We start from the raw sequence: 72089 nt of genomic DNA, 5'->3' as shown, positions 1-72089 counted from the left end.
CATGTATAATATATGTACATATATCGCACTTGGGTTTATAATATTAATATTTAAGTGTTACATAGGTACGGTGCCAGATTCGAGCGAGTGCCTGTACTGTGTGCGTTTTTCCAACCGCACCGCTGCAACAAAAAAAGTTAACTAATGTCAATGTTTAATAATATATAGGTATTGCGATGATAGTCTCACAGCTTGCTCTCGTACCAATATAAATTCACGTATTACCATAAATTTCATAAATTTCAATTATATAACACGTATACACATATGATATTATATTATTTTGGTTACAGGCAGGTGAGTAGTATAATTAGCAGCAGAAAGATTAGGTACACTGGACAAACTAAGTATAAAATAAATTAGTAAATAAAAGTAACAATGCAGCTATATAAATGAATGCACACATAATAGGAAAAGACTGGTAAAGGTAAATTAACTGTTGGTAAATGTGCGTATACGCAGGCTGAAGAATGTTCGCAAAGCAGAAACGGACGACGACCAATCTAGAAAATTTTCATGGTTGCAGTGGTAGCTGGCACACACCACGGCGTATCGCGCTGCGTGATTAAAAAATATTCAATCATACTCAGTACCCTCAAGTTGTAATTTCATTGATAATATTTACACTCGCGCTCGTCACATCAATCCTGCGGCGAGAAGAGAATTTTTATGCTTGAAAGAATTCCATAAAACGGACTTGTTAACCTGGACGAGTATCTGTTTAAGTCAGTATACATGTCTGTGACAGTGTCGTCATCAATGGTAGAGCCAAGAAGTTCCTCTTCAGATGTGTTGGATTAAAAGCGTTGAGTTGAAGTGGTGAAATTTGTGACAAAGTATGCCGACTTAAGACGGTCGACAGACACAGTTGATTTCTTGCCCTTACTCAGAACATCAAAAGTCCTGTAAACTACAAGCTAAGACAGAAGTTCCTAAACTTTTTATCTTTACCGTCCGCTTCAAAAAAAAAAAAATCTGACGGACGCCCTTCTTCCTTAAAGAAAAAAATATATCGCTACAAAAGTATACGCAATGAAAAATGAATTAATTGTTTATACATTGAGCTTGCAACTTCCATTGCTCTGTTTGAGAAACACTGAGCTTGGGCAGGATAAGAAAATATGTATAGAGTATATATGTATGAGTACAGGTTAATAGATATTAATGAACGAAGAGCTTAAAAAGAGAGTTTAATTTAAATAATAGTCTTCTGTCCGCGCTGGTTTTAAGTGAAATGCTAAAGCGTGCAAAGAGAACATACGTGCTTTAACGACAGTTTCAGTGGAAATATCATTGTTAGAACTATTTCCAGGCTGTTCTGTATCAATATTACCTTTAGGTACGTAATCACTTTGTAGTCATTATTAATATCAAAATTCAAAAGTACTCAAGCCTCTCCTCAAACACAAAGTTCGTCAATATCGAACGGTCGTTACAACTCACAAATATACTGATAAAAATTGAAACCCGACAATAACACCTTTTAGTAGATAAGTTATCTTTAAAAACTAAGAAAATATTCGAATCTTTCTGTTTAATAATATCGATAATATTAACACTTCAATAACTGTTGGGAGTATAGTTTTACCTTAAATCGGTTATCAAGGGTTAATGTTGTTTTGTTTGTTTTGCGTGAACATGTTTATACATTTGAAAATGATCTTAACAAGTAACCATGAAATCGGAAATTATATCAATGGTGTTTATCTTGTATATTATAATACTAATATACTCTTGTTAAAATACAGTAAACAGAACACAGCTGTTTTACTACCTATATAAGATTCATATAAACCTATACAATACTACTATATACGAAATTATTCGTACTGGAATATGCAATATATGTACTATATTTTTTAAGATATTTTTAATAATAATATAATATACACGTTTTCCGTATAAACTGTTATATAGAATTTATTCAGAGTCGGCAGTAGATATAATTAATAAGACCCCAGGAAAATTTTTAAAAAACGATTTAAAAAATATTCACTGTAATAATACATGCTCGTACAATTATTATTTAAAATTATTTATATTTATTTCATTTAGTGAAAGATACAATAAATAAATATGGACACAATTATTAAAAAATGTGTTATTATTTCTTAAAATATTGTACACGCAACTGTTATACTTAGTTATTTTAAGAATATTTCTATTTTCTTTCTTTATTTTAAATTAGCAAAAATGTTTGTTTATTGTTTCGTTGACATTCAATTTTGGCATAATTAATTTCTTTAACGCTGATGAATACCAATTTTTTAAGGCTTATATTATTTTGTTATAACTGGTTGTAACTCTTGAGTATGTTTATTTTAACTTGCTAAAAGTTTTCTAGTAGCTAGGAGTTGTTATTGAAAATGTCATCATAATTAATAAAACAACCTAGGAATTTGAGAAAATATCTTAAAATATTAGTTATTATTAAAATTATCAATATTTGCACTAAGCCAATATTTTATTTTTAAATTTAATGTTAGGTATCTCATCTCTGTTTTATAATACAAATGTAAAATATATACCATTGAAATTACTTTCTGTTGTATACGTGTATACATGTTATTCTGATTGCTAAATTTAAAATGTAAATGTTTACACAAATTCGTGGCTTTTATTGTGTTTTATTAAAAAAAAATAAATAAAAATATTATAAATTATTTATGTATTAAAGACTATTTCCTAGTTCACTCGTATCTTAGCCGTACCCTGGATTAATACTTACAAAAGGATTTTAGAAAAATATAACTTCTTAAGATTCAATTTTTGAGTGTAGTTAAAACTTACACTTTTAACGGTATACTCGTATTATAAAATACAGTCAAGTTTATTATATTATATTGAATTATATCGATTGTTTGAACTACGCTTAAGTTACGTAGGTCGTAGAAACGGACGTAGAAAGCTAAGACGGAGTTTGTGATCAAAGCTAAAATTTCTAGGCTAAAATATGAAATCCTTATTTAAAATACACATTACCGAGTTTGTATGATGAGGTCGTGACTCACGCATTCGAAACCGATTCAGAAGTTACGAATAACGCAGACTCCGTCACCGAGAAACGACGAAGACTCGTTTTACTCATTGCGGGGCGGGACAAGAGTCTATATACCGGCCTACCGGACTCGAGAAAGTTTACTCGTCGTTAAAACCGTTAATTTTAACACAACGTTTGACACTGTCAAAATGTAGTCAGGCCCACAGCAACCCAGTTGTAAACGATGGTATAGTGGTGACTCGCAAGTTCTATTCTGACCTGCAGATAGGTATTCCTCTCTACGCGCTTGATCGCTGGTGCGCATGGCGGTCTGCGGCGTTCGATTTGGCAAACTGCGGTATAATATAATATGATATACGACCGGCGTCAAAACGGTCTGCCGGGGCACACGTATTGAAGGCGAACGAAAAATGACGTGATACTAACGGCCTCGTGCCCCGTACAATAATAATAATAATATATAATATTGTTGTGATATAGGCTGCAGCGGTACGCGGATATATATGCCCATTGTGCAGCCGTATATACCTACGTCGCGTATTATAATTATTATTACAATACGTGTTCGTCCCGACGTTTGGTCACATTGCGCCATTTACCGTGTACGCGTTACCTACATGTAATATAATGATATATTATGTGTGGTATACATGCATGTGTGTGATGTATGTATTATATTATTACAGCACCTCATCGTGCATATCATTACGGTATCGGATGTGGGAGTAGCGAGTGGCAGGGAGATGGGGCGGCGGACCAGAGACGTCGTCGAGCGCACCGTAGGTCTATATATATATATATATATATATATGTACACATACATGGGATAGAGCGCAGGGCGTGTGTGCGTGCGCGTAAATGTGCTTTTGTGTGTTTAAGTATGTACTATTATGTGTTTGCGTGTGTGCGGCTGATATAGATATTGGAACAATATATATGTATATATATATATATATATATATATATCGGCCCCGGGACAAAGGTCGGTTTTGGGGAATGTCGAGTCTTATATATGTATATTTGTGTTTGTCTGCGTGTGCGTTTGTATACGCCGAGGTGAGGCGTGTGCGTGCGCGTGTGCAGTTACGCAAAATGTCAGCGGGAGCGAAAGCCGACCCTATTGTTGACATCGGATCTGCCGGAGCTGTTGTCCTGGGGGGGTGAGCGGGGGGCACCTAACCCTGGATTTCCTCTCTACACCGCCTACCGCACACGGCTAGTATATTACTATTATTACTATTACTATTATTATTATTATTATTATTATTATTATTACTATTATCATCATCATACCGTTTAGGTGACGGCGTTATCGTAAAATTGCCAGCGCTTTCCGATATCAATTATTATTGTTATTATTATTTTATATTTTGTCGTTACGACGGAGTCGTGCAGACGCTGCAGACACTATTGGGCGCGGTGCGAAACGTGTACTGTCTCGTTTGACGTTTTGCAATAATAGTGTATAATAATAATATAATATTCACTGGGCGTACGTGCAGGCGTCCGGTGTGTATCTATGCGTGCGAGTGGGTCCGGTGACACCTATCATGCCGACGCTGTGTCGTATTTCCGCGAAAAATCGCCTATTCACACTACAAAGGTTAAAATATTATTTATTCAAATACGTGGCGCATGTTTGATGTATCAGTGTTTTTCAACCTTTTTGATATGATGACACTCTATTAAACACTTCTTTTGCTAGACAACCAATTAAAAAAAAATATGTTTTATTATCGTCTAATTGCATTAAGTTTATAGTAAAATTTACTTGCACCTATAATAATAAAGATAATTATATAATTACATTTTCAAATGTTTGCGAGTCATCATCAGAATTTCGTTCCTCAAAATCGATTTGTGACCAATAAGGTTAAGAAGCACTGATGTACCTCATCGTTTACAATCAAATTGGTGATTTGGCTAGATACAAATATTATACTATTATACGTTTCTATATGTTTATACTGAATTAATGCAGTTAGTAAAAATTTTAATATTAAATGTTGAAATATTTTTTAAAAGTCACTTCACAAATTTACGTACGTCCTCGATAATACCTACACTTAAATAATAATTTGAATCACCGTTTAGTAGCGAAGTTAAAAATAAAGTAAAAGAAAGTTAGTAGTCGAATTTATTATGGACTAAAGCTGAAAGTTTAATTTATTTGTATCTGTGGAAAAATAAATCGAAGTTTGTAAGCAAGGCAAATCTAGAAAAACTGATACGTTTTTATAATAAACTAAATAATTGTACTATAACATGAGGATTATGAGTTAAATATGATTAATTGTTTGAAATTACATTTTCCTATACCATACTCAATATTAATTCGCAATTGAATCTAAAAATATCGTTAAAAAATGTGTCTATTAAAAATAATTAATCACGTTACAATATAAATCTTTTACTTAAATATAAAGTGCATATTATAAAAAAAAAGATAAACGGAAATATTAAAAGGGCTATAATACCTATAAATCACTATATATAATATTTCCCACAACGATGATACATAACTTGTTAACTAATTAACCCACATAAATTACAAGTCATATATACGTTATTTTATTAACAAAAATCAAACAAAAAATAAAATTTATGCCTGTAAAAGTAAAATAATATTATTATTCATGAGCATTTTTTTTTTTTTTTTTTTATAAGATTCAATATTCAACGTTTATTATGTATCATGTAAATATATACTTATACACTATTATACTTTATTTATATATGAATTACAATATACTTTTGACATTTAGAAAATAGATAACAACAATAGTATCATAAGTCAATAAAGATGATGATATTACAGTGTTTAACAATGTGCTGTATTCTAACTATAATATTATAGTAACAATAAATTTGATACATTTACAATTAAGGAGATAATACAATTATAATAGAAAGTTGTGTGGGCGTCTATACTTAAAACGAAAAACAGAAGGTGGAACATGTAGTCTATACAATTTGACACTGCTAGCAGACAAAAGTTCTTATTTTGAAGTTATACTTAACTTAACACACAAATGTACATTAGTTGCTATATATTAAGTCGACCTAGTTTATACATAATATAAAATAATATATGTTTTTAAGGTAAACTAAAAGTAACAATATTTATTTATTATATAAATTCTAATTCATTATTAACAAAAAATTAAAGCGCTTTACCATTTATTTATTTAGCTGTTTTATTTTTTGATTAACATATTTTTCATACATTAAATTATTATATATGTCCTTAAAAATCTTCCAGAAAAAAGTTACAAGCTTAGTAGGTATAAGTTTTAAAATCTAAAGGAAAAAGTAATTATTCGATGATTTGTTTCAAAATATTATTTGTCAACCTGAAATTATTAATGTATTAATGTTATTGAAAATTGTATGTAGCAGATGTATATGATATTACGTATGGTAAACTCATAAATAGTATAGCATTATGTTTTTAATTTTTGGTATAAAATTGTATGTGTTATATTTATTCATCAATATTTTAAGAAAACAGCAATACATTTTTGTTATTTATGTTACAGTTATCATTTTAATTATTAATATTAATATAATAAATTGTTTTTTATATCATGACGGTGTTGCCTGTAGGTTTGTATGTGTATGATTATTAACCCCCGCACACCTACGTCATTACTCCTGTGCACCTGTACATGTATTACACTTTTACAAATATTTATCAGGATATATTATGTCCATCAAATTGACTTAAAAAAATACTATGTATTGATTACTATATCATAATATGCAAGAATATTCGATGTATTTTCATCGTATTAATAAAGCTAATTATACATTATTAGATTTTGGTTATTTATCCATACATTGCATCTATGGTTATAAACGGTAAAATATATAAGATATAAAAATATAATATAAAAAAAAAATACAATTTAATTTATAAAATATAAAGCAGTTTAGATACGTAAAAAAATAAAATAATAAAAATGTGTATCTCATATCTAATAATATTTTAGGAATCAATTTCCAGTGAAACACTTATAAATCAATAATTTTTTTTTAAGGTGGTTGCAATTTAGAGTTAACTGTATTATGGTATTACGTTTATAAACCAATAAGCCTCATGAATGTTTATACTTATTGTAAATATCTACATTGATTAGTCTTATACTTCGATAATCACAGATTTAATATTTCGAGGATTAATTTATTAATATTTTATTAAACGATTAAACGTAGAAAACATATTCTTCAGTAATATAAGTAATAAAAATAATTTATTGACATTTGGTTTAAAAGATCATAAAAAAACTAAAGTCAATTTTAATGTAAAAATTTATTTAAAATGAAACACACGATATAAACAGTTGTTACTTTTATTAAAGAAATGGTCTTCAATTTTTATATCATATTCCTTACAACTTGCACTACTATATTATATTCTACAATATAAAATACCTATAATAACAAAGAATATAAAAACAAATCAGTATCTATTATGTATTTTAAATATATATATATATATATTAATGGAATATGGTTCTGGTATAAAATCATTGTTCCTTTACTTATACACGGACCATAAATATTAAATTTACTTTTGTATCAACAATTTTCCTTATTTTTCCGTAGTATTACATAGGTAGGTAAGCGGTAAAAAAAACATTTGAATGTGAAAAATAGGTTAATAATTATACCTATCTAATTATAATTTAGTATTTGCGTATCAAACGTATATATAAAAGTTAAAAATCCTAACTGTATTGGTGGTTGCAGGATAGTAATTGGACTTAGTATTAAAAGAAAAATATTAACCTAGGCACTTAATATACTTGAAATCTGTACCCACCTATACCAATTAAATTGGTACGATGAAAAAAAAAGTGCAATGTTTGCAGCTAAGCAGGTACTAACCATTGGGTAATAATGAAGAACTTTGAACGCTTGCAGACTTTTAAACATGTGGAGATGTTCGGGCCCTCGCATATAGTATAGGCCTGTGTACTTATCCGTTATTGCGCTAATGCGGGTTCGAAAATAGTTCAACGTAAGTATATATTTTTACATAGGTAATACAGAATGGTAAATTTTTTATATGTTGTGATGAAAAGCGTTCAAATAAAAAAGTCAGCCATTTATCAAACACACACACGTATATGTATGTATATGAACTTATAGGAATAAGTTATATGCATTCCATGATGTGTGGGTATCGTGAGTCATGGGTCGGACGTTGGTAGGTTATATCCGTTTGACATATTATATTATATATAAATTATATATGGTAATTAGTTTTGTCATTTTAGGGAAATTGTTCGAATTGCCTAACCTCGTGAAGGCGGGTTTTCACCATAATACGCGTTTACACGTACGTGCATTTAATGACCGAATCCATTCGCTACGATCGGTACCCAAGCGTTTCATATTAGTTTTACTAGGTAACTGTGGTTATATTATATATTGTGGTATAATGGTATAATCGTTGATAACATTTTATTGTATCCTAATCAATATTCAAAAATAATGATGGGCAGTGTACAGAAAAAACAATTTGAGCTAGATTCAACTAGGTACACGTAAACGTAATAATCGTGTGGTAAAAACGTATAAGCATTCTAGTGTATCAAAATCTTACCATAGGTACCAACTAATCAAATTTAAACCCACCATGACGTTAATTATGATTTTTTACCAAGTTTATTAAACATTAGATAAACGAGAATAAATCCGAGAGGTGTGTTTACAATGTTTACATACGAGCTGGGCAACTAAGCAGTGAGCAGGCATGGTCATCATATGGTCCACCGACATTACTATTAGTAAAGTTATAATTATAGTAAAACATAATTATATAATATAGCTTAAAAACTCAAAACTTCTACACACTAATGTATTAACACAAAAACTGAACAACTATATGGATACGTTATAATAATATTATACGGGTAGAATACCTTTGGGAACGGTCAGTTACAATACCCATACAGGCTGTTACAGCATTTGTAAAGGATATTATACATAAAAAAAAACAATATTTTTAAAAGCAATAATAATGATGTGTAGGTTTTTACACAGTATTTCACAGACGACATTCATTTTTTTTAAGAAAATAGTAACACACGAATATTGTTGCATTATATGTGTATATATATATATATTATTGTTATAGGTATGTTAGATTTATATTGCTTAAATAAATGTTTATCGGATTCTACTGATTTATGTAACGACGTAATTCATTATTTATTTTGGTTTTTTTTTTTTTAAATGCTCAACACAAAAACAATATTGTTTTGATTATTATTTATTATTAATTACTACTTCCTATAACATATACTTGGTTATCACTGATAAGTAATAGGTACACAATATGTTTTTAGATTTTTACAGTTTTTTATTTAATCTATTTCATTTGTATACATTATGTCGTGTCGAACACCTAATTGAATAGTTCCAATTTTGTACTTGTATATGTGCCATGTGTTTTATGAGTTTGTTCAAAGTTTATTATTATTTTGTACAACTTCTGTAATTGAAATTTTTACTAGGTAAAATGGTTTCAATAATTCATAGATAACATGATATATTATACAACTCCAAATTGAATATTTTAATTACATTCGACTCACACCTCTATGGATTTTGATGTCTTAAAAATGGCCCTCGAATCTCATAGCTTTTAATTTGTTATTCCTGATCTGTTTTTAAATTCATTATATTATTACGTTACTTTTCTGTTTAACTTTCAGTGATATCATATAATCATAAATGTGTAAGCGTCAGAAATGTGAAAATAAGTAAATGTCTAACATGATTAATTGTCAATATTTAAAGACCAATCTCTGTATAATATTTGGACAGTCATATAGAAAAAAATAGCACTGTCGTTTTTCCCGATTTCTTAGCTTAATTTAATTATTTAGTTTATCACGCTGTTAGTAGATATTCAAAATCTTAAAATTTCATAAATACTATTTTGTACTTAACACGACAAAAAATATTTAATTTATAAGCCCGAGTTTGAAAACATAATCCAATATTATTCCGAAATTGTTTTTATAAAAATTATTTTAAAATACCGTAAAACCACGTTCGATAAGCGTTCAAATTGTTCATTTCTTTGCTTAGAATTGTTTTTTCGTATATCTATAATAATTATGATAGATTTTATTGTATTCAAATTAGTTATGCTGCAAAAGCTACAAGTTTTCCAATATTTTTTTTTTATAATTTATTTAAAATAATCAGCTCGCCGTTCAAGTAAGGTCACAAACACTTCTAGGAAAATTAGGAATTTTTTTCAATCAAAAATATTATTTACCATAACTACTTAAAAAATATTAAATATTCTATACACAAAGTAATTTTCAATGTATATCTTGGATATTTTTTTATGAAAAAAAATATTATAAATTTATTTTTAAAGAAGTTTAAATAACTTATGGAGAGACTAAGCTCCGTCTCTTTTACCATTTTCCATGATTTTCGACAAAGATCGCAACGTTAAAATATATTTTACTATCGTATATTATGCATCACATATGCGTTTCACTTGTTGCATGTGACTCATGTGAATAATCATAAGTTTTCTATTTGATTACAATAACGCTGATCTGAGATGTATCGAATTATATTCATAAAATATTATATTCGTATATAATAGGAATCATAGGTGTTATGTACACTCACTCATCAAAGTATTTTTTATGAAACATCCATTAAATTTAGATTAGGTTATTTAGAAATAATGTCAATATAAAATAAATAAATAATTTTATTTTGTATTCAACCTGCAGTAGTAGGATTCTATATAGTATTTATTATAAATACTTGTAACGTATTAATATTTTATATTATAACCCCCAGAAAAAATTGTATTTATTATCTGTCGGTCTCTGCAGATACCATTATGGATGATGACCATTATAATATAATATATTATATAATAATCATATTTCAATATTTTCATTTTTTTTTTTTTTTTGTGTTACCACAGTCCATTTCTGTTAAAGTTTTCATATAATTATTAATATTAACTGATTTGAAGTCAAAAATGACATTCTCACTTTTATATATCTATATTTGGTAATATTATGGTAAATATAGATAAGATAATATATTATCATGATAACTTGATGCATTTAGTTCGAAAAAGATTAAAAGATCAATAAATACTTAAATTATATATTTATTTCTATTTTTTTTTTCTAACAGCTTACAACGCCGTTTTCTGTAGACTTAGTACATTTAAGCTCGATTTACATTTATTAATTCGTTTAAGTACTTCGAAAAAAAAACTTCATAAAATACACAAATCTTTTATGTACGACATATCACTATTATTGCGTAGCTTTTATTTGATTTAAATAGAAATTTACTACACATTTTTAATAAATAAAAATATTTTGTTAAACAATGAAAAAATGGAGTTTAATAAATGTGGAAGTAAGGTAAATTTTTTATAGCTGTCGGACCAGGAAAAATAAAAGAAATTTTTACGTTGCAAACAAAAAAAAACGTAGAAATCACCCAATGCTTAAGGTTTTAATCTTATTTTATTAATTTTTTAATTGTGTTGTTGGTACTTAATAATTGAAGGGTCTAATGCAACAACCAGTCAACTCCATTTTCATGCATTTTTTAGGAGATCTTATAAACTTTTTTAATGAACAAATTAATTTTATAGAATAATTTTGTTTATACTATTTATTTATAAATTACTTGTTGCATCATATGAAATATGATAACAACCTTTATGCAAGTTCCATTAGGCTCAATAGTTTTTGGAAGTTAAGGACTATCTGGAGTTGTCTGGTTGTTGCCCAAAATATATCATGTTTATTGCTTATTGCACAAAAATGTTTGGATTTGGTATTTAATGATTTTAATGTAACAACCAGACAACTCCGGTGTTATCTTTTTATTGCGCTTAAAATCACAATCAGACAATCCATTTTTACTCATATTGAATAATTTTCTTCTTTATATTATCAATGAATAAAATGATTTCGCTCAAAAATGGAGTTGACTGGTTGTTGCATTGGACCCTTCAATTATTCAATTGTTGTTTTTTCTCGTATTTAATATTATTAAAATTAAAATAAATATTTTTTGAATATAACATATACATTCATGTTTAATTTTTCTTAGTATTTTTTTTTTTTTTTTGGCAGGGTCTTGATAATATTATGCGCATTTTAATATTTCAATTTTTTATATATAAATAAAATATATATTTTTATTTATTTATTTTTCAAGCTTATAAATATTGAGTTATTTCAAATGTATAACAGTAAATTAAAGCTTGTGTAGTTTATTCAGTAGAACAACTTTGCATAGATGTCGCTGGTCAATATATGATAATTTTAAAAGCGGCTTTGAAAAATATTGTACTGTTTCACAATACATACACAGGTGTGACGAGCTTAAAGTTCACAATACAAAACGTAGTGTTTAATATTCAATAAATTAAATGGTTTATTAAAAACAACAATAAAAGACGACTGATGTTTTAGGCATTAGAAACCCATTCACAATTTATTATTAATTTAACGAAACAACTAACAGGCGAACTTCAAAACAACAATTATAAATATCTACGAATTTTAGCCATAGGTCATATATCTAAGACCCGACTTGTAACACCACTTTGATCGAACGACTTATCGCAAATGCCTCACGGATATAGTTTCTCGCCGATGTACACTCAGATGGTCATTTTCATTCAGCAATTCAGCAACTTGTCACAAGCGTCGCAAAGGTACGGCTTCTCTTTCGCGTGGGATTGCTGGTATCTCGTTTGTGTGCCGTTTTTATTAAACAACTTATTGTTTCAGTGGTACGATATCTCGTCTACGCGCGTCCTCCTACTACAGGTCGGATCGTTAATTTTAATGATTTTTATCTCGAAATCGGAAATGTTGACGTTATCATTTGTATTTTATACAGTCTTGGTAAATAATAAATTTACCGAATAATTGTTAACAACGACCGACTTTATTGTCATGTACATAATTAACTCGCATTTGTTTTTCGTACGATTACGATATTATGGTTAAAAACTCTCCTGTTATTATTTGATTAGAATTTACTGTCATCACTAGATTTTCTAACCAGTATTTGTTTTATTGCCATTTCATATTAAAATGGAATAAGCATTGGATAAATTTAAACTAATACATTTTTTTAATCAAGTATTAACTACGCTTAAAAATATTTAGTGTTATCTATAACAATAATTAAATCGATTTTTAATACTGTATATTATTTATATTTTTAAGTATCTAAAGTTGTGTACTATCTTAATCTACATATTAGTACCTATAATATTATTATTAAAGAAAAAATTAATAATTTTTTATTTATTTATTTTTGAAATATTTTTGGAACCAATAATGATAATTCTTTTTAAAATCATTTACATCTTTTGATGTATTTAAACATTTTTTTAATGAGAAAAAAATAATAAAGATAAATCCATGCCTACATTTTAGAAATTGTTATTCATTATTATCTCATTGAGAAGCATGTTTTAAGCCTATTTTTGTTTTTACAAGTTAATGAAAAATTGAGTAATTAATTTTTCAAATAATCGTCAAACACGTACATAATTATAAGATATATATTAGTATTATCAATCATTTATTATTACTAGCAGTTAGCTTATTAATGAATAGTTGATATAGTATAACAGTACAAAACATGTTCATTATTTTTGGATCACATTATTAAAACTTTATGAGTTATTGTTTTTTGGTCCAGAATGAATAAAAATAAATAAAATTTGAGTCGTTCAACAAATTAAAAAAAAAAATAATTTAAAAAAAATGTTACAGTAAATGGTAAAAAAAGCAACGCTTAGTGGTCAGCTATGTAAAATAATTGATATATAGAAAGTATCATCTATTCACAAAATTAGAAAACCAAAAATCATATTTATCCAAACACGTTACGCTAAATTTTAGCATTAGGCAATCCAATTTAACATGGATACATTTTGTACGGGCAACAAAGTGCATAGTTAATATACAAATATTGTAAAGCTTATATCTATTATCTATGTATGTTTTAGACCTAATTGTTTTTTATGTATCTATATAAAGTTTATTGTATAATATTTACGTACGTTAAATTGTCGTCTTCGGGTTGGGACTTTGATTGCCACCGGAGTGTAATGCGCTTGCTACGTTGGCTTTTCAAAATCTCGAGGGACATTCACATATAATAGCAGTTTCAGCGGCAGCACTAGAAAACTGCGATATTATCGACCAAAAGAAGTTACGAGACCCTGGCGAAATTAAAATGTTATAGCTATAGGTTGTAGGGTCACAGGTAACTGAAAAAAATACATTAAAATTAATCGAATAAATCCTAGCAATGTTCTGAAGCCTTCGGACCGTTTTAATGGACGCTCAACCCCTTCTACCCTTCTCACCATCGAAAATCACATCGAAGCGCCCAGTACGACCTATATAATAAATTATATATATACTCGACGGTGTGTTGTGTACACGAATCGTGATGTAGGAGACCGGTCATATATAATATTACATGCTGCACGCGTATTTTCCATTTTCAACAATAATATTATATGTTCTAGGTTATATTATTATATTATATAATACAATATAGTACGAACCGAAACGATGATAGCCAAACAGCGTAAGTCGCACAGTAAATCGAATAATATATATTAAACATATAGTTATAGATACTATGCGAATGCATTGGAAAATTGTGACTCCCGGAGGTTCGTTGTATACTTAGAATAGAAAAAAATTTTCAATCGGAATCAATAATATTTTAGATTATTAAATAATGTATTGAATGATCTTATATTAGGGTGCTACTTTCATAGTTTATTTGTGTCACCACTTTTCTTACGTGTGACGTCGTAAGCCTGAATCACAAATATATTTATTATTATTATTATTATTATTATTGCTCAGATACCAATAAAAGTTGTTTAATATGTATAAACTCTACTGAAAATTCTTGCTCAGCTCAAATCATTGAACTAAATATATACACGAGAAGACAATTAAATTTTCCAAAATTTTTCATTGTAACAATTTGAATATGATTCTCCACTACATTTTAAGTATTTTTACTGTTTCTTAAATGGATCGCCACAGGCAAATGTATCACATTCTTTATGTAAATAAGTTTAAGTGTTGACCGATGTACAAGTTTTGCAGTTTCAAAAGTTTTTTCGATTCAATAACATATATATATTATATATACTAAAATTTTCAGTAAATATTAAACATCTACAAACATAATTACTGTGTAATATCACGATTGATAGGATGACGATAATACGTTATTACGTTATACATTATTAAAAGGATATTAATGTACCTACCTATTTATACTATTTGTTTTTGCTCTTCGACCCACACACAATGTAGTAAATTTATATTTAGCAAAATCAATATTGTGTTTCTAGGTTTGATATTAGAGAAAATTAACCAAAGATCAAACTTAAAGGTTAGAATATAATTTAAAACTCCTTATAAACTTTGAATTTTAAACTAATGAAAAATAAAATTATAATCAATAATAGAAAAAAAGTAACTAAACTTAAGTTCTTTAAACTAGGGGAGGCTCCAGAGAAGGGGACGGCTTTTAAGGTTAGGTTGCCTTGATATTTTAACTTTGACCACAAATCCCATTTTATATCTGTCTCTATAGACAAGGGAGACTCCAAGGGCTCCTAGAAGTCGTGCTCTCCTAACCTACATTTCTAAAAAAATGTTAAATTATAAAAAAAAAAAAATTACAAAATAAAAACATATTATACAATTGACTAACTTAGACACGTGGAAGTTAGGTGTATGCATCTATTACTTATACTTTAAAAAATAAAAAATCTATAATAATATAAAATATACTATAATATGAATATAATATGAAATTATGAATATCGAAACTTAGCCCTCTCCAAAAAAAAGTCTCTGGAGCCATTTTTCAACAAATGCATTTGATAAAAGTATTATACATATCATTGGCGAAAAGGAATATAAAGGTATTTCGTCTGTAAAGAACAAAAAAATTGATTTTAAGATATATGGTCTATAAATCTCAGTAAAAAATTGTCACGATTAATTTTAAGGATTTTAGGTGTTATTTCCAAAAGTTATATTAACTTAAAAGTAATTCATATCAAATTATCAAATACAGCGTAAATCAGCATAAAAATGTTTAGGGGAATATTAATATATCTATCATATATATATATATCACCAAATACATGACTAACCAAAAATAACAGAAGGCCTAAAGAAATGATTAGATGATAGATTTCTACTGATGTTATAAATTATTTTGTTTAAGATTGATTTGTTAATTTTTAAAATATTGCAACACCAAAACGTCTTTTTAAACACCGAAACAAATAATCTGATAGTGTTATTGTTGTGAGATTTAAAAAGAATTGTTAGGGTAAGATTCTAATTTTATATGAAAATTTATTTAAGTAGTTGTGTTTATTTACTTACGTTTTTTCAACCCCCTACAAAATCCAGAAATAGTATGTTCAATACTTTAGGAATCTACAATTTCGTACTTATAATAAATATAAATGAGCTAGGGCTTGAAACTTAATGCTCTTAAAAGTGCTGAATAAGGAAGATGCACGTATTTATGTAGGTACTTAAAAAGTTTCAATTAAAATACTTAAACAATATTTATTTGTTATTTATTTCACAAATATTTTCTAAGTACAATTATTGTATTAAACTATTAGCAGTTGAGCTCAGTTAAATAGTTAATATTCTTAAAGAAGATAAATTAATTTGATTTGATTCTAAAATTATACTTGTCAAATTAAATAAATAATAAAATAATACCTAAATTTCAATAATCATAAAATTCTAAAACATAATTTCTAACTTTAATTATAAATAAATAGCTTTAAAAATATTGATTGAATTCTTTGTGTAATATTTTATACATATATTATGTATATAATTACATAAATTGTCAATTGAGCATAGAAAAACTATATTATAAAACGTATAAAACAAAAAATATATTGGTGTTTTTTATACTAGGTACCTATTTAAAAAACAAGATAAAATACTAAGTTAAAACAGAGATTTCTCAAAATTAATATATATTCTAGTTTACGAATTTTCAAATTGTATTATTAATTATTATTAATTATCAATATACTTCAAGCAATTGAAAAATTTAGAAATACAACTTTAAAGCTAAAAAATCACAAAATATCCAATGAGACTTTTAATACTTCTTTCGTGATGTCTTGAAATTAGATTATAGTTCTCAACATTAAATCTAATAATCTACGAAAAATTATACAGTTAATGAAACAACTTCCAATCCTTGCTATAGAATATTAAACGTATATACATCTATTTACATTTTTTTTCTTTGACAAATCATCATATAAAACAAAATATTTTTTAAATATATGTGATTTATGTTAAGAGAAAATGAACTCACTGTGTTAGATTTTTTTTGATTTTTTTAATAAATAAACTTTTTAGCTCGTTAATGATTTTGAGTATTTTTATATAGTTGTATCCTCCATATAAATTTATAAATGAATATAATATAATAGTATATAGGTATGTATATCTTTTTCCTATTAATTATTAATTATTACACAACTATTTATAACGATTTTTAGTTAATTTGAGATTGTTTGTTTAAAATTATAGGAAGATAGCCTGCAGAGTACTGATATACTGCAGAACTTCAAAAATATAGTTAAGCTTCATTTTTGTACTATTTATCACTACTTGGCATTTTTCTCGTCCGCAGAAATTGTTTCGACATAATATTTTTACAATTTTGATCAATTTTCTTCTAACAAGAGACTAATTCGAATGACAAGTTGTATCACGCACACGGATATTTATTATCGTATTATACAAAGTTTAAAACCAGTTATTATTATAATAATAATGATTATAAATATTTCGACGTTCAATTGATGCACTGTATTATTATTATATTCTATAAAGTACGTCATGAACGCTCCGCGGTCAAACATCTAATAGTTTACTGGGGGATAGATTTTAGATTACAGTCTTGTGATTAATACTTGTATTTTGTATTCAATATGTGTATCGAATGAATAAAAATTGAAAAAGTATCCAGGAATATTTTTTAAAACACGTATTCAAGATACATTTACAAATATTCATAAAAAATGTCGTATTATGTTTAAGAATATTTTTTTTTACTTTATATATAATTTTTGTAGATCAAATAAAATAATTATTACAGTTGAATTATAATCAACTATATTCTTATTTATTATATTTATACATAAAAAGATACACTTTGTAAGTGTTATATATTTTAATTTTAGTAATGACAAAAGGTATAGAATGTTTCGTGTTCATACTAAAGTTTTTTGTTTTTAATGATCATTGATCACTAACAAAATGTATGATTAGTGAACAGATTTATGTTTTCTTAAAATGCTTTAAATACGATGTTTTTTGTTACTAAAAATAAATAATAAATTCTTTTAAAATATCATATATATAATTTTTTATTTCCATACAAATGCAAAATATTCTTTCAATATTCTGTAAAAAAATATACATGTATATATATATTAAATTTATTCAATTAATATAGTTTAAAACAACAGTTTAGATTTATTTTATTTTGTTTATAATAAAAATTAATTGGCGCATTAATAGTATATAAAATGATATGTAATATAATTATTAATTATTTTCTTGAGAAAAATATTTACAAAAATAAAAGTTGTTTCTTCTAACTCCTAAAATATGCTTTTTTATGTAAAACAAAATTTTTTACTGTATATATCAGAAACAAATATGTATAATCATAAAAATTTGACCTATATTTATAATTTATAAACACAAATAGTTTATTTCCGAAAAAAATTAAAATATAAAATAATAATATATATTTAAAAATGTATTCAGAACATGTATTTGAATATTTTTTTTTTAATTATTTATAATATTATTAAAATACTTTTATTCGAATACTTTACAAAACTGTCTGATGGACAACTAGAACTTACCAAAGTAGTGGTTTTCAAAACTTAGAAGTCTCATGGGCCAGATTGTCCCTTAAATGACTTTTGTTTGTATTTGTTTATTTTCTTATAAAAATTCTGAAAATATAAATTGTAAAACGCCACACGGGGCAGATAAAAAGGTTCGCTTTGCTGTCGGGTGCCCATTCTTATGTCCCTATAGTAAATTGTAGTTTAATATCTATACTTGAATACGTTTAATAATAAATTAAAAATTTATTTCATCAATAATAACAATGATATTATTGAAACCTATAGCTCTACATAAGTATTAAGTAATAGGTATATAGTAAATTAGTATAATATAATATAAAATATTTATAATTTTTTGGATCTTTTATTTTTTTTTCATTGGCGGACTGCTACTGTAAATAATAGTTTATAATAATATTACTACGGTATTTTATACATCATTTAAATGTCAGAACATACTTATACGTTAGAAGTGTAGTATAAATTCAGACCGCCATTATAATGATTAATATTCAATAACCATTCATTATTGTTAATTTTGTACTCTGCAAATATAATATACTATTGAAGAGAATAATCTATGGACAGTGATGATACCTACGTGTACACGTTACACGTCAATACACGACAATATAAATAAATACGAAATGTATTTCGTCTCAGTAGCAGAGAGACAGATATAGGGACGTCTATAGGAGTGACGTGCAATTGCAGTGCCGTTAATGTTTTTGTTTTTTTTAGCGGTTAATTTTTAGATTATACTGACTTATAGTGCGGATTAGCTGCTATAGCTATTGGTTTTGCATTTAAACGTCGCCAAATGCTTTTGTTTTTCGATAAAATATATTCAAAGCAAAAAGGTCAGAAAGTTTTGTACTCGGCACCCCGCAGTAATAGATTTGGAATCGAGTATGCCGGTTAACATGTATATTTTAAACTGGTCAGTGTTCGCGTGCGTTTCCCTAAAGCTTTTCAAAAATGAAAACAAACAATCATAATGCAATAATTTTATTACAGCCTTAGAGAAACGAGCACATCTGTTCTCGTCGTAATCTCGACCGCGTCTTCGGGTCAAAACCAATTTTCTGTCCCGATCGCTTGCGGCAACGTCAAAAAATATTCTACTGCAGCACCGGAGACGTGTGCGGTGGTGGCCGGTTGGGTACATTGCCGCGGTCGACCGTTGTCGTCGACGTATTGTTGTTGTTGTTGTTGTTGTTATTATCATAGGACGTAAATTATTTTTAAAGTTTGTTTCGTCCGACTCGAAACTGCGACAGTATTATATATATATATATATAGTACGCGTGTCACAATGTGTCACAAACAGCTCTCGGCCCGGTGGCGGTCATCGTGGTGATGGACGCGAGCGTTTTAATTTCGACCCTCTCTCACGCCGTCCGTCGGTCGCAGTTTCCAATGCGGCGCGAACGGTTAGACGTTTTCTCCCGTCGCCATCGCCGCAGCCGTTTTCGTCCGTTCGATATTACATATTATTATACCCCGTTTATATAACATCGTTTTCGGCGTGACCGTGTACGCGCCGAGATTCCGTGTACTTAGCTAGCTCGACCACCGTATATTAATATAATATTATGCGGACGGTTGATCGATATTTCTCGTATTATGTCTGTCTGTGTGTGTGTGTGTTTGAACGTATATTTAATATAATATATTTTATACATTACATGCGTATACTATACACACACACACAAACACACACAAATATATATATATATGTATATAAATATATGTGAGTGTGAGTGTACACGGCCGACCGGAGACGACACGATAACGGGACGTGTCAGGTCTCTCGCGGAGGAGAGCGCGATGGTTGCGGCGTCGCGGTGGGCGGTGGGTGGTCGTGCCGAGCGACGACGAAAATACGGTTTCGGACGTCACAGACTTTGGTCGGAATCGTCTATGGCGGCGACGACGGTGGCAGTACCCGTCATCATTATATTATAAGCGAACACACGCACGCACATACATACGTATATATAATATATATATGTGTTCGAGAGACGAGTTGAGACTATACACATATATACGATATTAAAAGCTATATATATGGTCAGGAAAACACTTCGCGACCCACTATGTGTGTATATTATATATATATATATATATATACAGTCCACTCGGTGACGACGGCGGCAGATTGGATTTTTATTGTACGCCTGTTATATTATATTTGATATATTATATATTATATTCTTGGTGTACTTATATATTTAGGCCACGCGCGAGAGTGGTTTTTTTCATCTTTTCCGCGCCGCGTCGCTTTTCCGACGGACCGTAAAACGATATTATTATATTATATATATATATATAATATATATACACGCACAAGCACACACAGTCCGCACGAAATCGCCTACGATTGAATCCTACTACGTCGACGTAAATATAATAATAATAATAATAATAATTCTTTATACGAATCCAAATAGAGTCTTACTGCTCGCCGTCTGCAGAACTGTTACGATAACGGCGACGAGTATAGACATAATATAATAATAATAACCTAATATCTTTCGAGCGCAGACATACGTGTCTTCGCGCGATTCGTTTAATATTTTACTGTAATATATCCGGTTAGAGTATAAAATATATAATAATATTATATTGATCCGTGTCGTTGGGTGCCGTTGCATGCATGTTCGTCGCCGGACGTGTATGGTGCAGTATTCGATTTCGAATGTTTTCTCACGCGAGAGTTTAATCGGAGTACATGTCGTCCGCGGTGAAGTCGGCTGGTATATATACCTATTAATTAGAGATAAAAGTCGTGTTGGGGAAAAAAAAAGAAATACGAGTGTACAACGGACGGCAGTAATGTGCGTCCGGCTCGCGATTACGATCCGCTGTTCAGAGTTGCGTGAGAAGTTGCAATACGTCTTGTTAACTAACAACTGCAATACAATATAAATGCGACGAAGCAATAGTATTGCATTCATCTGGGAAAAAGAAAAAAAAGCCATGTTGTAGGGAGCCTGTAGGGTGCGTTCCCCACAAGTGAAACACAATAATAAGACTTGATTTGATATTTATCGATAATTAAAACAAACTAACGTAACTCACGGCATTATTGGTAATCAAAATGTATACGTACACATCGCCCTATTATAATTAATTATAAATCTTAAATTGTTTAAAAATTAATGGATATATGTAAATAACTTAATACGACATGTATTATAATGTTATGTAGTTTTGTGTGACGTTTTAAATCGGTGCATTATGGAAGTCTAACTTTATAATAAAGTCGAACTCCGAGTTTGTGTGTCATGTATGTCCAATCGAATGAGAGAGTATTGACTTTTTTGACGAGAATGTAACTTTAGATTATTATGATATACGTTAGGTAGAGTTGTTAACACGAAGAAAACTTTTAATAATACACCTCTTTCCTGATTAAACTAATTCAACCAAGCAAAATACAATATTGAATAAAGTTATTTTGATATTTACAATTTTTGAACTGAATACTAAAAAAATGTATAAATAACATTATTTCTACGGCAATATTTCTTTTTTTTATATTAGAATCGACTAATATCATCATCGTTATCATATTCACAATATTATTTTCATTTCAGAAAAAAATGTTATTTGTTTCGTAGTAATATTTTTATGAAGTCCAGCTTGTGAAACTAAATAACTCAAACAATAATAAAACAATAGAAATAGGATAATTTGTGTAATAAAATAAATCATGTAAAAATGTATTAAAATTACAGCTAACTTTTTATTATCAATAATAATAACCTGCAACATCTATAATAAATATTGGACGTTATTTTAGCCAATATAAAAACTTAAAAATGTTATTTCTTTAGTTATAATTTTAATACTTGATTGTATACAAGTAAGTAAGTGTTAAAAACATATCAAATATTATAACGTCTTACTTTAAAAGTAATATGTAAACATAAATATAAATCATATAAATATATATTATGAAGAAATAAAAATGTCCAACAAAAAATAAAAATCTATACTGCTCTGATTGATAGTATACTATCAATTTTGTACAGAAATATACCTCGAATAATTGTATTTGTCTTTTTTATATTCTTTTATCGATACTCCAGCAGTTAATATTTATTTATTGTTTTGTTATTATAGTGGCGACAAATGAGTATTTTTTAATTGTTATATTTAAAAAAAAAAAAAAAAAACAATAATTTAAGTATTTTTTTTTTTAGTTTTGTCGGATAATATTTTTGCACCGCCCGTATTTAGGTGCCAAAGGCGTACACATCGCTTTCAGCCTTACCCTTTAGTTACGGTTCTGTCCGGGTTATGTCATTTTCCGCGCGTTTGTTTTAGTTGAAGGGTATAATATAGTGGTATATCATTAGTTTGGTTCAGTCAGATTATTGTTCGTATATAAGTTTGGTATCCCACGAACAATTTGACCCACCTATCTAATATGCATATGCATAATATATTATACATATATTATTATACGTGCGTCGTCATTTGTATGTCTGTCCGTGTGTCATATGTCTGTCCAATTTGTATAGCGTAGGTAAGTATACAATATTGCAATTTGATTAAAAGTATTTTTACTTACTGTATTGAATACTTTTTAATACAATATATTATTATTTGTTTGGAACAATTCTTTAAATACTATTGTTATTTGCATTGATTAATTTTTTTAACACGTATTATTACTGTTGAAAATAATTTTAAATTTCCTATTGAACACATTACATATTTTTATTTTTATCTTCAGCTGCTTGGTTTATTTTTTTGGTAATAATTGTAATAGATTTCAATTTAACAACAGGAAATGATTTATAACTTCAAAATGACAAATGCAATTTCGTGGAACTGTTAGTTACTAAAATGTAACACTTACTACGTTTTTATGATGACGTTAAAACTGTTTTAGATCCACGGGGTGCTGAATACTTGTATTTTAACTAATAAAAAAATAATAAAATAACTCAAACTGTCAGTAAGAATGCGAGTATCCGTGGATTTAAAACGTTTTAACGTCGCCTTATAAATATGGGAATTAAGAATATTGGCTTATTTTGAAAACAATACTATATTATATGCTATTTATCTATATATATATATATATAAATTAATTCACGTTTAGGTGAGGCTTAAGGACTTGAAAACTATCGAACCTATCGTCATCAAATTGTGCATAGGTGTACATCTCGTATCTCTCCAGACCCGGCCGGTAGTGTTTATATAGCTTAGTTTGTGCAATGTAAGATGGCTTACATACAGGCATTTCGTTTTAGCTCATGAAAATCAAATATTATTTTGTTTATATTACGTATAAGTTTGTTACAAGTTACAGAAATAAAAAAGACTTTTATATAATCTGTATAATATATATATATACATATAAATGATCGTATTTTGTAGCTTATATTATATACTCAAAAACTACTAGACTGATTTTGACGAAAATTTTAAAAATTCTTCAAAAATATACAAGCGCTGTTTTCAATATGCCACAAGTAGATTGCTCGTAAACTGAGATTAGACGATAGTGTTTTCGATAACAGAAATAAATTGACCAAAATATTAAGTATATCATATGGTAAATAACTTATAAATACATTTCACCAACTACCCGTCTTACTCTGTACCAAAGTAGGTATACGCTATAATATATGTATTATGTATATATATATATGGTATACCTACATAATGTATTAAGTAGGACGTATATATTATGTAGTTATATGTTTTAATGTTAAAAATTTCCAGATACCCTTGAAATGTTGCTGATAGGAAAAAAAAAGCTAACACAATAATACGATTTTGGATTTGTAACGGTCCCCAAGGACGTAAATATGGTATTACGATGTCGGGGTCGACAAAAAATATTAAAGTATCTTATTTCGTCCGAATCATGTTTATGTTTATCTTCTGCGCGTATATAGTACACAATAATATAATGTATAAATACCTAATAATAATAAAGAATGATATAAAAATATATACTCTTACAGTGACCGTCGACCATGAGCATCGAACGCCAATTTTATATTTCATTTTCTCAAGTATTACCGTAAGTTATACAGAATGTTTTTTTTATTCAAAAACTATCAATGTATCAAAAAATACCAGTTATCAAAGTGTATTACTCTGGTATTCTATGTAAGGTCAACATTTTGACTTAAAAATTATTTGGTATTATTTAGGTGACGGAATTGTAATTTTTTAAATAAAATTTTACATTGTGCATGGATACGGAAGAATTCATTATAAACTATTGACTTATTAAGTTATCTTGATAGTTATTTTAAAGGGGAGTGTTTTTTTTTACTAGAATTTTCATTTAGTGAAAAGGGTAGGTTAGTATCAACTAAATGCTTAAGTTAAATTAACTTTCTAATAAAGTTAGACTAACCAAAATAACACAACCGTTTACTATAACTAAATTATTTTTCTCTGTGTATCGACTGCTTTGTAGAAGTTAAAAAATCTAAACTATCATTTAAAATATTTTACTAGTTCATATACCACAAAAACGTATTTATAAACTTATGATTACCCTTAGAAAAACTGCATAAAATTATACATAACCAGTTTAGGAGAGATAAACTATTAAAAATAACAGGAACTAATGATTAATAGAGGGATGGGTTAAACTAGACTATATTTATAGGAACAACAGGAATGGAACTTAATGAGACTGGAGTGTAGATGTGTAGAACGTTATTCTTATGATTTTTTACTAAATTAAGATTAAATAAACTTTCGAATACTATTGCTCAGATAAGAGACAAGAATAAATTGAATAAAATATGGAAAAACTGCATAATTATTACCATTTGATCTAGTTAATTTAGAAAATTAAAATCAGAAAAACATGATCTCAAAGATTCCAATTCAATATGAAATGTATCCTTAAAACTTTCCTTTCTTAAAAATTTTCAATCAATTAATTTCTTTTCTAATTTCTGCCATTAATAAAATATCAATTTCCCGTAATGGTAAATAAATAAAAATCAACTTCTATACATTTAAAAAGGTATTTAAACAATCTAAGTCAATCAAACTTAAATAGTTTTACAAAACGTCCCTTTAATCATGCCACTCAATTATCCTAATTATTATACATCTTGATTTACTCATTAAATTGTATTTTTTTATAAATTATAAATTGAAATTTTTTTAGTTGTTAATTTTATATATTTATAAGAAACAATATTACCTGTAGATTATGCATATTATTGTTATCTTTTTATTATTATTTAAATATATATATATATATTAGGTATTCATTATGAGTCTACTTGTATTGTGTTTTATATTATAAGCACGATTACAGTATTAAGGTGCTTTCTTTATTGTCGGTATTCGCCATTATTGGTACTATATAAACAATACTACGTATGTTATAACATATGAAAGTAATATATATTTTATATTATTATTATTATGATTATGATAACCATAATTAATAATTATAAAATAAATAATGTATTATTATATATATTATTATTTAAGTCTACGATTTGTTGTGGAATTTTTGCATTATCATCCAGTTTACTCGCGGGAAAATAAATATCGAACGTTGTTTACGCATTTTTGTTTATAAAATACGATACGACTAAACCTTGTTAAGACCTTTGTCCTTTTGAGAGCTTTGAACGACCTCTGTTCGAGACAGTCCAGTGTAAAGGAATATATATGAACCACCCCATTGAAATAATACCCTCTGCTATATATCTTATGTCGGGTTCCAGTGCGGATAATGGGAACTCCTATATATATATATATATATATATATATATATATATATATATATATTATGAAAACTGAAAGGTCGCATTTACTTCATTTATTTAAAGTATACGATAATATCGATATACTAACTACTAAGTAAATATTATGTTATTATGTGGTATAGCATAATACTTATCAAACACGACAAGATCTTTATTATTATACGAGATTAGGAAAAATATTTCATTTTTTTTCGTCGTACACAAATAGTATTTAGTAGGTATTTGATTAGCATAACAATATTATTTCAATTCTGAGAAAATTTTGCTTGGACGAACAAATGTACTTTGATAATAATTACCGTACTATATTCATTATATTATAATATAAATTATAATACATGCGAAATGCACACACGTGCATAATGCATAAAATATTTGTATGTGAATATGTAGCAATATAATTAAATACATCGCTCTTCGTGTTATGTATTTAAAATATGACTATTTTTCATAAATATAAGACCTTTGTCTTATACGTTCAATAAATGAAGTGAACATTAAAATAAACACAAATATATGATCGCGATGCGGTTGTCAAAATCAGAAAAAAGTTCAAAAAAATATTTGCCACCGTCATAATATATTACAGAATGCGTGCGTGTACATTGGTTATTTTTTTATATCGAAAGAAAAACGTAAAAAATCGATATGGAAGAGTACTCAGTATTATAGAAAATTAAAAATCGAGGACGAACAATTATCGTTTATGCGTGTGTAGTTTCGATGGTAATTCAGATAATGAAATAATAAACGCCAACTTAAATATTTATAAAATCGTGTTTCATGTTCATATCCATAGCAATAAAATAAGGTATGTATTATGTGAACTTATACTTTCGATTTTAATCAGATTAACGAAATTAACTTATTTAATACTTATTATAAACATATAACAATAATATTATGTTAATTATTTTTCACAACAATAACTAACAGTATCGGAATCAATTGACATATTATTATTGTCGGAAGTAATCAAAAACCTCAAATAATAGCGCATATTAAATAAATAAATATAGGTTAGTAAACCTATTTACCTATACTTACCTATTCAATATGCGTTCCCATTTTGTTTTGTTTTTTTAGTCGAATCTATACTACTAATTGGCTTTACTTTTAAGAATTTATCAACAAATATATTTTAACACTTATTCGTTAAAATGTCTGATACTATACGTATATCGATGCTAATTATACAGTCGATAATAATTGTATGTAAGTACCTAAATTACCATGATGTGTAGTAAGACAGTTTTCATGTGGGGTTTAAAAAACGAAAAGTGATTAATATTAAGTAAAATATAAACACAGTTAGGTATGTTATTAAAATATTAAAATTAGTTCTGTAGAGTTAACTTACAGAAATTTACATTAATTATTTACGAAAATTCTGTTATTTTTATTTTTCATTATATAGGTTATGATACATTGATATATAATTACATGCAAATAACAACTGACTAACACACTTAGTACAAGGTATGGAATGATCGACAATCATCTACGTAATAGTATCATGTTTATAATGTTTATTATGGTTTTAGTTATTGTGATAGGCAATAAATCAATAAAATATTTCATTTTCATACAATCATAAGCATTTTTATAACACTTATACTTCTGCCATGGTACGGTATACGTATTATGGACCAAAATGATTTTACTAACGATCAAAAGATTTTAAAATAACGACTATGACATAATATATAAAATTGATAAAATATATTATATTATGTCAAATATAAACTCATAATAATTAAACGTTCAGCTTGTAATAGTCCAGTACAGTCAGTTACAGTACTGTAGAATATCTCAATAATGCAAGTACATATTTGAAATATTATAAAGGACCTATATTATAATATATCTTACTCTGTGGATTCTCTTTGAACCTAATGTCGAACGTCAAATTACATTTTTTGCCGTCTACATTAAAATATATCAATATTAAAATTCAATATTTTTTCTTTTTTTATATTTATAAATATATAGTATATATAGTACACAGACTACTTTTATTGTATAAAATCAGTCAACGCAGTAACACATTCAGTTTGACATTTCTATAATGTTTGCTTGTAATAAAGTTGTCGAGCGACTTTTACTGTCGACGTATACGTCGTAGTCAATTATTAGCACAGTGGATTACATTAGCCAGCGAAATTGAAATTTACTGACGAATTGGTTGGTACAAGTCAACAAGTGCATAATTGCATAAATTAATGTAAATCTAAAACGTAATAGATATTATACATAATAATAATACATAATATATGAAACAATCTAAGGTACAGCTGATGTGCATGTGTGTCCACAAAACAATTTTCAGCGTACAAATATGCGTATAATAATTGCATGTAACAACAATTGTCCAAAGCTGAAAGACGTTTTATTGTTATCAATGAAATCCACATTTCTTTGTAATCACTACAAGTTATTATCGAATGTTCAACATTCATATTATTTTTGTTTAAATCCGAAATATTATATATTTTTTTTAAGCTTGTGCCTGTTATAGAATCTAAAATTCTATAATCGTGCTTTTGGTCAAAAATACTGAAAAAGCTATTGATATTTCTCTAATATATTTTTAATTAATTAATTTAATTACTGATCATGAAAATCAAAACTAGTTGTTGTTTATTTTTAGATACGTAATAATTAACTATTGAATATAGGTTCAGAACAATAGCAAATTCACAAATACAAAAAATCAGTAAACTCGTTAACTTTTTACATTCCCTATGCAACCATTTATTATGTATGTGTTTTACTTTGCAACTTAAAATGCCATAAATCATACAGTTAAAAAATGTATATTATATTTATTATCATTATTATCATTATTATCATGTTTAATACAAGAAGAAAAAGTAAACCGTAATTAATAATATAAATTAACTCATAAAATAAACGATACACTTGTCGTTGTAGTGTACGTATATATATTTAATACAGGTTAATTTCTAACAGTGCAGCAGAAATCGGTTAACATTGCATGCTATTATAATGGACGTTAAAAAACATATTATTTTACGTCGGCACATTAAAATTAAATTTATTATTATTAGCATTTGCATTTGCCCACAACCACTGTGTAGGTAATAGGTATATTCTGACACACAGCCTTGGTTTAATTCCTGGTCATATAATTTGAAATAATTAAGCTGGTCTTGCATGATACTATGATGAATAGACTGCATTTGAATGACAAATATTTGTGCGCCCAATCGCGTATCGTTGTGCCCTGTAACAACCGCTGGCTTTGGCTTTGCCTAACCGCAGTTATGCATAATTATATTAGGTGACTATAGCATACTATATTATATCTCTAGTAAATTTTAATAGAGCTATGTATTGTTTATGGACAAGCGAAGCAGTTGTTATTTAAAAAAAAAAAAAAAAATGTGCGTTAGTACTTAAACATACAAAAAGATCTGCGAAATACAGAAAAACAAACATATAAAGGTCAACAAATTTTGATTTTCAAAAACTTTTTATGTTTAAAAGAATTCAGCAATAAGGAAAAAAAACTTTAGTTTTTAAGTAACTTTATTATTTTCAATATATGGAATATTGTTCCAAATTTTAAATGTAAAATCTTATATATTATTATACTTGTCTTTACGGAATACTATAACGCCATCTATGAATTCCAAACATTTATTACGCATTATCGCAAATAATTCCAGTATACGCATATTATTAAACGACATACAACAAACCGTTGTATCACTGTTTAAAAGCTTTAATCATCATTTCTAATTGTTAGACACTAATGAATAATAAATTTAGAAGTTTTTTTGTTTGTTTTCATACAATATAATCATTTTAAGACTATAATAATTGCTACCAATATATTAAACAATTAATATTGTATTAAATAATTTATATGTTATATTATTTCTGTATTACAGTGATTACGATTACGTTTGATTAAAAATAAAAAAATGATTATTATAATAGGACTGTTCATTGAACGCCCTCAATGTTATCTATGTGTAGATAATTATAAAATTATTTTTACAATGATTTTAAATAACACATAACTATATAGTTGACATTACATAAAGAATGCGAACGCATGACATTTTTTTATTTTTAATCATTTTTATATCTACTCGATGAAACCTAAAGGAATTTCTTTTGAATGAATCTTAGACTTTCAGTTATTACTAATGTGTTCTTATATGTATATATTATGTATATTTATCAATATTAATTTAAAAATTTCCATGTAAAAACCAAAAAAAAAACATTTGTATGAGTTTAAGTGTATGATATAATGACATTATACTGAAGGTTTAAAAATAAATTTTTCGACTTCAAGAACATTAAAAAGGAATCTAAAATTTTTCGAAATATCAACTACAATTACAGATTTAATACGAGTTAGTATTTTATAAATTTAAAAATAAACTGTCAATTTTCACAGAAACAATATTATTATAATAAACAATTGAGCAATGACAAAAATGGTATAAATACACAGTTCATATTTAAGAATTTGAGAAACGTATAATTAACCAGAAACAGTTCCTTTTAAATTATAACAAATTTTAATTTCTAATAATAGCCCACAACAGCTTTCTAAGGGATGTTAAGTACCCATGGATCGAGAATTTTCATATTAAATTTTATTTATTTATAAATAAAATACTTAAATATTAACAACGAATCGCGAAAATAAAGAAATTTCATTTTTTTTTTTATATAATCAAATAAGATGTACAAATAAACAATAATATATTAAAATCTATATTTTATATGTATCTGTATTTTAAATACGAGTTATTTTCTCATTTTAAATTTTCAAAAAAAAGTAACAGAATATTAAAATCTATAGTATTTTTCTACTTTTTATTTTCGTGCATTAGTACAGTTAGTATTTCTAATTCAATTTTTATCTTAAATCCAAAATAAATGAACTCAACTCAAATAGGATTTGAAATAACACTCATATATACCTAATCAAAAAATTTACTTTGTGTATAGTACAATATAAGTTATATTTTTATGTTGCTATAATTTTAGTAATTGTTGAAAAATAATAGATTTTGAAAATAGCGATTAATATATTTTAATTTAAGTACTGGTATACAGATTACAATTTCTACCGTTAATGAATAAATTTATATTTAACTTTTTTATTTTTTGTCATTTATTTTTTGTTGTACAATCTGTGAAATATTTTTTTTACAATAAGTACAAGTGATAATAATAGTTAACAATATTTACAATAAGTATTTAATGAGACAGTAGTCATGATTGCAGAAGCCAACCAGAGTTTTGGACTTCGGGGTAATATTTAACTAATATGTAAAATAAGATGTTGCTTAAATAAAAAAACATTTAAAAAAAAAAAAAAAAAATGTAATTAAATAAATTGCCACGGAATTATTTAATTAAAATTAAACAATAATCTTATTAAAGTATAATTTAAGTATATTAATTACTGCTCTCGTTTGTTATTATTTTTTTTTTGTTTTGTAGACTAGAACACAAAAAATAATTTAAAAAATAGAAGTTATTTCAAATATTAATAAAACTATAAAATTATAAAAATCATTAGTTTTAGATTTTAAGTAGAGTATAATCAATATTTTCAAATTACAATAATGTTTAATTTTTTTTGTTCTTAAAGGCATTTTTCATAGGAAAAAATTGGATCTAGTTTGTACATAGGGAATAACTAAAACAAAACACATGTCAACTTTCGAAAAAAATTGACTTATTTCTTTGTTTAAAAATGAAATATCTATAATACTTGAAAATTTTTACAACAATTTATTATAAGTTTCTAAAATGTTATAGACATTAAAGTAATTTTCAAAATATTTTAGCTGTATTTGAGCTATTTATACAGTGAAACCTCGGTATCTCGAAGTCGTAAGGAACCGAAAAAAAAATTCGACATATCGAAACTTCGAGTTAGCGAGAGAGTTTAAGACATAAATAAAATTTGAAATAAAAATGTTTAATTATTGGGAAAAATGTGTATTTATAATATAAAATGTATTTATACATTGCATACATATTATGTATTAATATTCGACATATGGAAATTCGATATATCGAAATCATTTAATACGTAAGTCCAATACTGAATGATCGGGACTGAAAAAACAATTCGACATACAGAAACTTCGAGATACCGGAGTTCGAGATACCGAGGTTTCACTGTATTAATATTTGATCAGCTTTTTTAACAATAAAAGATTATTTTCATATGTAGGTATCTACCTATAATATATCGTGTAGTAATTAAATATTAATAAAAATATACGGTCACAATTTTTTTTACATACATTTAAAGTTCATATAATTTTGACGAAAGATAAAAATTGACAATGCAACATTTGAATGATTGAGTTTTTAACAAACTTCGTGCTGAATCAGTCAGTTTCGGTCTCGAATTTCCTTTCACATAAAAACGCTGCATAGCCTGCTTTAACAATGTATAGTGTAACACGTTATCATTTAAAAGCGCCCAATGAAACGGCATCGTGATCCACACGGTCGCTGGTGCCTGGAGGTATCGCTACCGGAACCGGATGTAGCACGTCGACTACTAACTCATTGCTGCTGATTTAGTTGTGGTATCCGAGCAGGGAGTTCACCATACATTGCACGATGGTTATCGTTGAAGGGCGGATGTTATTGCATTTGCATAATTTTTTCCTTCCACAGTAAAAATCGAAAATTATATGAAATAACAGAAAATTATTTCATGAGTTCTGTAAAACAAAATATCTAAACATTTTAAATTACGTATATTTCCATATGTGTGCTTTAATTTTCAATGTTGTGTATTTTTGTGTGTGTGTGTGTGTGTGTGTGTGCCCAAAGACATTTTGTCATGTGGAAAATTGAATGAAGATTGTCTGTAGCAAATTCGATCTATTAGGAACTTTAGCGGTTTGAAATTGAAAATTATCAGAAATTTTCATAACAACCTAAAAAAACTAAATAAATACAAATATTTTTTTTTTAATTTAAATTTTATTATTAAAACAGTTATTTAGTAGCCTTGATATTCATTCACAATGGTTTTTCATCGTATACAATTTTATTATACAAAGATTGATTATTAAATTTTAATTTAATACGTCCTCTGTACATTTCCTACTAAATGACGAGGTTCGTTCGACTTCTACGTACGTATATCAAAATGGTTACCTACTTTATCATTTTTTAGTATATGCTTCTACAGTTACTTTTTAAAATTATTGTTTTAACTTTTTTAAGTTTAACAAAAATATGTTTCATAAATTTATTTTATTTTTCAACAGTACTGTAGTAAATATCTATAGATACTTAGCAATTACCATATATTTGATATCTTGACACAAATTTTAATAATTTTAGTGCCTATAAATAATATTATTTTATAGACACATATAATAATATTTTATAAAGAATACCTATTATAAAGCATATTTTAAAATAAAAAGTTAAATATATCAAATTAATAATTTTTTTACTACATTCAAGTTTAAAATGTAATTATAATAAACTGTCATCTTGTAGGGCCGTTAGCCTCTTAGAATAGTTTGGTAACTGTTGCAGAGCATGACGTAAATTTCAAAACTAATTCAGGCATTCAAAATCACCAAAGTCCATCGACCGCGGTTTCGTATGGCGAACGACCGCAAATATTACTGTAGTGACACGTTATATGCGTCTTCTAGGAACAAAACTGAGGTTTCAGGTCCAAGAATACCACACTTTTATATTAAGTTTGAAAGAAAACTACAGTTTAATGGCTTTTCACTCAAGTGATAAAAATTATTATTATTGCTATTGACGATGTGTATAGATTAGATTAGGTAGGTACTTTATGGGTTTAAAACCATTTCGCAATGAAATGCTTAAATAAAATTTGTAAATAATATTTATCATATTTATACTGCACTTTTAATATGCATTTAAATAATTCTGGATATAAGTGTAAATTGAGCTGGAATAAAAAAACAATTATTTAAAGACATAAGAATAAGAAAAACATAATTTTATGAAAAGTTGTCCAGAAACATATAAATATAATAAATTCAACTTTTATTTAGATAAAAAATAATAAAATAACGTTTTAATTTAGATAATAAAATAGATAAATTCAATATTTTGTTCATTATAAATAAAAAATATAAATAATTAATCATAGAATAGTCAGAATATTCGCATATAATTATAATATTTTAGTCAACTTTCAAGATAACTTAATGAATCAAACTCATTTTTTCATACAAGAAATTCACGACTTTAAGCTCGTAAAACCTAATTTTAATATTATCTTAACACAGTGTTAATAATACTATAAATAAATAGTTAAGAATAATAATGTATTAGTTATTCTTACATATTCGTAAAAGTATTATGCGCTTATTACACAAATAAAAACCAGAATATCCACATGATTATTTAAATATTATTATTCATTGGATCAGAACGATCTAGTACCTTATAATTATTCATAAATAAATATTAATCAGTCGTACATTAGTGTATTTATAATTTCAATTAAAAATTAAAGTACTACAATAATGCATACTTTTTGGAAGTGATGAGAATTTAAATTAATAAAGTTTTTTTTTTTTTTTGTTCAAATACATTTGTTAAGATAATTGTGCGAAAATATTTCTTGTAGGACTAAAGACCTCAAATAATAAACAATCGAATTTAATTTTATAATGAATGTTACTTATTTTGGATATAAATTTATAATACACAAAAGCAATTTTATTCATTGATATAGCAGTTAATCATTTTAATTACTAAATAACTTTTATACACATAGTGTGAAGATTTGGCACTTAACTATCTCAGAGATGTTATTAGTTCAAAATTCGAATCAATGTTTATGTACGATAATAATTCTAGCCGTAATATTATCACAACCGTTATGATATCTTATTTTAATCAAAAGCAATAGTAGAATTATTTCATTCAAATAACTGTATAAACTTTTTTTTATACAATAAATCATATTAAAATAGTTATTATATTATTACATAATATGACTGACTTTTCGAACCTCATTATCAAGTTCTCGATTTCCTTGTTTGATGAAATATAATATCTCTATGCACACAAACTTTACCTTGAAATGTTTCTGAATAGTGCGATGAATCCAATGCCTAAAGAAAATCGTCAATGTAATCACTAAATAAATTTCAAAAAAATTATTATAAAACAGTAACATAAGAAATAAATAGGAAGTATTATTTATCGAATACATGTATTCTCCACGTTTAGATTAGATCAACAATTTATTAATTTAATTAATTGTAACGTATAGTCATATACCTAATTTTAATTTTATAATTGATATCTTTTTAATTGATTAACGTAAATTATGAGTTGTTTATAACACATTTTGATATGATTACAGCATACGAGTATTTTAGAAATCTGCTACGTAAAATTAACCAAAATATTATTTATGGCGCTTAAATTATTGCTTATTATGCAAAAGATGGTAGAATTTTTTTTTAAATACATATATGTACTTGCTTTATTTTATGTCTACCTTTTATGAATAAATTACTATATAAATCCTATTATATGCATATTTCGACGATTTGTTTACCGAGCTAAACCAAGCCCATAATTTGAAACTAAAACTTAACCGTAACTAATCCAAGACTAAAATAGCCCAAACCACAATAAAGCCAGAACAAAATATTTTTAAATGAAACTGAGACGATATCGACATTTTAAAATTGGGACTAAAGCCAAATCGGAGCAATTTAAACTAAATTTGGATCAGACCGAATTAGACCTTATTATTTATCAGAAAGACCAACTCAGACTGAATAGGACTAGAATACATAGATTTTCATAAAAGTTACTCAACTAGTTACAGTTAATTTTTATAATTTTATAAAAATATTTAATATCAAATTTTTGTTTTTAAACACCATTGATTACCTATAAACTGCAAAAAGTATAATTTTCAATGATTAACTAAATTTTTTTACTAAAAATAAATATATACTAATTAAATTAAATTGTATAAGTTTAGTATAAAAAAAATTGAATCGCTTAAAATTGTGATACTTGATAACTTTGAATAGAAATCATTATCTACACGTGGTTTGCAGTTATTATCGGTTAAACAAGAGGTTGGCGTTTTAGTAAAGTTTTGATCCTAATTTATTGTTATTTATTTTCTGTAATATATACAATATTAATTAAACAATCTTTACATTATATGGAGATACTGACAAAATGGTAATGTGGTGTAGCTAAATTGCCTATCTAAGATGCCGTGTAATAGAATTTTAAGTATTTAAATTTATTAAAAAATAATGTATCTCAAAAATAGATTAAATATTAATTGGAAAAGTCATGTGGAAAGTATCCATGGAGTACCTCAGGTAACAACATCTATAGTACCTATAGGTAACTACAAAAATCGGTATTTTTATGGAATATAAATTTTATTAGATAGGTTCAAAAGAAAGTAATTAATTAATATAATATAATATTATATATATATTATAATATGTATATGTATAGATATGCATAGATGTGATAGGGTGGGTAACTGCCCCTTCTGTGGTTTAAATCTTACTTCAAATATATTTTATAAATATAATATATAATTTTATTTTTCAAATCATGATCGATATCAATAAATTATTTTTAAAAATACGATAATAACCACGGTTTATGTTATTATCCACCAAGATTTATACACCCCTGTCTGAATGTAATATTTTTACATTAATATAATCTCAAAGTATTAGGTTTAGCTGCGTCTAGGTTATGTATAAAATATTACGTGAATCAACTCCTTCAATAAAAAATTCTATAGTTTTTTGTCGTGGTGTGTAATTATTTTATTATCAAACTAAACATAATTTATTCATAGTTATTGGAAAAATTATATACATTAAATTAAATTATGTTTTTATTTTATTCAAGTAAAAAATAATTACATCTAATTAAAAAGAGAAACGAATAAATAAAATTAATTATTTATGACATATTTTACATGAAATATTTAAACTATATACGTATTTGATTTAATCTATGCCACTAATTAGTGAAATATGTAACATAAAAAGTAATTATTATTTCACTCTCAAACTAAAGAATTACCTATGCTAATTAATTATTAAACTATATTGATATAGACTTCTTATATTGTTTATAACTCATAAAAATTGTTGTATGCGTAATGTGTAATTTCTAAAATATAAAATCAATGTTTTAGCTTTCTTTAAATCAATGGTTGACCAAATGAAAAATACATATTTTTGTCCTAATCTAAAGCCTAATCCTATCCGCAGTTTGATCATTTTACGGTACATCCATTTTGGCACTTGTAAAACCATATAATATCCACTTAATCCAAAATATATCGTTTTGTGTTATTACACAAACATTTACAAATTATAACTGTTAATAACTTTTCCAAACTTCTGTACAAAACGCTTTCATTACAAATTAATTTTTAATTCTGACCCTTTAATAAAAAAAAAACAACCCATTATATTCCGGGAATAACCCTTGTCACTTGGTAAAACTGTAAAACATAACTGAAATGGTGATCTATTAAGCTAACCAATAACTTATTTAATGAAGTGTTACCAATTAGTAACTTCTATTTTACTCCTCCTCAATATTATAAATTATCATCTTAATTACTTATTGTATCACATTGTTGAACAGATTTTTTATTTTACATTTTAATACGAATTATAACAAAAAAACTGTTTAATTGCTGTTTACCTAATATGATGTTCAATATTTCATATTTTTTATTAAATCTATTAAAAGACTATACATAATAAATAACAATATTTTAGTATGGTAATCATCTGTAGTCGATATATTGTAGGTTAATTATAATTATTTATGTATCGAAATTAATATGTAAGTAGTATTACACTCAAAGACTAAATATACAGTATGCTGTTAATATTGACACCAAATTGTTAACCGAACCTTCGTTTGTCATGTACCTACTTACCAATCACTGACGGTCATGTTACGCTTAGTAAAAGTGATCGAAGCTCGTTCTAAGAATTATTCAAGATATCTTAGGTAAAATACCTTGGTTTGGAACAACACTGCGTGTTGCGTGTATACCAGAATTATAAGACGATGCGCAGCACATGTTTTAGTCGCTTTTTGGACAACATATTATATTTGCGCAATGTGAGCTAATGAGTAATTTGATTATATTTTTACTTTTTAACAGATAAAAATATTTAGTTTTTTTTTAATTTCTTAGGGCTTTATGATTTAAATAACCCAAAGATCTTATAAATATGTTTAACAATTATATATATACTACAAACTATGTATAAATTATATATATAAATATATTACACGTTGACGGAGTCACTTCCAATAGAGTGGCCCCTGCCAAGGCTCAAGATTAAAATATGTATAACAAAAATATTAAAACGTAAAATTTTGGTAATTTAAATTTATATACAAGTATATGCAGTAGTTGTATGCAATCACGCAAATTCATTTTGAGTTCTGATATAACTAATAAAACAAAATACACGTGCAATTAAAATATAAACACTCTATTACTGTTTTGTACCAAGACTACATCACACGACGCCACTGCCAAAGCCACTTACCATCTTTACAATATACATATTATCATACCTTAATCTAGTCTAATATAATATTGATAAATAACTATTTTTAGCCTAAATATTTACTAACTAAAGATTTGAGTTACAATTTTGTTCATAATACATTATATATTTATATAAATGTTATCTTAACCTAGTTTTAAATGCTAATAATTTCTGTGTATTATAACGACATACCCGTTCTCACTTAATATTCGAGTATATATAAATGGTAATGTATTTTGGTAATTATGAGTTTGTGTTTGTCTTTTAAAATTTTAAATATTTACAAGATTTCCACGTGCTCAAACATTACACTGTATGCGAAATGTTGCTATATTTTCGTCTTCAATATATGATACTGCATTAATAATAAATTATAATAGTGTTCAAACGTATTTCTATTAGTTTTTAACTAATCGATAATAATTCTTTTTTTTTTTGGTCATACTTTTTTCATGGTTCATTAGTAGTTATCATTAAAGCTGGCATTTTAATAGCCTAAAAAATATTAAAAAATATCCTTAAAAAATGCAATATTGATTTAAATAATTGTGGAAGGTTTATTTATGATATCATTGTTAAGGCGATTCATAATCATTATCTTACTACCTATGTAATTCGTACCGTATAGCGTCGGCCGAAAATCTCATGCTAATCGCTGCGTGACTTGAACGCAACTTTGTCTTTACATCTTTATTTTAATTTGATATAATAATATACGGTTTACTATGTAAATAAATAATGAAATAGTGATCTATAAACTAGAAAAAATGATCTTAAAGCTATCGAAAATACTTAAAAAATAGTAAATGACATATTGATCTTGAAACCAGGCAATTTGCAGAACGCCAATTTTTCATTGTTTTATTATTATTATTTTTTTATTTTTTTTTTTTTTTTTTTTTGGAAACAAATTAAAAATAGACTGATAATATTGAATTATAATTAGTAAATATTTATCGTATATAAAATACTACTTGTACAATAATAATAATATAATAATATACAATATACTCATTGCGCATATTAATAAACACTAACAACAGCATCCTAATATTCTGTATAAGTATATTACAAAGTTATATACTATAATTTTATAATCCGTATAAAAGAAATTTTATTTTACTTATAATATATAATATTATTAACTATTAATAATATTTAATATTGTGCAGTACAGACAGTGTCTTTACTCTTTAACAGGTTTTAGAAATATTTTTTTACTTTCTGAGTAAACGTGCGATGGTTTTTTTTATGCGTGCGTGTGAACGTTATATTTTTGATAATAATAATAATAATATTAGGTTGGTACTTTCGGAGGAACAAAAATAATAAGTTCCCTGTAAGTGCTTATCAAAATTACAGAAAATAGAAAAATGTATGGTTTCGACGAGATCGTTTTTTTATTTTTATTTTTATTATAAATATAAAGGTGAATAAATAAAAATAAATATTGATTGCGCAACAGCATTGCCACATAACACAACCGTTGGTTGTTTTTTCCGTCCCGAACAACCAGGATCCCATACCGCGCGCGTCGTTGTTTCCGTATTCCTAACCGCTTGTCAGACAGCTCTTGGCCGTAGTAGAGTACAATTTTATTCGACTAAATTAAACATAATATCATAAGATAACACATCAATTAATACACTGTAATATATTATTATATTAAAACAAAAACTATCCGTATAAAATTAAAATTTGATTATTAAAATATGCATCACCATTAATGATAATTGATAAATATTAGGTAATTGTATTTCCTGTTTATATATTGATATTACCAACAGGCAACACTACAACTAACAAGTATAATAATAAATTAATAACACATAAAAAAGTTGGACAAGTTGATACCGTTTTTGATGTGTTAAATTTGAAATTAATTATAGTATACCTACAGTATTATAATATAAGGAATACGATTCTGAACAGAGACAGAAACTAGAGTTGAAGTTGGAGCTGAGTTAAGTGAATCAAAAATTAAAATATATCGATGTTTCAAAAATATACGAAAAACAATAGCACGTTTGCTTGAGTTCAAGTTTAAGAAAAAAAATCATTGAAATCACTAAAATTTAAAGATAATTTTTTATTAATTAAATATTCATAACATTTAAAACTTTTTAACTAAGAAATATCAAATAACAATTAAATATAAGATTCATAATAAATTCTTGTCGCAACCTAATTTATCAATAGTTACAATATTTCTTGTGTAGGCAATTAAATTTTAAAATTTGACAAAATCCGATATCTTAGCAAAAAAAAACAATTTTAGTTATTTCGTTCTAATTAATAAAGTATTATTTATAAGAACTTGAAACTTTTGTCATTTCGTAAGTTATTATTTACAAATTTACAATACACTATGAAATGTTCAAATTATATTTTAAATATATATTATTTAGACTAATCTAAATCTATAGAATATATTATCACAAACAAATTTGCATTTTCTTCGACACGGTTCATGATTAATAAATTAAATTAAATAATAATTATTATATACAATAATAAATACAATTTGATTTTGACAAAAAATAGTTTAAGAAAATATTAGTTCTAACTATAATTTATTCATACTACCGTGTATTACTTCTATATTTATTGCATGTAACGTACACAATGACTTTTTTTTTAACAAAATTCTATATTACGCTATCTGTTACAATAATTAATGAACAATAAGCTTAAGTGATAAAAATGGAACAAAACAGACAGAAGAGACTGAGGGAAGAGACCACCCATCGGAGGTACACAATGACAAATGTATTTTATTATAATCTGCATACCTAATATCGCAGCCAAAACATTATTACTTATTACTTATTAGTTATTATAGTTATTAGTTATTAGCATTATTATTGTTTATATAATACTTCATGTGATTATGTATATTTTTTTACATAAACAAATGTTTTCATTAAATATTTACAATATGTGTTGCCTCGTCTAATAAAATAATTTTGTACATTTTCATTTAGATTACTTCACGTCAGCACACGATTTAGTATATAACATAAAATAATTACACGTTATTCCAATAATATCTATATATATATATATATATATATATATCAATACATATGCGTGTATTTATGTGTGCGTGTGTGTGTGTGTGTGTTGCAGCAGTTATATCGTATACACACGATACCAAGAACCCCATGAACTGCATATATATATTTATATACTTTGCAGATATATAACGTGCAGCGTACACACTTTCACTTCCTCTCGATAAAAGTCGACCCCATGATGACGTTTGGCACTGAGCAAAAGAAAAGTAATTTGACGCGCGGCAGTGGCAGAATCCATAAGAAACCAGCCCGCCGCTTGCTTCGCCGTTTGCGCACATATTATATTGACTTTTGAAATGCATGCGTTCACACACACCAACACAGTATGTTTAGCCTACGAATTAGACGGATCCCAAAGGTTCAAAGGGGATTTTCAAATATGGCCTGTTTCGCTCTATCTCCCCGTTTTCTCTCGCTAACCACGCAATGGAAAGAACGCCGCCTGCGTTTATATTATATCCTTTTGGCGGCGACGACCCCATCGTGCACTACATATAGGGACGCATCCTGCTGCAGATCAAGTTCCGCGTAGACCGACACAAATAGGAATATATTTATATATATATACATATATATATATATATATATATATGTATATAAAGTTCAAAGTTTAAACGGGTGTAAAATAGCAATGAAATCATTTGCGATTTCCTGAAGTCGTGCAGTATTCAATCGGGTCTTACCTGTATTATTTTAATAAATAAAATATAATACACCTACATGCAAACAATGACTCGCTCCCATCAAACCTATCTAATAAACGTTGTACGTTTCAAAACGTCACAGTACACTAGTACACAATAGATATCATCGTATCAGAATCTAAAATTCTAATTACATGAACATCAAGAATGTATATATATATATATATATTATATAATAATATCAAAAAAAAAAAAATAAAATAAAATATTATATTATATTATATTTTTAATATTATAGTGTGATATACAACCTGCAGAAAAAATCTATTGATAGATGAAAGGAGAAGTCTTATTATTATCAAATATAGGTTGTAAAATTTTTAAATTCTTAGTAAAATAAAATTAACTTAAGTTTTAGTGTAAACTGTAAAGGAAAATTCTGTTTCATATAAGTATAAATGGGACTTGAGCCCCACTAGTTGACTTTAGCCATATTAATAACTATATATTCTATAAAATAATAAATTTGATATAGGTACAACATTTTTTTCAACCATTAAATTATAAAATATACAAAGATATTATTTTTTTACCGTCAAAGATTTTTAAAATGTACGAGTTTTACCGTCAATAAATTTACACTAATTATAATTTAAAAACAAAATACAAATAACTATTTACGTATATTACACTAATTAATTATAAATTAAATAAAAATAAAAACATATTTTTATCAAAATCATATTGTAACCTGATTTAGCCACTGCAGATTTCGGACAATTTACTAGTTTTATTTTTATTACTTCCTAGGTGTTTTTAATATATAATTACTGTAAATGTCAATTATTGTCAATAGTTGTCTCAACTCCCAAAAATAATAACTGCAGGAATGCTATGAATATTCAACCTGTAAATTGTATCAACGTCAAACGTGAATATGTTAATAATAAATAGCAAGCAGCAAATGCTTGGACTGTTTAGAACGTGACTAGGAAATACACTCTATAGCATTTGTATCAATTATGAATGTTAAGAGGATGTCCACACACTGTTTGTTTTCACTCTCTGGCCCAAGCGTAACATAAAAATTAGTGAGGATAATATTTTTGAGGGTTTACTATATCTATTGGCTTTATAATTTATTATTATTTGACTGAGTATTCAACTTTCAAAATAAAAATTAAAAAATTATAAATTTAAGTTATGTTTAAAATTGTTTTGAGACAATATTTAAACAAATCGATATGTTATACCTTTAAAAATATTATTTTCTTTAATTTTTGTTATGGGTGATTCTACTCTAAAATTACTCAAAAAAATCAAAAAAAAATAAATTGTTCTGCGTAAATTCGTTTTGTCTATGTTACACGTGGGCCAGAGTAAGAAAACAAATAGTGCGTTGACATCCTCTTAATAATATTTTAACGAATAATTTAACTTAATTGCACACGAAAACTAAACATAATACAAAATCATTGTGAATAACGAAATGACATAATGGAAATGACCAATAAACTGGTAGTCGGATAATATTACTTAAGTATATAACTACACAGTAAACAGAAATAATTCAGTTAATATATGTAATAAATATATATATATATCAACTTTTATAACATACCTTTTAAAGATATACCGAAAATAACAATTTAAAAAAAATAATTTGATGGTAAAATCATTTTTGGATACTAATCGTTGACGGTACTTTAAACAATAATTTATCCGATCGATTTATGGCAAAATAAAACAGAATTATATATTGAATTATAAATTTTGGTATGTTTCATGCACGCGGAAAACGAGACGTAGCAAATTCAATATTACTACAGAGTGATTCGATCGCAATGCTCTGGTATAACAGTACACCATCACCACCAGCTGGTGATATCGATTTGCATAAAATGTTTCCGGCTAGTCGGTTTTTGGTGGTTCAATAACAACGCACACAATTTTGTTTCAGAATGTAGAAGTGTATTTGTGTAGAAAGTGCCAAAAACGAAATTTACAAACTTTGTAGTGAGTAGTGTAGTTAGTCAAACTTATTTTAGTAAAGGTCAACATAAAACACGTATACGATGCATGCTATGAATATCGTAACTGAGTAGTTAATACGTATTATTATGATTATTATTATTATTATTTCGTAACAGTTCTTCTAGCCTTTGAATAAATAATTTACTAAATCTAGACATGTAAACACTGCAGCAGTTGATTTGTAGAATTGTATAATTAGTGAAAATATATTGAGTTAGTATACTCTATCCATGCTAAATACTAAAATCTCTTTGATCTCACTGGCTCCACTTTCTCATCATCGCCGATTACATATTATATGCGTATTATTATACCTCAAAACTAAATAATTATAAAATAAGAATGTATATACGTCTCATATTACAAACATATAAATTATATTTACTATATGTATTGATATGTACAAAAATACCAACGTACGTATATAATAAATCTCTAACGTCACGTGAATACACACTAATTATTTAATAAAAGCGATCGATCACATATGCAGCGAAGTTTCATTTTTAACTACTCAAGTATGTAATCGGTTAATTTAAAAATCAACCACTATCATGTACTTTTATACAATAGTACCTATATATAAATATTTTTAATAATTGGCTAATTAATTATAACTATATTGAATTGCCGTGGAAATAATTTATAATAATAATTTATTTCTATTTTTTAACGGTTTAATCTATAGTGTTTAGTATTTCGATTTCAAAAATACCTATATATCATATATGTCAAATAAATTCAAACTATATCGTTTAAGTCAATTTATTTAAATATTTCTTTACAGTAGCTAAATATTTTTTACATTGTAAATTGTCATTGTTACGAAAATGGAGACAAAAAAAGATGATCTAGAGCAAGACACTATATTAGATGTGAAGTTTATCAAAGGCAGTGAACCAATTCTAATAGAAGACAGTAAAGAGGACAAGGTACGAGATAATTATTGATCGGACGTATTACAAATTATATTATATTATATGTTTTAATTTTCAAGTGTGATAATTATAAATTGTTTTGAAAATAAATTTTTCATCACAATAATTGGTCATTAGAAGAATAAACTAAAATGATAATAATTTATGCTTACTACTGTAAAATATAAAATTTAAAAAAAGAATTTTAATATTAAACTAAAAAATATTAAGTTCATTATACATTGAACTTTGTGCAAATTGGATGTTCAGTATTCATATATACATATATCTATATTAAAATTATACACGGAGATGTGAAAATTTTTAAATTTTTTTTTTTTTGCACTTACAAGCCGTTTAGGTTTTTTATCGCTCTCATTACTTCTCTCCCAATTCCTAATCATCGGCCTCTTCAATTCTAGTCATTCCTAGATTAGGTAATTTCTATGTGCCACTAGTTTATATAAATTTCAAATATTCCAAGTTCTAATTTTTATGTCCGTATATTTTCCGTTCTGATTTCAGAAGGAGTTTTATTAGGAGATATTTTTTGAGTCAAAAATCCGTTTATATCATCATATTTCCAAGGCTTATGTGAAAGGTTTATAACATAAGATTTTTTTTATGAAGACAGATTGTTAGTATGTTATAACCTCCAACTAAAAGGAGCTATCCTTTCCCGACTAATTAAGGCCAAAGAGGAGACTATTGCAGTACATCGGTACTGGGCGATGGGCGTATCACTTTCCTAACACCAATGATTAGGGCCCACGGGATCGTTACACCCGTACAAGTTAAAATTCCGCTACGGATACTGAAAAAATAAAATAATTAATTACAGAATAAATGATTTAATTATTGACTATTTTCAATAACAATTTAAAAATGTAAAAGTAGAAAAATTAGATAAGAGCTATTGATTAATACTTTAAATTAAACTCCATCGATGTGATTATATTTTAAAAACAAGCATTTGAAATCATTCATCAGGATATTCTTAGTTGAGAAAAAATAATTTTACAACCACAAAAGAAAACATATTTTTTGCTGAAGTTGATGAACAAAAACCATTATTATATTGAATAAATAGTTGACTAACAAATAAATAAACATTTATAGTTTCATCATAAGAAATTGCATATTTTGTATTTTGATTTTTGATACTTTTTTGGAACTTTTCACAGAAGATAAGTCAAATTACAAAGTTATATATACTGAAAAACTTTCCTCATCATCTTATTTACTGGAACTAAAATTTGCTTTAACAAAAATAACTTATACAATACATTTGTATTTTTCTTTTGTAAACTTCACTAATATTATCTGGAATCCGATGTATTTTAAATTAGGGATGAAAAAATGTATTTAAAATTACAAATTTGTTTCATGTTACAACTAAAAAAATTTGAAACTATTCATGCAATTATTCACATAAAGAAGAAATTAAACTTGACATAAAGAGAAAAATTATGATTTTTCATTTGCTCAAACTGAATAATTAAATTAATTTAAATGGATATAGGTTGACCATAAAAATAGAAAAAAAATAACTTTGATACATTTCAATTACTTTAAATTACAAATTATTTTAAAATTTTATGAGATGCTACGGAATGATTGATAAATAACAACCCTGTAACACCTTAACGTGATTACACTATTTTCGATATTATCTGTACATAATTTAAGCTATCGAAACTCAGAAATAGGTTATCACGATTTCTCTAGTAATAAGTTTGTACTTGACTATAACAGGTAAACGAATCAATTGGCATAGTAAATATTTCATGTTATATAAAAATGCATGTTAATATTATTGATTCATTAAAATCGCTGTTATTAAAATATATATATTATATATTATTAGGTATACGATTATTTTTTTTCTATAGTATAAACATCGTACCTGAACAAACACAACCTTAAGCATAATTTAAAAATAATAATTTGCGTGCCGTGATCTTAATTTATACACTCGGTATATGATTAGGTAGTATAATTTATTCAAGGGTAATATACGAGTGAAATACAATTTTAATTAATTACTGTGTGTGTGATCAATCATCGAATTTCCGTCCATTGTTTATTGGATTGTATTTACACATTTGTAAATCTTGTTAACTGTCTATACCCTCTCGCTTCGACTTCAAGGAGTCAATATTCCTACATGAGTCAGGTAAAATGTTTGGAAATTTTACTAGACAAAAGATTGACATGGGGACCGCATTTAAAGTCCAAACGTAAAATCCTTAACAACCGCCTTCATCTACTTAGGCCGATTCTCAAATCTAAACTATCAATATACACAAGTCGGCATTGTACAAATCTCTACTCAGACCCGTTTAGACGTACGGTATGCAAATCTGGGGGTGTGCTAAACCTTCTCAAATCCGCACTATTCAATAGTTTCCCAGTCCATCACTTTCCGGCTTATAGCCTCGGCTCCTTGGTACGTAACAAATGAAACCCTACACAAAGATCTAAGAATTCCAACAATTGACCAACTAGCTAAATTGTACTATAACAGATTTTACTCTAAGCTACAACACCGTCCCAATCCTTTGGTCTCTCACCTAGCATCACGTACTCTTCCTGACAACCCACCGCGCTGGCTCAAAAGAAATTGGTGCCGTAATAAACAAAAATAAATAACTGGTGGGTACCATCACTGGATGATTTCCCTTATCTTGTGCTTCATTTGTTATTTTTGTTATGTATGTAGTGTTATGTCAGTCATCTTTTTTACTTATTGTGTTATGAAATACAGATTGTAAACTTTCTAAATAAAAAAAATAATAAAAAAAAAAACTGTCGATACGACCACGCTGTGTTGATATTTTCACGTTTTTCATAAACTTCGAACTCCGTCATATCGGTTGCAAGAAATAATTCAACAGATTTGAATCTTACCTATAATACTAAAAAGAAAATCGGTATGGCTATTACGGCAATATAATCTCACTTCCTTTTACACGTTACGATAGTTTCCAATTTCATATTATAGTCGCATTGAACCATCAAATCAAGTTGTTTTTTTTTTATATTTTATCATACACTTAAATGGTTTTATTATTAACAGTAATATATCTTCAATAGGATATTTTAAACTTAATTAATTAAATTCAAAGTTGAATAAACTGATGTAAAGGAACCTAACCGAAGTCGTAATTAAAATATAGCGTCTCGTATTGATTCGAATATTATTAACATCTTTGGCTTGACTAATTTACATTTTGATGATAATTTGTTGAAGTTATATTTTTAGGTATTTGTTATTTCATTTCCAAAGAGTAACATAATTTTTGATAATTTATGAAAAAAATTACAGGAATACCACGTGACAATTAATGAAATATCATATATTTGGGGTTGTATTTTACTGAAAGTATTTTTATGGATAATTTATTCAAAATATAAACAATTTATTCCACTTTTGGTTTGTTTGCTTTGTTTTATATTCTATATCTAACCATTTTAAACATGCCGTATACATAAAAATATAATAATAATACAGAAAAAATAAAATAAACGACTACCTACGCAAGTAAATAAATTATTTAAAAGATAATATTTCATATGAAAAAAAAAAAATAAGTAGCTTTATCAAGATAGGGATAAATATTATTTATACAGAGACTGGTTGTCGTAAAAAATAAAAACACATTAAAACTTAAAAAATATATAAGTGTATACTGTATATATACAATATTAAATGGCATCATCTAAAAACGAGTTCGAGTTAGGTTAGAAATCGGGATCACGATGCAGGATCCTTTTTGTCTGACGTTGGGATTGGACGTTAAAATATTATGTTACTACAAAGATCCCACCGAATGGTTGCAAAGACCATACGTAGGATTACCACGGCTGTGTGTCGACTGCATGTCATGTCTTATTTTTCTCAACTCGACGTCGTGTAGGTACGTCATTCAACGGGGATGAAGTTTGTAATGATAAAAAAAAAATCCTCAGACCATCAATTCAATATTTATTTATATAAATTTATAAGTACTTATATATATGTATATGTCACATAATATGTATATACTATTTTTAGTAATTTCTTTAACTTTGATTTCTATATATTATTATTTGGCAATTAAGTACTATTGATGATTTTAGATTTAGATAAACTTTTTCCTCTCTCCGATCCACGTGCGCAACATATCGAATTTGTCTTGAGTAAATCCAATTTTGTGTTGTTAGATTTAATATCAGAATGATTTTACCAATTATCGTAATTAAATATAAGAATATTATTTAAGACACAACAAAATAATTTATTGGTATTTTTATTTTAAAGCATGTTATGGGCGTTTTAAAATTGTAATATTTTACATAGCCATTTCTCACTTTTGAGTTAAAATATTGCGCTTTACTTAATTTTCTTACCTTTGATTTTGTTAATAGGTTAATTTACTATATTAATGCTAACAACACAGAATTTAATCGCTTGAACTTGAATTTGCTATATTGAGCGTGGATCAGAGAGAGAAAACAAAAAACCGTACTAACAATTTTTTATTTTTTTAAACGTCTTAAGTGATACTTAGTTGTATTTATACAACCTAATATGTGTATCAGAGTATTACATTTTATTTCATTAATTTTTTTAAAGTTATATCATTTTTTATGCGTGTTGTTAATCGTTATAGTTAAAAAATAAGGATAAAGTAATTACCAAATAGTATTTGCATATTCAATATAGATTTAAAAATAATAATGCTAAGGAAATCGACATTAATATCAAGGGAAACAAGTATGTAGAAATGATAAAATTTGTTTTTTTCTTTGAGTTTAAATTATTTAAAAATCGGCTAAATTATCTATTAATAATTTCTCTAATAATAATTTACACGATTGGTCCGAATACGAGAAATTTATCATTTACCGTTAAAATATGTTTTTTTTTAAATTTTCAAACACAATCATCAATATTGAATTTATTAGTTTTATTATTATGAGTACAATACATATTATTATGTATTATTAATTATTATAATTAAATCAATTTAAAACAAATACACAATGACATATTTTAAATAATTTTTAGTTATAATATAACAAAGAAATCTTCAAACTCAAAGTATTTTTTACCAATTACGATCGTAATAAATACGTATGATGGAAAATTCGAAAATCATTATTGTAAATATCATAGTAATTTGTTCTAACTGTACAACAAACATATAAACTAAGATTAGTTAAACCATAAAAGGGTTTTATTAATAAATCATCCGGTTGTGACACTTGACTTTATTGATAACAGTAATCTAAATATTCTAAATAATGATTTTTAATTCTTAACTATAATAACAATAACCAATGATTCTATTTACATAATAAAACAAACGAGTGATAACCAACAAGTGATTAAATCCATTATCTCAACGATAAAGTATAATAATATAACATTGTTGTACATTTATTAACAAAATATAAAATTGTATAAATCATAGTACCAATGTACTATCATGTTATTTAACCTAATATTGTTTTTCGGAAAACATGCATTAAATTCAAAACAAAAAAGTTCCAAGTAAAAAAAACGTATTAACGACCAGAAGATTATAATATCTATGAAAGTACTTCTACAATTATTATTTTTTTACACTGAGTTTTGTTTAAATAACAGGAGATGGTTTTCATGACTTTTAAAATTTAACAATTTTTAACAAAAGTTTAACTGTTAAAAATATAAAATTACTCTCCTAAACAATTTTATACTTTGAGGTAGTACAACATTTTCTACATTTAGCAGATATTTCATTATATGTACAAATTTGTATTTATAATTACTATTTAGTATTTTTATATTTAATTCCAATTTTTCATACATTTAAAAAGGATTTATTAATAAACATTGCCTAATGGTCGACTTATTTTACAATTGTCTAGTTTCTAGGCTGATGGAGTGATGTATTAAATTATAATATCATCATAGGTGTTCAGAGCACGGAGTATGTAGGATATCCCACTACATATTTAACAGCTCTATGGATATTAGATTATTAGACTCGTTATATCCTTTATAATATATATATATTATATGTGTTTATAAATTATAAAAATTTGGTTCAAAAAAAAATTAATTAGGAAGACGGAAATATATATTGAAAATGTTATAGAAAAGTTCAGAATGTTACAAATATTTTCTAATGAAAAATCTCTAACAATTTTTTTTTTTATTTTGATTAAACAGTTTTATTTTTAGGGTTTTATTGCGGAATATTTTTTAGAGGGAAGGGATTAATTTTTTGTATCACATACTCCGACAATGAAATATGCGCATGCGGTATGCCTATATGAACGTTATACTACAATCTCCGTCTCCGTCAGTTTTTATCATGACAAAACAGCACGATTATAACAACTATTTAATATTTATATGATATTATAATATTATCCATCGCCATCTTTCGTAGGGAAAACAGAACAACGACTATCCACCTGGATACAACAAAGTGTTCGAGTACATCTATCCGCCAGAGGAATGGACGGAAGATGGTAAGAAGTGGCGGCGAGTAGCATCCACGGAGCCAGCGGACCGGCATCAAATGACAGCTCTAGCCGAAGACTTAAAATTCAACTTATCTTACTGGCATGCCAGAATGTACGGAGTGTGTCCAGTCAGAAGACAATTGTATAAGCAGTGTTTCAGTAAGTTACGATATAACGTCATATAAAATGATAACTATTATAAACAGTTTAGTGTACAGATTAGTTTTTTTTTTTTAATTTAATTAAAATAGCTAATTAATTGAACTTAATACAATTATTTAGATAAAGATGATAACTTAAAAATCTTAAATTTTACTCTTCATAAAATATTTCTATGATACTATGAAAAAATATTTTTATTTTTTTTTAAATATATTGATATATTATATGATTACTGATTAGTATATGGATAAGTAATTACAAATAGCAAACATTACTAATAAATTGATTCATTTGATAGCCATAATAAGTCTAAGAATTACATTGTTAATGGTTAAAACATTATCAATTAAAAATTATTAATTAAGTTTTTATTTTATGTTATGCATTTTAACATTTTTTGAGCCTAATTATTATAGATTTTTAGTGTTAGTTTTTGAAATTCGTAAAAGAATGCATTTGTCTTTTGTTAGTAACTATAAGCCTATAAATAATAATGAATGATAACTAGAAACTCTTCTTTATAATATTATGATTTGAAATAACACTTTCAAACAATTTTAATTAAGTGGGTGTCAACGTACAGTTTATTTTTTTTATTCAATGGCCCAAGTGCAACATATATACGTATTCAAAACATGTTTACACATAAAATCATTTTTTTTTTTCTGTTTTTGAGTATTAATAGAGTCTTTATAAATTGTGTATAATGAGTAGGCGTATTAATTAAATATTACATATCTACATAAAGTATATTAAATAACTAAGAAACAACTCATTTGAATTTAGATTTGTATGCGTCAAAATGTACACTTGTTCTACTGTAAAAACAGTTTCCACATAATAAATTTGTATCATCTCAGAATTTTCATTAAATGATGTAAGAAATCTTTGTACATAAAAAAAATTGTGTTTAAGACAAGTGTAATTAAATTTCAAAATATTAGAAATTGAATAAATTAATTACTTAAGGAAAAATGGGAATTAGCTCAATAGTGTGCTTGATTAATCATTGTGTATATTATGTACAGTAGATACTTATTATACTGAATATCATCAATGACTTTTTGAATAATGAAATTTTAATTCATATACCTATATAGATTATAAGTATAATAAGTTATTTCTCTCGATGATTCAAATACAATTAAAGGTTTTCTCGATTTATCGAATCCACCGAAGAGACTTACTTTGGCAGAAATCGAAAACGGCGAATCAGAGACAGGGTGAGAGTATTAGACATAATAATATAGCCCTATATATTCTTCTTACGATGATTTCACCAGTGAAAATATATTAAAGGTGAAAATAAGATATCGTAAAAATAAGATAGAAATGTTAGAAATATGATGTTGGTAGAGAATTTAACGTCCAGCCGAATACGTTACCATCAATACAGTATCGATGGGAAAAGATAATATTTTAATCTTTAATAACTGGGCCATGAAAAAAAACAGGACGACCCTTCGTTATTATTGGGTGACATAAATAAATGTATTTTGTTTTCACTTGTTGTCTGCGAATATATTCGGTAACTTTTCATATTGTTATAAAGTAAAAAAAAATACCATACAAGAAATAGAAGAAAAAAAGTAGACATTTTTTATAAATAAATGAAATATTTTCTAAACATTTGAAAAATATAAATTATAACGACATGTAACTGTTATGTTCAAGTGACTTATTATAAAAATCCTCAATCCTAAAGGTATTATATATAATAGGAATATGCTTCAAAATTTCAATGGTGTTATCTAAATATTTTTAAAGCTTAAACAGTTTTCTGTTCCTTGCGAATAGCCCGAGATTCGTCAAGAAATCTAACTATTTAAATGTACGTATCTTTACTTTAAAACGAGACTTATAAGTTACAACAACTAATAGTGTGCAATTGCTAAAGTTAGTTAGATAAATGAAAAAAATCGATTTATAATTGTCACGGAAGGTATAGAAATAGAAATGTTGATAACTTTGCATAGCCATTTAAATTAGGTATTTAACATTGATTACTTGTATTATTAGTGATTTAAACTAAACTATTATTATAGTATTCATATTATTTTCTATATTTTAAGAATAAGATGTGAAAAAATAATATTAATTCTATCTGGATAAATTAATTTTTTTCATAATCTATCTATATTTATTTATTTTACGAGCAGAACCTTTTGTGATGGTATATTGAATATATATCATGTACAATTTCAATTATAATTTAATACTAAAAGTACGATTTTGAAATTCATGTGAACTGAATAAAATGAAAAAAAAATTATATCGTATTTTAATTGATTGTTAATTATTAAATACACACATTTAAATATTTAAAATTCAAAACTCTAGTTATTATGTATACGACTAAATTTCCTAACACCAAGCCATGGCCAATCAGTGGTCAGTTATATTTTATACCTGTCTATACTAACGATGACGTGGTATTGAATTTTTATTTTATACATCATGTCATTATAATATGTAACAATATTATATGCGCATAGTGATTTTCAACCATTAAATTATTATCGTTTTCGTAATTTTGTGTATCAATTTTAAGCACGAATTATAATACATTATAAATCATCCGGAAGCGCTGTTTCTATTAAACTAACTATAATATTATATTTAAAGGACATAGTGCATGGTACGCTAATCCTCTAAATATATATAATATTATGTCCTGCAGAACAGTCTCTACAAGGGGTCAATATTAGAGTAAATTAACTTACCTATTAAAATGTAAAAGAATATTATTAACTATGTCGTAGATTTTATTTTTATTTTTTTTTTACTTTGTAATACATAATATTATTTTTAATATAATATAATGATTAGCGTGATCATATCTAAATGCACAATTTATAATTTACTATGTAAATGGGAGCACGAAATAAAAAATCTTTCTTAATATTGTAGTTTTAACTATTTACGAATAAACTATACTTTTACCTCATCAATAAAAATCAATAACAATTATTAGATATATTCTTAGTTATGCATGTATTAAATAATTAATAGATATTCACAGTAAAATGTCACTTATTTGTTATTATTAGCTGTTATCTTATTCAAAAACAATATATATATATATATATATATGAAAATAAAACACGAATCATAAAAAATTATTCAAAATATTTATTATTGATCAATCTCTGAATTAAGTTTTATTACCAATAATGGCGACCACTTTTACTACATATTATATACGCCTATATATTTTATTATAATAACTATAATAATTTTAATTTAAACTTATGTATATTTATAATCAATCGTTAACAAAACATGTAAGTCGTATTTGAACAGTTTACGGTTTAATTTTAATAGTGTTATCAAAACAAAATCGTTCTAAAAAATTATATCATTATGTGTGTTTAATCAAGTTTATATTTCTGAATAGTGATTTATTTTATATGCAATTCGTAGTGGTACATTTATTTTTGATTTATAATACACAATCAAATAAATTAAACATATTTAATTCTAAGAAAATTTCATGGCATTCATTTTATGTTTAAATGATTGAATAATAACACATTATTAATACTAAAACTATTTTATTCCCCATAACTGCAAATTGCAATCATCTGCAATCGCAGAAATGGTTTCATTAATGTTTAACATAAAAATTAATATCTATACATGTGAAACTTCACATATATAATAATAATAATAATAATTAACTAATCAATATAATCATATTGCAAAATGTGTTCATATTACAAGTTTTATTGTGTTATTATGTTAGATGAACTGATACGACAAGTTTGCGTAAATAGCATTGATCGAGGTGAATTATTAATCAAAATTCGAAACGAATACAATTCAAGTATAATTGCTCATAAACATTTATTTGAGAGCGGTTTAATGTTTAGAATTAAACATACATCATTGGTAAGTTAATCTTGCGTATAATCTGTTCGTCATTCACACTTTCTTCAGTTCTCGCCTATTTCATTTCATGTATTTCATGGTTTTTCCATGTTTATAATGTTTATATATGTAATACATTATGTACATAATTTTATATTACTGCCAAATATGAAAAAAATTATAAACAAAAACAAAGAAGATTTAAAAAATGTATAATTTAAGCAACTTTATACCGATATAATATAAGTATTAGATATAATATATTAAGTATTGAGTATATTATATGAATTTCCACGTATTATTTATATATTATCCACTAAACATTAATGTCTAATAGGTATAAAAATAATGTTCACAAACAAATTCATTTTTACCAAATTTAAATACATATTTTAATATTTTATATAATAATGAAATATGTCTATAGAGTGTTACAAAAATAATTGGCAAATGAAATAAACTTTAACTAATTACGCAATCACTTATCGACTTATTAATTTAATTTTTATTAATATTTTACCACTTTTTAAATTACATGAATATGACTATTGACATTTATATTTTATTGTTGTCTACATTTTAATATTATTGTCAATACATATTTTTTAAATCCTAAATAATGATAAAAACAATTAAATAACTAATTATATTTGTCAACTTTTTCTGATACACTTTGCATACCCTTGATTAATATAAATAATAATCTACAATCTATTATACATTATATTAATGTAACTTTGTAAAGTTTTCAACGATAAAAGTTCTATCATAGATCACATGTAAACGAATATGCATGTTGTGTTTGAACGTGATTTAATTTTATTGAAATATTTTTAAAAAAAGTATAATATTTCATGAATTGTAATCAAATTTTTGAATGTTCGAACATTCAAAACATTGAAGATATATTACCCTTCATTGTGTTTATTGCTGTTATAGAATGATAATAAAGGTGGCTTGACAGAAAAGGATATACATGATATAGAAGACCAACATGTTTTGTTAAAAAAAAAATTGAATGAGGCAAACATTAAATATAATAGATTAAAAATCGATTTGACAAAGGAATTAAATCATTTGAAAGATGTTAATCAACATGAGTTAAATTTTTTCAATAAGAACCATAAATCATTAAAAGTGTGTATTATTAAATATCAAACTAAGTACTTACTACATTAATTTTTAAAAAACTAAATACATAATACAATTATCATTTTTCTATTTTTTATTATTAATAATTAATTGAGTAATTTTATTTGTTATTAATACAATAATTTAAGTGCTTTTAGACTATGTATTTTCAATAGTGATAAAGTAATATAATATATATAGTGAAAATCGGTTATAAGTTATAACTTATAACCAACTCGTATAAGGGAATATCAATTTATTTGTTGTAACCAACAATTTCATGTAAGCGATTTTTTCATACATATTATATATTTATAAAATAGCTAATAATTGTATTGTTTAGTTACACATTACATTTTTTCACATTAAAAACTTTAAAAATAAAAATGTAAAAATTAAAGAAAATTTAAAATAATACAATTAATATTATGGTATAATTATTGAATGAATGAAATACAGTCTATAACTGTATAATTCAAAATAATAAGATAGAAGTTAAAAAAATATATTCTTATAATACAATTATAAATATTTTTGCATATATTTGCGAAGGTTACCCATAACAGTTATTTATAATAGAACCTTGAACCTTATTTTTGGAAAAGCAATAATTTTAACAGAATTTGTAATAACTAATAAAAGATAAATTATATAAAATGATAAATATGGTTTATTTCTACCAAGACATCATATTTTAATAATTGTTATAAACAACATTTTGTTAAACTAACTTTATTATAACTAATTTTCACTATCTATGATGTATATATTTTAAAGCACAATATGCTGAATTTTGACTTTTAATTTGTTTTGTTTGAGGTTATCATCATTATTGATAGATATATAATATTATATATAATTTAATTATACTTAGTTCTATTAAAAAAATAATTTAATATCAAATAATACATGTGTGTTTTTTTACAGGCTCAACTCGATATAGTACTTTCAATGAATACATAACTCAATTCAAAAATAATAATCATGTTTGGTCCAACAGTGGTTGTTAGTTGTAATAAAATAAATAAACGTATATTAAAAACGGTATCTAAACTAGAATAATATTTACAAATTTCATATAACAGTAAATTGACACTAAAAATCTAAACAAAAATGGTACAATAATAAATGTTCAAAAAAATTACTAAAAATATTAATAAAAATTTAGTTGCTTAAATTTATTCAATAAAAATTACAATAAGTAAAATCAGAATCACGTTACCACACTCTAGATGTAGTCTGTGCAAGTTAAGCATCTAATCAATATGCCCGAAACTCTAATTACATTGTGAATTTGTGAAACATCAAATTTTATAAATATATGATTATCTATTCCTTGTGGCAACCTTGTGGCAACATAATAAATGGATATTATAAAAAATATATCAAGAATCCCCAGAGATACGGTTGTTGAGCCTTTTCTTAGGGTAGCTTAGCCGAACATGATTTCAAAAAACTTTGAAAACAATTTAATCAGCATAAAACACATATCCTAGTATTCAGTAAATATAATAACGGTGCTCCTAAAATACGCTCCTATATAGATAAAACACATATAATACTACGCACTGCAATCATTAAAAAATAAAGTAAACACTCAACCGATATTGTCTTTTCTAAGTTACTAAATTTCTCTTCGTTTGATATCTCAAATCATGTGTGTTAGTCAATTTTTAAACAACCGATATTTGATTGTATATTATGTTATCAGTGTAATCACTTACCAGTTACCATCATACGTCTAATGAAAATTTCTAGCTACCATATTTTACAATATATAAATACAAATATACTTTTTAAACTATATTAATGTCTCTTATAGCTGTATGCAACTATACATTACAACTAAGGCTGGACTTACGGGTCATGGTATTTGTTCGGACCACTTGATCGCGTCTACATTGCTAGTTCAATAAAAAACTAACTACAGCCAGATGAACTTAAAATTTAAATTATACGGGAAGCCTAAGGTCATAACTAAAGGTTAAAATACACATAAAACACAAATGTTACCGATTAATAATTGATGCGGATAGTATATTTTTAATAGATGTACGAGCCGAACAATTTTTAACTTCAATTTTTAACACGTCCATAAATTATTTTTCCGCTCTCCGCGCTTAATACTGACTAGTTTCAGTTAAGTACATAAAAACGAAAAAATATAATTTAGACTACTGTATAGTAGGCCGTATAATAATGTTTAATATTTTTAACAGTGAGTGACGAATACATTAAAAAAATTAAAAAATTAATACCAATTAAAAAAAAAAAAAATTTAACTATTGCGCATGTCGTTGTAAACTTGTAAACGATATTTATATTTTCGCGTCAATTCAATAAATTATTATTAAATATAATACATTTGTATAATTATCACAATATATATTACACCACCTCATTAATATACGATTCAATATAATATATTATATCAAATATATCATATAAAAAATTCATCGATTCGACAAGATGTTATAAGATTTCATTATATCAATGACTGTAAATTCAACAATAAAAGTATATTACATCTTATTTCTATTCTGTAGCTTATACATATATATTGTTCGTAAAACCAATGTATAATTTATAAACATATAATAGAATTTTTTTTATTATTTGTATTGTTTAGGAATAGCACATGAAAAATATGCACTCGCTTTATTTATTAATAGGATTATGTATGTAATATCTCGTAGGTATACAATGACATTTACAGTTAATACACTACAATTTATCGGATATCCGGTTTTCACGCGTGTAACATTAACACATCATATAATTTTATAGTAATCATATACCTAAATAATTTTATATTATATGATACAAATTAATAAAATACAATTTTTACGGACAAATAAAAAAAAATGAAAAATATGATAAAATATTATCTTTTGGAATTATTTTGAAACGCTTATTTTCAGCAAGTTCAACATAGTTGTCACTGTTAAATTTTTTTTGTCAAATCAACTAATTTTTATTCTGATAAAATAATATTTGTAACTTAATGATAAATCACTATAGATTCATCGTGATTATTAATTTTTTTTTATGAGATATGTTCCATATTTGATAAATAAGCTTATTTAGATATAATTTGTAAAATCGTATTTTTCAAAAAAAAAAAAAATTATTTATTAATATAATTTAATATTAATAAATACCTGTATATTAATGTTTCATAAATATTACTTAAAAATAAAGAAAAACAACATGGTTCACAATCTACATGATGGTTACTTATAAATGAATCTCACAACTCATGGTTATTTGCTATTAAGCGCTAGATAATATAATATTTATTTTACTAGGTATTTTATAAAAAAAAATATGTCTATATTTTTAGAGCATATTAATAATGCTCATTAAATATCTAGATTTAAATATTTTAAATATTCAGCAAAAAAGTTAAATAATATTCACACTTAGAATACAAGCAATAATAATAATGACGTGTTAGTGTATATTTGGTTAAGAGTACTAATACAATGGCCACAGTACCCACCTTAAAATTTGTGTGTAGACAGCATATAATTATTCTAAAAATTTGAAATCAAATAAAAATAATACTTTGGTGAATTGTAAAGTTTTTATAGAAATTTGCTTTAAAAAGTTTTTATTTTATTTAACGATGATGATAATACAGTATATCTATTATATGTGTGTGTGCCTGTGTGTAACGTTAAAAGTACGAATACTGGTAAAACCTAGAGGATTTACCGGTAAATTATACGTTTTACCGATTGCGGTTGGTAAAATCTAAGATACACAAAATAGTTTGATCAAATCCCAAATAATTTTTTTAGTTGGGACTTTTACAAACAATATTTGATAGGTATATCTTAGGATAAACGACCAGCATAGATAAAAGTCTGAAATTTTTTAATAATAAAATTATGTGGTATTTTTTTTTCGCTTGCTTTATATTCGTATATAAAAATAATAATAATTATTATATATTGTACATAATATGTATTTATATACGTTTATTAATATACATTTATACGAGTATTATAATAAATATTATAGCAGAAATATTTATCATAATTATTATTTATTTGTGCAGGCTTGACTGTTGTGACATCTTAAGTTATACAATATATTTTTGGATTTGGCATTTGCACTTACACCGATTTATGATACATTTTTTCAAATAGTCGCACCTTATCAAGCCTTGTTCACTAGTCTAAAATAATTGCGATACTGCTTGACGAATACCAATTATTCATTGTCTGAAATTATTATTGCCGATTCTAAAAAATGTTCTTTGCATAAAGTGAACAGCTGATTCGAGTGAAAAGTTGAGAAAATGTTCTTGCTGTTGTGCTCAGTCGATATCAATACCCAATATGAATTTTTCTTCTCCGCGAATATTAACAGTATCAAACCGTTTAAGTCACCGATAATCAATTAATTTTTCATATTGGTAGACTTTGATTCTTTGACTTCATTCAATAATATATTACATTTTTGATTAATTATGTACCAAGAATTTTTGTTGTTTTTTACTGCGGCAACACTATTTTAAAATTCACAAAAACGTATTTTAAATGGAATATTGAACGTAATATACTAATCGTGACAATTATAAAAGGAACACTAATCGTAAAATTATTTTCAATAGGCGTATAAACATCAATCTATTATATTCTGTATTATAAACTGTATCATGAACTAAATTGTATGTATAACACATTGTTTAGTAAGAACAACTTTTATCACATATGCAAGTATATTTTTTGATAATTCATTGATCGTACGAGTAAGTACACCTATAAAGGTCTTCCATAACCATGATTTACGTTAAAGTCAAAATGAAAATTCTCCTAGTCGATCACAGTATAATAATTTGTAATATAAATGTGTGTATAGTGTGTACCTATCTAATACACTTGTAGTTAGTAGCTAATATATAGTACCTAACAAACTTAAACATTAATAATTATTATTTTTATAAACGAGTTTAAAGTAAGGAAAAAAAAATATTATATAATTGGTAAAAAATTTCGTACTTATAATAGTCCAAAAAATAATTTTTATTGATAAAAAACAAAAAATGAGTAAAATTGAAAAATTTTGGGAAAAACTGAGTATTTTTTTCTTTGTGATTTTTGTATTAACTCGCGGTCATATATGGGTATATTTGTTGAAATTTCGAAAAAACATCGCTTGCTGAGTCAGCAGGCCCTTACGGCGTTTTACGCTTCAACCTTTAGAAGTCAAGTAAAAAGAAAAAATTTTACAGAAAGAACGCTAAAAAAAACAAAGCAAGTGCAGTCGGGCGATTCAACACGATAAGTCAAGGAGCCGACGATATCTACAATGTCGGTTAATGATTAAATAAGTTTTGAAAAGTTCTATATTAGGAGTGGCATTTTCTTGCAGACAACAAAGTGCACGAGAACAGTTACTTATATTATAATATAACATAATATATTATATACCTAACTATTAACTCCTCCTTAAACCTCAGCATATGATATACTCATACAGATTGCAAATTAAATTTTAATCATGTTATTATTAAAGTTTGATAACAGTGAAAAAAGAACAGTGTCATGGCGAAAAAACGTATAAAACGTAAATAAACGTAACAAAATCTCCGCCCGGCACGGCCATCTCGTTTTTAAGTGCAACAATTTTGTCACTGTCATTTAAAATTTCAACGGACGCTCCAATGAGTCTATCTTATATTTTTGTATTTTAATTAAACAGTTGTAATGTTGAGATTAAAATATGTATACATGTTTTTTAACATTAACCGAGTGAAAAAATAACTAAAATAACAATTAAGTTAAGCCAAAAAACAATATTATAAAAGGTATTTTGAAAGAAAACACACTTGACTATATTGTATTTATTTCCGAACTCCGAACTGTGAACAGTGAAAGTGAAAGTGAATGTGATTGAAGTGATTTAGGACGAACCTAGGCGCCACTAATATACCAGGATCCCATCAATACAAGACGACGGTGGCGGCAGCGACGGTAACCTATACGCGTATTACATACGAACTATACACACAACATTAAAAAGAAGACGCCACGCAAACGTACAACATAATACATTTTAGATTCACAATAAACCATTTAACTCTTTTCTTTTCTTTTTTTTTAATTATAGCGAATTCGCCTAACATAGAATATAAATATAAGATTATTATCTAGGAAATCTGAGATGCTTTTATTGATAATTTAATTTTGAAATAAATAATGAATATTTTAAAATTTATGAAAAAAAATTACAGTTTTTAAATGTTTATTATAACTTGTTTTATGAAAAAAATATCAATAAAAAATCACTGAAATACTCTAAACAACATTCTTATCTAATAACTTTAAAATATAAGTCATCACTTCTCAGTAATTTTAAAAAATCATGTTATTTGATATTTTCTACTCTGCACGGAAAAACATTGAATCATATGAATGGTTTTAAATGTATGATTAAAAAATGTACAAACGAAGTTATTATACGATATGTTAACGTAAATTATAATAATCATCGGTTGTAAGGGGTGACTTTACAAAAATTCCGATAAAAAAATAAAAATAACGACGGGCGTCGCTGACGAAAAATATATTGTATCCTACAGCTCCAAAGCATAATATACTTTTAGATCAAAGAATAAAATTGATTATTATGAACGTAAAATTTGCTATGTTATTCTTTGTGTCACAAATACAACACATTTGGATGTGTAGTGTAATACTTTCAACGATTAACCTTATGTCTTTATGTATAGGATTTTGTCTTAACTAAAATAATTGTAATCAATAATAAGTTTATTATAGCATAATATTAAATATTACGTTTGACATTGATGTGGTTTTTGTATTTTGTTCATATATTGTAATCGCTTTTACCCACCTTAACTTACGTGTAAGCAATACAAGCGCCAACGTTCTCGGGAGTGAGATACACACGTATTATTTGTTTCAAAAATATATTGAAGTCTCTTAACATAATTGCGCACATTCGATGCACGCGCATAATTTAGTCGTCTTTATGGATTGTATAACATTATGACGTTTAGGTTTATTTTAGATTTTTACGATCGTCTGAACCGAAACGTTTAAATTTGGTCGTTAGATGATATAGTTATGATTGTTTTAAGCTGTGCAGCGTAATTTCAAGTCAATGGTGTATAGGTATTCGGTATATTGCCATGCATATTATAGCATAGCGGTTTTTCAAAAAAACTTAAATATGTAGTCATCAGAGAAATTTTGCGAGAACATTATACCCCCCTCCTCCTATATATTTATATATTAAGTTCAGCATATACATCTGTACCGATGTATCGTTTCAGTTCATGCTATTATTATTATAAAGAATACAAATCCGTAAACACTAAACTGAGACCATTAAACACGCGCCGGTTATTCGAGTGTTTGACACTCGGCGCCGCGACGTCGCTTCGCTCGGCAAATCCAAATAATAACATCCCCAGGCTTGTACATAATAACGTTGCATGTAACGGGTTAAATGTGCAAATTGTATTATACACATACATACATACATACATACATACATACATACACATACATACGTCGGTAGATATACACATGATAATATAATATTGTGCGCCACTTCTGTAATGCACTCGCGAAGTACAGAAACACTCTTTATATTACATAATATATATATATATATATATATTATCTCGTCTGCGTATATATATATATATGTGTGTGTATGTGTGTGTGTGTGTGTGTGTGTGTGTGTGTGTACGATACTTAATAATATATGTAAACCCGGCGTGCTGTATATATGTAAAATATAATAAAGGAGAAACTCGCGGCACAATATTGTAACGATTTCTTCGCCGGGCTCGAGTTCAATATGATTTTTTTCTAACCTAGTCGCTGCCATGCCGTTATTGTTCTGCAGCTCTGCTCGGGTCCGACGAATTCAATTACAATTTAGGCCTTAAGCTCCCGGCAGATCTCTGTGCGTCGTTTTGCATACGCTTCGTATTTCTACATAGATAGATGCACGCCCTCGTGTCGTTCGTACTTTAGTAGTCTCCAACATTTGACATCGCGTACATATAGGTACCTACCGAACACCGATAAATTCGTCCACCTGGGTCGATCGATTTACGATCATTATGCATCGCTTGTGCAATTCATTATATTATTATTATTATTATCATACGCGTATATTCGTGCGACAGTGAACGCCTGCTGTTACTATTGCAACAGCAGATGACGGGAATGTATAATATATATGTATATAGATCGTTATTGTTGAGGGTGGCGAGAACAACAACGTGTAATAGCCGTATCGATTATTATTATTATTATTATTATTATTATTATTATCATTACGCATCGGCTGTATGGCTGTATAATACGAGTTTAATTAATATTTTTGTGTTCCCGTAAAATTTACTTCGGGTTATCCTGTGACAGTTTCTGAAAGTACATACTATAACTATATTTATATATATGTACGCATGTATGTATACCTATACATATATATTTATAATATATGCGTCGAAGTGGCGCGATAGCCGGCAAAGGGAAACGGCGCGGCCGCTGCTGTTGTTGCGCTGCTGTAGAGACGACCGCGACGACGACGCAATATACACGACAACGGGGACTCGGGGTGGAATTAATAATAATATTATTATTATTGTATCTCCTGCTGTGGGAAACAAAAAAAAATAAACCCAGTTCCGCGCTGGTTTCCGCTTGCGAGTATTATTCTCATACGCGCTACACACAAACATACAGGGTGTACCATCGCGGTTTTCGCCCTCGTCGGCAATAATATATAATACATTATAAAGCGAGTAAGCCAGGCCGCCTGGCCGCCGTGCCATAATTTATAAATATGTCTGTCTGCATTTAAAAGAACCTAATAACTGTAGTCGATTCAAACAATTTCGTTAATTTCTTTCTTTTTTTTTACAATCAAAAAAATACTTTTGATCTTAAGATAACGATAAAATATCCCAAAATCATTCTTATCAGACAAGTTTTGTGTTAATGCGTCCCACGTTAACGTCATATTTTGCAAATGCGAAAATATTACGGATGTAGCATATACAGGTATAGATAGTGTCTTGTTCATAATAATCGGGTGATACCCAAATTGGCAGATTTAAATGTTACGTACTAATTGGGTTCCGTGTTAAAAATCGTTAACTCGTCAACTATAGTTAGGTCCCAGAAGATAAACATTTTCCTTACCATGTTTAACAGCTTTGAAATCAAGAATTATCATCTAGTAATATAGGTATGATTGAAAATTTTTTTCTCTTTAGCATGTTTTTTCTTAAATTTAATTATTTATGTTTTTATATAGTTTTTACGTGATTTGCAATCGCTCATTGTCTAATTAAATACATAATTTGTTTTCTTACATGATAAGATGTTATAGATTTAAATATATAACAAACAAATTTGACAAATTCGTATAGCAATACAATTTTCATTCAACAATTGGAACACATAGTTTTATACGTCTCGACTCAATTTGGATAAAATATTTTATTTATCCAGTTAGTGCAAAATTTAAAATTGTAATTAATTTCAGAGCCAACTCTAATGCAGCCGACGTTAAGCACCTGAATTAGATCGTTTTTGTTGAAGATTTTATTACATAATGCATAGTAATTATGAAACATGATTATATGTTGTGCGACAGATAAATATTCTCAAGTTTCTAACGAACACATTTTCCGTTAAATTTCACCCAATTTCACTATAGTCAATACACTCTATTTTTCTATATAACCTATCACTGCAACTACAGCAGTATACAATATAGTATAATACCATCATAATGATACTGTTATTGTATAATATTACCATGGTATTATGGCAGTGGAATTGTATCAATTTTCACCAAATCGTTTTCAAACAATCGACTATCAAAGTTCCGAAAACTTATAATGACATTTTACTGCGACGGCGGAGTCTGCAATCTATACGTATATGCTATATGTGACTGGGACGTAAGTTATAGTCATGTAGCATATATATATATAGTATAAACGCCATTATATACAGTTTATAACACTTAAATCGATTTTTTGAAAACTGTACCTGATTATACCACTATTTTTTTTTATTTTTTTTAACGTGCCTAGATTATTTTTAGGTAATATGTGTCGCATATATCATATTATTAACACGAATAAATATTGAAGACTTTTGTCAATTATCAAAGCATTTGAAAAACGATTCTGAGTTAAACTCAGTTTATTATAATATAAAGTAATTTTATTGTTTTTCAAACTTTCAATACTAATGAAAAAAAAATGGGTACTAAATGTAATATATCATTAATTTCACATTGGAATCTATTAAGTTTTAACCCCTCGAAATTTAAAATTATTGTATTTAACATAATGATTTAATAGACATATCATATAAGACTGAAAACTTTCAAAAGTTTTAAATGAGGAAGTCAAAATATTTTCAAATAGTTTCTCAACTTTATCACATCTGCAAAAAACTTTCTGCGCATAAATATACACGAAGTCTATATTATTTAAGTATCTATAGTAACGTTCTATAATTAAGTATTGAGTAATTATTTTCTCAGTTATAATAAACAAATAAGTAACATCAAAACAAATCTGTCATAATCGTGGCTGTTTGTTTTTGTTTCAGTTTATTTTATAATAATATTACAAATTTGCAATCATTACCGCCCACTACCACAACGATAAGTAATATTAAACGAATGATAAATAATATCTAATAACACATTTTAAGCCATTATGTATATATATATATACGCAATAAAACAACTAATAGTTTACTCAGGGCAATTTTCGTATGACGTATGTAATTTATGAAATTATGGAAATCATTATAATATCAAATTGGCGGCCTCGATTGAAAGTCTATTTAGTCGATAACGCGTATGTGCGTGCGTGTTTAATATTATCATGGGGTTTAATTTTTTCACAGAACTATTTGTGTGGTTCGATACTTTTGCCATGTATTTATGTACATAATTTACAATATTACATTATTTCATATTTAAATATTGATGTATTGCGGCGTCGACGAGTGGTAATAATAACGAAATTAAAATATGCATATGCGCGGCCGCTCTCTTCCGTTGGATATCATTTATAATAATGTAACACAGATAACACACGTGTTATCCAGATCCCAAACTACACGTGCACTGGTATCATCAGAAATTCCACAACAAAAAAATGCGGACATAAATGCACCGCGAGTAAGAATACCGCCTTATTATATTGTAATTATTATTATTATTATTATTTTCATATTATATAGTGGCGAGAGTCACACGCCGAGAACGCACGGTGGTTCTTTTCTCGACGATCACTATAAATCATGATGAACTGCAGTTTTGCTGTTCGACAATTATGTTATTATAGTCGTTTTCATAGTGAGAATACATTCATGATTGTTTTTTGTATTAGTTTTGCAGAAAATGTTATATTTTTTTTTAGTTATACTGTAAGCAAGTGTAACAGATTACAATTTATTTTTAAAGTAGGCACAAACACGTTTGTATTTTAATTACCTTCACTTATAGCATAATATATTACTTTAATGTACCACACTTGAAAAATTTCAGAAAAATTCGTGTAATAAAATACACTAATGCAAAACGCCTTGTAATCATTACTCTAATAAAAAAAATACATTTTTAAAATGTTATTTTATTTTATATGACAACGGAAAAATTAATCCTAGACCTTAGCTCTTAGAGCATTTTAATATCTGTTTTACCGTGTGATCATAATATTACTATCATGTGTGAGCGTGAATTCTTCATCGACCCCACCAAAATATGAAAACATTTAAATATACAAAGTATTAAATAATAACAATTAACAAGAATAATTAACAGAGATAATATCCTTAACTATTTGTTGTTTTTTTTTTTTGTATTTTAAAATATTGATAGGTAGTATTAAAATATTTTTATCATTACACCTAATATTTTATTTTTTGACATGCAAATAAGTCCGAAAATATTATGATTTATTTAGAGCAACTAATCTGCAGTTATTGCTATTTTTAACACAGTTAACGATTATAATTATACTAGATAATCCAACAACAGTTGAGTATCATATTATCAAAATATTTTTTTTTATTTTTAAAGTGTTACTCGACTATTAAATATAATACGCTAGTATATATTATAATTATGTGTTTTAGTAAGTTTCTGTAAGGATGTGCGTGGAGCAGTAATTATATCAAAAATCTAAGTCACTTCATTATTTATGATATATCCCTGATTAGAATTTACGAATTTATAATAGTACCTAATCACGATTTACAATAAGTTCAGTGTGAGTAAATTTAGTAAAATTCTGAACAATTTTAAAAATAAAAAGATTCTTTAAGAGTTAAAATGATTCAATAACACAATTATTCACTTAACCATGTTTAATTTCTGATTATTTGGCTGTTATGTAATCAACAGACACTTTTCAAAACCTATACATTTTAATTTATATTCTTAAGAAATATTCTAATAAACATACATTATTGGTATATTGTATTGATATCGAAGATGCTTGAATGCGTCAAAACAAAATTTTTTCGACAAAATATGTATTTGAGAACCTATATTGGCTATTCTACCTATTTACAATGGGACTTAAAAAATATTTTATAGACATTTACAAATGAAAAAACTATATTTTTCAAACTATTTGAATAAAATTAAACAGAAAGATCTATGGGATTTAATACAATTTATTAAGTTTTTTTTAACAGTAAATAAATTTATACAAAATACAACTCAAGAGTGCAGAATATTATCAAAAGTGCTTGAGTATGTTTTTTTTTAGTAAAACGTCATTTTACTGTTGTGGCTGTAGACGTGCGATAGAAATTATTTTAGGGCTTTTCTCGAGTAAGAAGACGTGTGCTAAATCTAAAACCTAGAGATATTCAAAAAAATAGTATATTACAATAAACTATAATGTAATATCATAACGCTCCAGCTGAACATATTTCGATTATTTTGTCACAATTCATTTCTAATCTAAACTCACTAATAACACTAAGACAATATTTCTTCTTAATTATTTTCGTACAACTTATCATCTTTTAATCTTATTTACTCTACTACCTGTCATACCCACATGTCAAACTCAAAGTGTTACTTGGGGTAAAACATCTATGAAAAAAATTTTGTGGATCACAAAAAATTTTTTATTGTTATTATTTTTATTTATATTTTATTACGTACAATTAAATATGTTTTCATCATATTATTATATTAATTTATATTTTCCATACAAAATTAAAAAATTAAAAATAAACAATTTTTATTCATTTTTCCCTCAGATGCCTAACATTTCTTCCTACCACCAACTTAATTTTTATTTTATATTCCCTCATTAAACCATCATACGAGTACTAGTCAAATTTTAGTTTATGCTGATCGTAATGACAATTAATACTATATAACTTTGGTATATCTATTTTAACACCATTATACAGATGAAACAAATTTTATTGTTATTTATTTCGTAACAAAAATATAATTCCCACCCTTGTTGTAAACTTGGATGTTCGCTGGTAATTTTTTGTTTATTATAATGTTTAACTTTAATAGGCATAATTATTTAACAACAAATTTACGAATTTAGGCATATAGATACCTAAAAATTAACACAAAATAAAATATAATTTTGAACATACGAAGGTTTGACGAAAATAAATACTAAAAGACTAGATAAATATTGGAAAATGTAAGCAGTACGAGTACGAAATTTGCAATAAGTAATAACCATCAATATGATTGGTATTTATCTATATGTAGTATTATAGGAAAATACATTTATAAACAGTACACAAAACATAATATAATAATACTGAGTAATATTGGATTTTTCAATTTTGAGACAATAGTTAACAACATTCGAAACATAAAAAAATATAAACATAAAGTGTATATGTTCATCTTTTTTATTATTTTTTATTTGAACCACATTTGACTTTATTTTTTAATATGGCTGGAATTGCTTAAAAATAAGCCGACAGGCCGAATGCGCCCGTAGACTGCATTGTTTAATCTAATATATATTCCAATTTCACTTCATTATCCGCCTTAATTTATGACTATATAATCATATAATAATATACTTATAATTAATATATTTTATATTCTATTATATTGTAATTATCGAGCCATCTCAATTTATTATTTATTTATTAGTACTTATCAAAATTATATAGGGAAATATATAAATATATAATACAAAGTTGCAATTACAAGAATAAAATAACATGTTTATCGTGTATAATTATTTATGGGTTTAAATATTCAGTATCAACTAGAATTAACGGAATTTAATTTCTTGAACATTTTAACTAACGATGGATTCAATACTTCTACGCGGTTATACCTGT

General features: G+C 26.4%; 1 protein-coding gene across 1 annotated transcript; it reads left to right on the top strand.

Annotated features, from left to right (window-relative positions):
* Nucleotides 1-45966: 45966 nt before the first annotated feature.
* On the top strand, nt 45967-58680 carry LOC112603283 (33 kDa inner dynein arm light chain, axonemal-like). The gene is made up of 5 exons (XM_025351795.1): nt 45967-46068; nt 52479-52713; nt 56462-56607; nt 57526-57723; nt 58645-58680. Exons 1-5 carry the CDS (start codon nt 45967-45969, stop codon nt 58678-58680), a joined length of 717 nt encoding a protein of 238 aa, XP_025207580.1.
* The last annotated feature ends 13409 nt before the right edge of the window (nt 58681-72089 follow it).

The sequence above is a fragment of the Melanaphis sacchari genome, unplaced genomic scaffold, assembly GCF_002803265.2.
Source record: "Melanaphis sacchari strain LSU unplaced genomic scaffold, SCAv2.0 Contig9_pilon_pilon, whole genome shotgun sequence".
NCBI lineage: Eukaryota > Metazoa > Arthropoda > Insecta > Hemiptera > Aphididae > Melanaphis > Melanaphis sacchari.
Note: the sequence above shows the minus strand (reverse complement) of the source record. Positions and strands in the feature narration are given on the sequence as shown.

What these genes read in the sequence shown, in the direction of transcription:
- LOC112603283 (XM_025351795.1), top strand. Translation starts at nt 45,967, where the DNA reads ATGGAGACAAAAAAAGATGATCTAGAGCAAGACACTATATTAGATGTG. An exon ending in GAATTAAACATACATCATTG is followed by an intron (nt 56,608 to 57,525) that starts GTAAGTTAATCT and finishes TTGCTGTTATAG; the next exon opens with AATGATAATAAAGGTGGCTT. An exon ending in AGAACCATAAATCATTAAAA is followed by an intron (nt 57,724 to 58,644) that starts GTGTGTATTATT and finishes GTTTTTTTACAG; the next exon opens with GCTCAACTCGATATAGTACT.